The sequence below is a fragment of the Gavia stellata genome, chromosome 7 (genome assembly GCF_030936135.1).
Source record: "Gavia stellata isolate bGavSte3 chromosome 7, bGavSte3.hap2, whole genome shotgun sequence".
Classification (NCBI taxonomy): Eukaryota; Metazoa; Chordata; class Aves; order Gaviiformes; family Gaviidae; genus Gavia; species Gavia stellata.
In genome coordinates this window covers 20,919,797-20,973,385 of record NC_082600.1, presented here as the reverse complement: position 1 = coordinate 20,973,385, position 53,589 = coordinate 20,919,797, and the positions used below count along the sequence as shown (strand labels likewise).

General features: G+C 38.6%; 1 protein-coding gene across 1 annotated transcript; it reads left to right on the top strand.

Annotated features, from left to right (window-relative positions):
* The first annotated feature begins 1,723 nt into the window (after window positions 1–1,723).
* SPATA7 (spermatogenesis associated 7) lies at window positions 1,724–45,861 on the top strand. Its single transcript, XM_059819514.1, has 13 exons — window positions 1,724–2,062; window positions 12,007–12,029; window positions 13,046–13,122; window positions 13,790–13,882; window positions 15,550–15,597; window positions 26,515–26,648; window positions 35,924–36,402; window positions 37,469–37,535; window positions 39,182–39,252; window positions 40,202–40,255; window positions 43,256–43,333; window positions 44,771–44,828; window positions 45,182–45,861. The coding sequence occupies exons 1-13, from the start codon at window positions 1,724–1,726 to the stop codon at window positions 45,665–45,667; spliced, it is 2,007 nt and encodes a 668-aa protein (XP_059675497.1). The 3' UTR covers window positions 45,668–45,861.
* Window positions 45,862–53,589: the final 7,728 nt, after the last annotated feature.

Here is a 53,589-nt window from a genome sequence, read left to right as displayed (position 1 = left end):
TTATAGAAAAAAGCAGTCAGAAAGACAGGGGACCACCAGAGGACGGAGGACCAATGGGTTTCCAAGGCATATATTCCCTCTCCTGACCTCTCCCAGGCAAATTTAACACCGACTACATTTATAGATGATTTTACAGAAAACAGAATTAGACTGCCAAAATGATCGCTACAACGTGAAGCACAAGAACTAAGGCCATATCCAAAGACTACTTCATATAGCTAGTGGGAATAGCTAGAATGATAAGGGAAATCACAGGGTGACCACCAACAGCTAGGGGTTAGCAAGACATTTCAGCTAACATTCAGTAGTCGACTACTGAAAAGTTTTCTGAAGTATTTGGTAGAGTCTACACGAAGTACTGGGGTAGATAAACTACAGGTTTCATCCAGCATGAATGTTTGGGTGACTTACTGGGAGCTTTGAATGAGGCAGAAATAAAGAAGAAAAATTGTTTTAAAATACCATCCCTTGATTTTGCTATGATTTTGAACTACATTCAAACTATTTTTCCTAGCATGTAAGGAAGGGTAGCAAATCACCTAAAAAACTGTATTTAGCCTATAATTAATAATAATTTCTAGACGGTGGAGGGGAATGTCCCTCCAGCTGGGATGACATGTAGCCTTTTTCGAGGTGTCTGGCTATGGAGGTGACTGCAGTACCCCTGGCCGATCAGTGAGAAAAAGCTTCCTACAAAATGTACACACAAAGGGTTTTCTTGCAAAAATCCTCGGAGCTTTCATGTTAGGGCAAATAGCAACCTGACTGACAAAAAGTAAATACGAGCCTATCACTTCTTCAAAAAGTTAAAATCCAACACATCAGCATGAATACATTCATCAGCGACGGGATCAAATGCTGCTTTTCAAAAGTTTACTTTTGTGGTTCATTTCTAGGTGCTGTTTATTTTGAAAGATATTGAGAATGAATGTCTTCAGTGTATCACACCGGGAATGCTCTAGGCTCTTGCTTTGTCATTCGGAGCTCTGAAATACGAGCAATTTGCCTTAAATCACTCCCTGGCATCCATTACTCTTCGACTTCCTGTCAAGTTACAAGAAAAAGGCTTAAATAATTAGGGCACCTTTCACTGACAAGGCAAAACTTTCGCTTGGCTGCAATGCACCGCTTGAAGAGGCATCTTGGAGACGAGCCCGAGAGGTGAGGGGGCACCCGCAGCGCCCTGTGCCTCCTCCACCCCGGCAACCCGGGGCTGGGGCCGCCAGAGCGGGCACCCCTCACGGCGAGGCCCGGAGCCCGCGGGCTGGCGCCGCGGGGCGCAGGCCTCCCCGCCCATCGCCGCGCTCCCGTGGCCATGGCAACGCCGGAGGCGGCCGAGCCAGGCCGCGGCGGGCCAGGCCCAGCGCCCCGCCCCGCCCGCCCGCAGCGAGGGACGAGCCGCCGTTGCCGTCGCGCCGAGCGCTGGCCTGCGCCGCCCCTCCGGGCCCGGCCGGGAGCATGGGGCTGAGGATGGAGAGCGGCAGCAGGCGGAGCCAAGGTGCGGAGGGCTCGGTGGCGGCTCCGCGGCCGAGCGGGGGCTGCGGGAGGCGGCGGGGCGGGGGCTGCCTGCCGGCGGGGCGCGGGCTGCCTGCCGGCGGGGCGCGCTGCCGCCCGACCTCCGCCGTCCCTGCCGGGCGCAGGGGTGCCGGGCGAGGCCCGTGTCCCGCCCGGGGCTGGGAGCAGGCCGTGCCTCCCCCTTCCCCGGCGGCGTGTGACGGCGGGCATGGCGGCGCCGCTGCGCGGGGGGCGGGCTCGGCGCCGGGCACGGAGCCTGTGCTGGTGCTGCGGGGCCCCGCTCGAGGCGCCGTGGCTCTTGCAGCCGGTGCTGAGGGAGGCTCGGGCCTTGCTCCTCTCGCACGCGGCTGCCCTTAGCTGTGCCAGCCTGTTTGTCAGGCGTGCGGAGCTGGGCCCGGGGCCGGGCTGTGGGGCAGCGGTGCTGTGCCACCCGTGCAGCGGTGAAAATAGCCAAGTGCAGGCGCTTGCTCTCAGCGAGCGAGGCCTGGCAGCTGGGGCTGTGAAAGATTACACATATAACCCCTGGAAAATTATAAGCGTTATAGAAGTGTGGCCTTAAATTGTCCAGTTTACAGCCATCATCACAGGTGTGCATGTGTATTCTAATGACATTTAGTGCTGCTGTAGTGAATGTTTCAGGCTGCCGCTATTAGATGCTTTGTTTTCGAGGCCTAAATTTCTGTGCCATTTGGAGTTATCTTTTTTCTTCTCCAAAGCTGGTATTCATGGATTATAGTGGATTTTACCTTGTGTGTTGAACATCACTTACATGGCGTTTGGATGTAGATCCAAGTTTTTTTGGTTTGGTGGGATTTTAATGCAAGTGTAGTTGTAAAATGAAAGACTCAAAAGCTTTCGAAGCTCTTATAAAGTGATTCCTTACCCAGATTTAACCAGCCATGGGTTGCTCTTGTGCTCTGTTCCTATGAATAATCTTAGAGCCATTTGTCATTCATGACAAAAGCAGGCATAAACACGCAAAAATGTTTGCACGAGCCAACTCTGGCTCTTGGAAAATACCTAAAATATTTTTAGATCTGAACTGGATGACATGCATAATATTAAACAATGGTAGGAATTATTCAGTGCTGCACTGTAATGTCAAAATCATACATAGCTGCATAAGGTCACATCCTGTGAGGAAACGTTATGCTTTCATGTTGCATCTCGGTATCAGTTCCAGTCTTTGGAGATAGTGTTGGATGTCACTCCAGAAGATCTCTGGTATCAAAGTAGAGTTTGAACATGAATTCTAATACTATATGGGAATATGAAATTCAGAGCAAAAACTAGTAACTTGTGTATCCAATTTTTATGCTCTCTTATGTAGTGTGAAGGCAATTTTATTACAAATTTATCCTTTTTCTGACTAATCTTATTTTTTATTCTCAAAATATTTTTATAGACAATCAGAAAGCATGCTGATTGTCTGTTGACCATAAAATGAGAATAAATAGGATGCAAGATCTAAATTTCATTCAGGTTGCAGCAAGCTTTGCGTGAATGTCTCCTGCTTTAAAAATAAAAAATTAGTTCAAAAGTAGGAAAGAATGAATGCATGTCTCTTTACATGGGAAGTTATTGATTGTCTGTATAGGAGGTTATCACAGAGTCAGTAGTATGTGAATGGACAGCCCAATGTCTAGTTTCACGGACACACAGGAAGAATCCTTACGGACAACAAGGATTCACAGACGGAGGAAGAATCCTTACAGACAACGGGGATTAGCACAGACAGAGATACTAATTCCTTACGGTGAGCTAACCTAGAAATCTGTGTGGCTGAGCAAACTTGGCAGAACAGCCGTTGGATTGCTTGCAGACAGTTTACAAAAGAGGCAGAACACATCATATTTGTGGTTTCTTTGTAAGACAGTTGTATCCATGCACTGTCTATCCAGAACACTAATACAGAAGAGGTGGGATACCCTATTTCATGTCCTAGTGTACTCCATGCAGAGATTCTTGTGCAGACCTGGCCTCATCATTGTAAAGAAAGAACCAAAATTTTGTACTCGTTTTCTGTCAGGGTTTCTGTTTTGTCTAGTGAGAATACTGAGCAAAAAGAAAAATTTGATTTTTTTTTTAATATATTGGACTATATAGGATTTGCATGTAGGTCTTTTCAAAGTTCAAAGAAGGCTGAGGTTTTTCTCCCGTAAAAATATTGAAGCATTAATCCTTTATGTTTTTGTCTAATTCCAGGCATAAATTTCCAAGTTATTTACTGTAGTAATTTCAGGAGTCGCAGGAGTCGGTTAATACAGTCACAGATTTATAGTATGACCTCAAATAATCTGAATACTGTAATTCTAAACCAGCTTTGTTGATTAAATCCAGTCTTCTGAGTTGGGCTGTTTAATTCCCACAGGCAGTGGTTGGCACATATCTGAACAGCAATGAAATCATACGCTTATTGTTAATCAATGACGCGTATTTGTGTCACTGTTACGTTACAACAATGGGGAAGTCATCATCATTGCTGCATGGAGGCTGCTGTTAGGTTTAGGCAGTTTGCACAGGCTTCAAAGAATCTAAAATAAAATGAAAATGCTTTGCGTATTTACAGAGAAGACCATCCTGTTTAGATTTTTCCTGCATTTCAGGAAATCCTTGCATTAATCTGACTGGAACTGGAAGGGTGTTAACACACATCTGTGGCTTGTGAGCTTCTTTCTTTTTCCTCTGTATTCCTTCATTTGCCATTTGAACAAATGGGTTTTTAAGCTCAAGCATTAGTTTGGTAATACCAACTCGATTTTTCAGAAGCTGAAGTTGTCTTTGACCAGCAGGGAATTTGAGAGAGAATCTATTTCTACCTTCAAGGAAGGAAGAGTGTTTAAAAGTTATATCTGAAACATAATAGTACATTTTAACTGAAATTGGGAAATGTTAATTACCACTCTTAACTTTTTACCAAATTAAAACCTTGACTCAGCAACCACTTAAACCTATCCTTAATTTTACCATTACTCAAATAGTCTGTTAAGTGAGTTTTAGTCACTTAATGTGACTAATCCCATCTCCACTCAACAAATAATTTAAATTTGTAATAGGGTTTAAGTACCTGATTGGTCCCATTTCATTGAAGATTTCTTGCATGCTTCAAGTGAAATAGGTGCTAAAGTAAACAGGATTCAAATCATTAACCTTACTAGCTGTTTTGCTCCGGATTATACCCTACAACCTTCTCTGAAGCCTGGTGGATCAATGTTTCTCTGCTGTCCATTCTGGGTGAGGCTGGCTGTGCATTAGAGTTTTGCTAATGTATTTTCAGTTAGAAATATGAGACATTAATTGGAGGGAGGGGCTTTCTTGTAGGCACAGATTATACTAACAAGAGATTTTTTTCAATACATATAGAAGAATCTAAATACAGTGTATCTATACACTTAGACACGTACATACATTTTTTTTCTGTTGGTCAGTTTGACACTGGATATTGAAACACCTTCAAAATGCATGTTCATGGGATGACATGATGTTGAGTTTCTTGTAGCAGTAGAAGCCAGCACATACATTTGTTGTGTAGGAAGTGCTCGTGAGCTAGTGTTCTGTCATCCTTGAATAATAGCATGATTCCCACAGGAGAATTGTTACACCACATGGGAGCATATGCTCCTGGTTTACTTTGTGCCACTTTGCACAGGCTCAACTATCCAGTGAACTCAGGTTAGTAACCTTTTAAGCCAGAAGTTTCTCGACTGTGATATGTGTATTGATAGTTGTACACATACACTTAAAAGTAGCATATGGACACTTCTGGAATACCATCCCTCACACACCCTTCTAGAAGACTGGTAACTGCTGGTGCCACTGCTAACTCTATAGAGGTGCTGACGATGGTGATACTGCTTCTTATCCCTAGAAAGGGTTTAGTTTCATATCCTTTTGCCTTAGGGCCTGGTCAATTTTGGTTGAACGGTTTGCATTTATGCAGAATGCTGTTAGATTATTAGTTGGAAGGGACTGAGAAACCTAACTCTTAAGCATTAGGAGTAGGTGTAAAGAAGAGCTTTTGTGTAATCCAGCATAGTAAGTGTATAAATAGCGCCCATCTAGTTAATGGCTTAGAAGATTATGTATGGTGCATATGTCAGGGAGTGATACATTGTATCACTTTCATCATATTTTGCCTCTGACACAAATGATCCCATGCAAAATTCAAATGGAACATTTAGGACTTTATTTCAAAATTGGGATATTGTAGCTTCTTGGGGCGTTATTCATAAAACTTTGTTTCAGAAAATTTAGAAAATAATGACTATATTTTTGTCCTCTGGTGGATTCTGCCATTAATACATCTTAAATGTGATTCTGATAAAGCCGGCTTCACATCTAAGACTTTGTACTCTCAGAATTGGTGGAAGTTTTGTTACCACTGAAACCTGAAATGGGTCCAAGAGGCTTCTGTCGCTTGCGTTAACAGGAAAAAGAATACAGGTGTGATTATGAAGTGCTTAGCTTTGCCCCACTGTAACTTTCAAATAACATGGAACACTATCAATGCATTCAGTAACCAGCTAAATCTAAAGTCATGTTTGACGTTGTCTTGTGATTGCATAGGAGCTGCAGAAAAGCAGTGGAGGCTTGGCATGTTTTAACCTCTTTTCCTAAAGAAGAGTTTGTGGGTGGGTCACTGCTCTCTGCCAGCTTTTTCCTCTTTCCAGTTCTGCATCTATTAGCCAACTTCACCCAGCTGTGAGTAAGAAGTAGGAATCTTAGTGATACCCATGTCCGTGGCTTGGTTAGGAGAAAACCCAACAAATTAATATGCACTTTTTAGAGAAGGTCATTCTGTTCTTTGTCCATTCCCACATATGCAACTAGTCAACCAAGGATAAGCAACCAGAGAAGCTTAAACTAGATGACTAATTATAACACCTGTAGCATCTCATTAGCCACAGCTGAGCAAGTAGGAAGTGAGGAGGGAGGACTGCAGGTAAGGAAAAGGCAGCAAATGGGGGAAATTGAAAGTTTTTTTAGGGGGTATGGTAGGAATATGTAAGCCACATACATCAGTAGGAAAGCAAGCCTTGTTAGTAGTACTACTAATAGAGCATCCTATTATTCTTTTTTTTTAAACTAATGAAAGTGTATCATCATGCAAATATAAGATAGTAATTCTTATTTAAATGAAGTTTAAATCTAGTGTGGATTTTCATAACCAGGTTAATCTCTTAATTTACTTTGAGATAGCAGTGTTTACTCTGTGTATTTCTGCATTGTATTCATATGCACAATTATTTCTGTAGCATAAAGAGTTAATGGATACTTTGATTTAAAAAATTTCATAGTTATCAAAAAGGGAGGAACCTATATTTCAGGTCCTAATTTCATTCCCTTAAATATGACCTTTTCCGAAGTGTTAGATTAGATGCTTGAAGGAGTTCCCATCACTACTCCTAAATCATTTAGGATTTCACAGAGATTATTTAAACCACTTCTGTTCCCTCCTCAGCATGGGTACAGCATTAGTGCTGTAGTGTACTGTTAATGTGTACAGAGTTAAAAGAATGAATCCATAGCAGGAAGCCCACTGAAAAACACACTAAACTAGTCAGTAGAACAAGGGTGGTAGTGATAGAGCATCCTTGACTTCTGATAAATTCACAGCACAAACCCCCTTCTGCATGTAGTTGCCTTAATTACCCACTTGGACAAAGGTGTCTCACTAACTATTTTTGGTTTAGAACATTCAGGGATTAGGGAAGAAGAGAAGAAGAAAAGGAGCTGGCTGTGGAAGAGGCAACAGCACCAAACCCTCATAAATTAGTGCAGTGGATAGAATGTTTGTTTGCAAAGCATTTGTCAACTTGGGTTGAGTGTCCTAATCAGCCTCAGGGAGATCAAATCCCTGCATTTCATACAAATGCTGCAATTCTAGTCCATTATAGGCAGAGGTGCTTCCTGCATTTCCAGCTGAGAGGTGGCCACTGTGCAGCTGAGAATGCAAGAGTCCAGGAGTCACCAACAAAACAGTGCACAAAGGGGTTGGTGCCTTGGCTGAGTGATGAGCACATTCTTCTGGGACAGCTGGGGAGACCTGAGGTCTAAATCCACCTGGGGCTGAAGGTTGTTTGAACCCAAGTCTAGGAGCTGCTCTTAGGAAAATACATGTTCATACATGTCTACACACCGAAGTGGAGGTTTTGTGGCTTGTAATGCTGGATTTAGATGCCCATATCCAATATACCACCTAAGGTCTCTGTATTTTTGTGGCTTATCTTTTAAATAACAAGCCTTGGTGGGTAAGGGTAAGCTGAATGATTTTTTTTTCAGTATTTTTCATTTGCAATGTCTGAAGTGCAGTTTTGTTGTAAAAATAGCAAGTCTAATAGTTGTGTTTAAAGTCCTTCCTATGAGAACATTGTAATGAAAGACTGGGCTTCTTTCCAGTACATATTCACATTCCAAATCTGAAATGGCTTTATAGAAAAATAATTTCCATAAATTCTTCATATCCACTAACAACTAGAAAACAAAATAACAAATAGAAACCACCAATTTCCATCATTTTTAAGACTGTAAAATTAGAAATAGAGATAGGATGCATTTTAAATGAAAATTAAAAGATAATTTAAACAAAATATCTTAAAAATCCCTTTAGAATAATATAGTTATTGCTTACCTCAGATACTAGCTGGGAAGAATTATAGAGAAAGGGGGTTTTTAATTTCTTTTCTTCTTTGTTGTGTAGTGTCACACACTTGCAGGGAAAGTCTACAACAAGCAAATAGAAGCATTAATAAGGAACTAAAAGATCTAATTAATTTTTAGAAATATTTAATTTGCTTTATCTCTTTAGGAGAACACACAGCATGAGAATCCTGATTTTTATATTCAGTGTGGACAGTGCACTTACATCTATGAGGAAATGTATGTTTACATCACATAGTTACATGTATAGTAAGTATATCAAAGATAGGAGTCCATTATATGTCTCAGTTTCTGAGGTTTAAATCTCAGAAAATAGTTTCTTAAATGAAATGAAATTATCTTTAAGAGTTTCCAGTCCAGTTCTGGAAATATATTTACATAGACCTTAAATTTGTGACTGGAAGTTTTTTATTGTAAGAAGTAGAAAGTGTGCATTTTAGTCAGGAAACTTAATTATTGCAAAAGCTGCTATAGTACTGCAAGTACTGGGATCAGTTCTGCTAAGTCCAGTTCAGACAAGAGCTCCTATTCCTACATAATTTATTACTTAAGAACCATCAAAATCAGTAGAAAATTTCTCACTGAAAAAATTCTACACTCGCTTGCATGGGGTTTGGAAAAAAAAGAGGTGAAGTAGCCAAAATGCATACTATTTTTACTCCGCCCACAGTCCTAACCAGTACAACTTCCATCACTCTCATAGCTATCCAGGTGCTCTAACTATTATGCTTTGTAGGTATCGTCCTTTTCTTGGGTTTATATTTGGTTACTATGTAATTTGCTGAAAATCCCCTTTTCCTTAAAAATTCTTTTCACATATCTAAGCCTTCACTTTAAGTTTAGTTTCTGCTCTTGTGCAAGTAACTTTGAAAACACAGACTGAATCTAAGCAAATACCTGTTCAAGTCAGTAGGCAACCTGAAGTAATACTTGTGAAACATTTGAACATTAACACGGGTCCTGCACTTCTGTCACAGCAACCCCATGAACGTTACAGGCTGGGGGAAGAGTGGCTGGAAAGCTGCGCTGCAGAAAAGGACCTGGGGGTGCCGGTTGACAGCCGGCTGAATATGAGCCAGCAGTGTGCCCAGGTGGCCAAGAAGGCCAACAGCATCCTGGCCTGTATCACAGAATCACTAAGGTTGGAAAAGACCTGTAAAATCATCAAGTCCAACCATCAACCAACACCACCATGCCCGTTAAACCATGTCCCACAGTGCCACGTCCACATGTTCCTTGAACACCTCCAGGGATGGTGACTCCACCACTTCCCTGTGCAGCCTGTTCCAGTGTCTCACCACTCTCTCAGTAAAGAAATTTTTCCTAATCTCCAGTCTAAATCTCCCCTGGTGCAACCTGAGGCCATTTTCTCTTGTCCTGTCGCTAGTCACTTGGGAGAAGAGACCAACACCCACCTCTCTGCAACCCCCTTTCAGGTAATTGTAGAGAGCGATGAGGTCTCCCCTCAGCCTCCTCTTCTCCAGACTGAACAACCCCAGTTCCCTCAGCCGCTCCTCATAAGACTTGTGCTCCAGACCCCTCACCAGCTTTGTTGTTGCCCTTCTCTGGACACGCACCAGCACCTCCATGTCCTTCTTGTAGTGAGGGGCCCAAAGCTGAACACAATATTCGAGGTGCGGCCTCACCAGCACTGAGTACAGGGGCACGATCACCTCCCCACTCCTGCTGGCCACGCTATTTCTGATACAGGCCAGGATGCCGTTGGCCTTCTTGGCCATGAAATATCAGAAAGTGGGAAGTGATTGTACCTTTGTACTCAGCGCTGGTGAGGCCGCACCTCGAATACTGTGTTCAGTTTTGGGCCCCTCACCTCATCGCTCTCTACAACTTTCTCCCTCCTGACTCTTTCTGACAGTTTTTCTCGCTTATGAAATAATGATGCAGGATATGGGAGGAGGGGCTGACTTGTTTTTTTTCTATTCCCCCCCCCTCCGCCAAGTCTGATACGGATTAATTGTAAAGGACACAGTAGTTCTTTCGTTAGAGTTTATCCGTGTGCCATCTGCTGGTGATGTAAAGCAAGTGAACATTTCAAAATAGTTCAGTTTTACGGTAGTGCTTAACAAGCGCATCTCCAGCTGAAGACAGTAAAAGCAACAGGTTTCTGAGCATCTCTGATCATCTTTAACTCTGGGCAAAGGCAATTTGCTTACCTGAAGAGAATCAGCTGTAGTTCTAACAATGTCTGCATTTCTGAGATGCCATTGCTTACCTCTCTATGATTCTGTCACATAAAAATGAGTTAGAGGTGGTCTTGTAAACATTTGTCTAACAGTATGTGCCTGCTTCTGGAATTATAACTTATCTCTGAAATCCAGAAAATACTGGAATATTTAGGTTATTTTGAGCAACTGTGAATGAAACCCTTCTGATTCTCAAGTGTCTGCTATAATCTAGATTTCTGGTGTACACTTTTTTTTTTATCATTAGGACAAACTTTTATCTACTAAAATATTATAATCTAACATTCAAGTCCTCCCAAAGACTTGTGTTCTTTAAGCACATGAGCACTGTAACTTCAGGAAGTCATCAGTTTCAGGGTGGGTATCCAGTTAGACACTGAATAATACTCATATATAATAGCGTATGGTAGAGAAATATAATACTTAAACAAGAAAGAAGGCCGTTATTGACAAGGGTTTGAAACCATTGCAGAGACAGTCATTCTAAATTGAATAACTTCTTGCTGTAAGTTTGGAATTTTAGTATTTTTAAAATAATTTAGCATTGTTTGTCCCTATGTATGTTTAAATTGCAAATAGAGATTAAGAAGATTTGTACCGGGGGGGGGGGGGGGATTTAAAATGAGACATTTGAAATTGATACAGGTGAGCAGGAATGTTGTCCTTTGGCTTTAAAGAAAACAGTATAAAGATAAAACAATTGCAGGACAGAATTGAAAAAATCTACAGTAGCATTTTCTTCTTTTTCGTTTTTCTTGTCCTTTCCTACTGCTGGTCTGGCAACTTCACAGCAAAGAGGAGTGGGAGCACTATTAGTGCAGACACCGCGTCTAATACTGTAAAGCCATAGAAACCCATACTGTATAAAGGTTGGCTTTTTGAAGCATGAAATCCTCATACTAATTCAAAATTGCCTTGATATTTGTTGGGCTTCACAAGAGTGGGGATTGAGTTTATTGATCCAGGTTTACTGTAATTTCACAACAGGGTCCCAAGAAAGTACTCTGCAAATTTCCACGTAGGCTAATGACTTCCATTTTATTTATTTTCTCAAGACACATTTTGTTGCTTCTCCAGCTAATCCTAGTCACTTGAAATTTATAAGGTCTTTTTATAAGGTCTTTGGGGAAATGGTATTAAAACATTATTAAAGGAATGATTTGTTTTGCTGCAGTGTCTACTAATTAATAGTCAGATACTGTGTTAACCATCTTGTGCAACATGCTGTTGCACTTAAAGTAGAGCTACAGAATGTAGTAGTTACTTACATAATTGCAGTAGTACTATAGTAGTCATTATATAACAGTTGGAAATAGGAAGAAAAAAACCCTGTAAAGCCAGGTGCTGGGCATCCAGGAGATAAGCCATGAGAAGTAGAATTAAGGGGTTTTTAACATGGCATGGCTTCTTGCACCCCCCAGTCAGTTTGTAATTATGTCTGCCTTTGTCAGCCCAGCTGAAGGCCACTGAGAAGAGATTCCCACTCATCTTGGGTAGGTCCAGCTTGCTGCTTCATCCAGTGAAGTATGGAAAGCTGGAGGTGGCCAGTAAGTGTAGAGCAGTAGAGTTACTGCCCCAGAGCTGTAGTGCCTCCAATTGCTAGGAAACGCTTACGTGGTAATTGCAGACTCTTGAATTGACAGATGAGAGGTAGGATGGGAATGGGAAGACCATATGGACCTTGATAGTAATTGTAAATTTGTAGAAATTGACTGCACAGTTTTATAATTGACGTTAAGTAAGTGTGGTATATTTACTCTGTTAAAGAAATCTTGTTTGTTTTGCTTTACATTTTAAGCAGGGTCTTGGAAACCTTAAAGGAATGTATACACTAGTGTTTGTAGTAATAAGCTATCTCCTGTTAAAATTTGCTCTAAAAATTATGCAGATTCTTAATTAATTCAGGTGCAGATTTTTAAATCGTAGGTTGCGTAACAGACAGTGGTTGTGAGCCTGAAAGTACAGCATTTATTTTCAAGGAGGAGATGTAGAGCTTTTAATTCATATTCCTTCTTTTTTTGGAACAACTGGTTGTTTATGTTTTGTCAGCATCTACACTTGCCTATAGAGTTCCCAGTCTATCAAATTGCCAGAAGATTGAATGGCAAACCAAATTCCTCTTATATTAACGACAGATTTTTCAAGTAGTGTGTTCTCATTGATAGGATGATTTTCACACAAGCATAATTCCTTCAATCTATTAAACTTGCATTTTAGTATAATACTAACCCCAATTGTTGTCTACGTACATAATATTTTTCACGTTAGTCATTTGACATAATGTTAAATTTCGATTAATAAAACTTTAAAGCACATGGGAGGTTAGCATAGGTACAAGACTGTGGCCATATCTCTGTGCAGTTTAATGACTAATGTAAAGTTCAGACTCGAGTGATCTAATGGTTTCTTCCGCTGTTTAGCTCCCTGAACCAGTGAAAGTACTACCATCGTGTCTTGGTGTTTACATTAAGTTACTTAACTACACTGTTTTGCTTCAGTAATAGTATAACGTTTAAATACAATTTTTTTCCTCTATGAAAAAGGTCCGCTACAGTCATTCGTGAGTTCTTGGGGGAAAGATTCTCTGCTTTATCTTGTCTGTCAAAATACACGTTTTCTCTTTTCTAACATTTATTTTGTTTTGTTTGACATTTTATTAAAGTGAGTGAATATCCAGCTTTTGGCATTCCCAGATGTGGTCCAGCAAGTCCGTTTAAAGGACACTTGAGTACTAAGAGTAATGGTAAGTAACACATGTGCTTTCCTCATAAGATTGACATAGTTCCTTTTATGTGAATGCATTGATTTTTATGATTAACATGTTTTTATAATTAAAACCTTTGCATTGAGCTCAATTAGTGAAGTTTAATAGTACTTGCAGTTAGTATGCATTACTGAAAATACTTTTGAGGAGTGAGTTTCACCTTGGCTCTACTGTTAGCTAGAAACAGCAAGATATCCAAATATATATAGCTGTCACATCTGTATTAGCTGGAATATGGATATGGTTTCTGCTTTAAAGAACCTTTGAGGTTAAACATTCCTTTACAGTCAGTAGTTTACATAAGCTAGTATATATTTCTGTGCCATACTGCCATCTCGGAAACTTTTTTCGAAAGAGCATAGAGTGGAGAAACAGGAAGTTTCCATGCTGATGTTTTCATAGTCCAACTTCAGCCACTTCTGTAGCTATTTATTGAGTTAATGGCTCAGTGGGAAAAAAACCAAAAGGAGACAGGATGATTTCATGTGGTAGTAGCTGCTAAAGAAAAAATGACTGCCATTGGGCAAAGAAGTTAAGCACACAATAATTTAAAGTTTGTGGCTTTGAATTGCAGTTAATAACTGTTTAAAAACTTAGTATCCTTGTGCCTGCCTTTTTAATGTTTAAATATATTTTAATCTTGCAGCTTTCTGTATTGACTCCTCCCGAAGTCTAACTAGCCAGTACCTGATCAGAGATCACATGGTGTTTCATTATAACAAAATCCTTTCAGCCAAAGGTAAAAACGTGCATATATGAATGAACTTTCTATCCCCAGATTTAGCTCATTCTTTCAGAATAGGCTTATAAAGAGGGAATGAATTGGATTGTAGGAAGTGTAGTTTTCTTCCTGTCTCATACTCAGACTGATGTCAGCAAGGAGATACAGCTGCTACTTAGTAATATTTTTGTATTATTGGAATGGAAAGTTTTGTATGAAAACATTTTCCTTAAGTGCTACCAAAGATACTACTTTAATTTTAGGGTACTTTGTGCTGTATTCTCTTCATTCTGCTTTTGATGAAATAATGAATTAAGAAATAATATGCTGAACTGAAAATCGTGGGCATAGTTGCAATAGCAAGTGTACAGAATTTATTTTAGGAATAAATGCAGAACATTTTCAGTTAGACTCAGACCACTGAGTCTTTTCTTTTTTTCTTTTTATTTAAAAACGTTCATTATTTTTTGTTCATATTTCAATCAATGGCATTAGGTAGTTTTAAGGACTTTGAAAATTGCCCCATGTGTTTGCAAATGAGAAAATCGTGTTACTAATCTGTATTATTGAGCAATAAATATGTATATGATTTTTTCACATATTTTAATGGTGAGGTATTTACATTAATTGAAAGATCAAAAGATCATACTGCTATACTTATCATACTTACTTATACTTAAAGTACTTTATCATACTTATGTAAGAAGGTACTTATATTTATCAAAAGACAAATATTATGAAATCTGGAACTTAAAAGCCTATTGAACTTGTACATATTTGTATGTTTCTCAATTATGGTGAGATCCTGATCAAAAATTTTTCAGATTTATAAATGTGTGTTTACTCCACTATGAACTGACAATACCCCGTTGTCAGTGCTATAACTGAAAACAAACTGTATTACAGCCAAAGTGATTTTTTTGAAGGTCATATAAGGAGTATGAAGTACTGTATTTAAAAAGTTAATATCATGCATAGAGCTAAGAAAAGTCTGTAGAGTTGTTAATGTTGTTTACAGTTCACAGCCTATTTTCATTCGTCATAGCATAAACTTGTCTTGGGGATCTTAGCCCTAGAGATACGAATGCTAGGGCTTGGCAGGCTGTCCTGCATATTTAAATTAAATGCATAAGAGGTTGCAAGGATATGAGTTATGAGAGAAATGTTTTTTGAATGCCTCCCAAAACATTGTACACTCTTTTTCTAGGTATTTTCAGAAATAGGGTTTTGGAGGTGATTCTGCTGATTCTCTTCATTATCCTTCCTTTTCTTAATGTCTGCTTTAGGGAGAGGTACACTGCGGCTTCGGATTCTGCCAGAGTCCATGCTCACAAATACACTGTCATCTCTCTACCATGTAACATACTCAGTATCCTCAGGTGTGCAGTTAAATGCCATCAGCACAAAACGTGTAGAAAACTTTTGTAAGGAATCTTTATTTAAGTGATGAGTCTTCCTTCAAATACATATTTTACTTTAACATCTTCATCTCAAAAATTCTCTGACTGTATTAATATCAATCTAATACTTTAAATACACAGTAACTAGTGTATTTTAAAATAGAGAAAAATTGCTGTGTTCTAATTAAATTGTCTTTGTTCTGTGTTGTTTTACTGATACTTTTTTCTAGCCATCACAAATACTAAGTAAATATTGAATCACTCACATTTTTTTCTTATTTTCAGCAGCTGTAGACTGTTCAGTACCCAAAAGTAGGTTGACCAGCATCAAACGTAAGTATTTGTGTTACGTTAATTCTGCAAAAGCTTCTGTAAAACTAACTTAACAAAACAAAAGAGTCAGAGGAATAGAATTGTAACAATAGAATATAACCCTTAATAAAGCATTTGTGTATCTGCTTGTTTCTTCAGCTTTTTATATACTGCTTGAGCTATTTATAAGAATCTGCAGTGAATGTAATGCTAGTGAGATGGACCTAGTCTGTCAGTGATTAGTTGTGCTTAGGATCACAATTAATTTTGCTTAGGATTCTTTTCATCCATACAGTTAATGGAGCACATAAGGAGAATTTCAGCATTTTCTCTCTCCTTTCTTCTGATATGATGTAAGCTTGAACTTTCAAGAAGAGAGTTACTAGTGCAAGGTCGAGAGGAATTTTGGGGATGTGGGCGTCTGGGGACCAGGACTGAAACTTCTCGTTCCATTTTGCAGAAAACAGAGCCTGTTATAAGCACACAGCCTGGATTAAACTGCAGTTACTTTTTCTGGGAGTTGTCTCATTTCTTAACACTGTTTAAAGATATCAGTACTGTAGCCTTGCCTTCATAGTGTTAGCTGAATACTTTCAAATCATTGATTTATGGAATACTAAAGGAAGTGTATTAGTCAAAGGGGATAAATAGCAGCTGTTCATCGAAATAACAAAGGTATATTTCTGTTATCTATCTGTCTTTTTCACTAATGCAATTAGAGAAAGTTCTTTTTTCTCCAATTCAATATTTAGTTACAACTGCTGAGATACTGGCAAAAATTGAAGTATTCTTTTAGGATGCAGAAGTCCTGAATTAAACAACAAGCTGCACCAGGATCAAAGATGCTGTATGTCAGCTTGCCTTTTCCTGCTTTCAAAAGGTGCAGCACAAGCAGCAACAGTATTGCAGGGATATCTAGAGTCTGCAGCTTGCACTAGGAATTTTAGATCACCTGTTCTGCAGAGTGATCTGAAAAAAGTCTTCCTTCTTATGCTCCAGCTCTACCAAGATTTGCTTTGAAACAAGCATGAAAATACAGGGTTGGTGTAAGAAGAAAATTTACACTTACATGTTTGTGTAAAACAACTCTCACATAGCCTTTCTTTCTGCATCTGCTAGAATCTTTCTTAGGTTCCCTAATTAACAATTATTCTTCCATAACTTTTCAGGTCTTGGGTCTTTCTCAATACCAACAAATGCCCACTTACTTTAGAGTGTGCTGTCTTTGCAGATAGAATGCTTCTGAGCTGATAGTTCGTGTGTTTCACACCAGAATGAGTTTCCCTGAATAATGAGCTCATTTTGGGAGACGGCGACAGTGCCTTAACCTTAACAGATAATTGTCATGACACTAGCAGGTGTGCTCTGTAGTGAGGAAATTTCCATTTCAGATAGCAAGGCTTTGTGCAATATGTTCCTCTTTCAGTTCATCTCACTCAGACTGGTGTCTGACTATGTAACTCTGTCCTGGTCACAGACAGAACATTAATCTCCTATACAGGGTGTGACGGAAACATTTCACCTTTGTTGCTGCTTTTGTTTTTACCCATCTGTTTGATAAAACTGGTACACTAAATCCTCGCTAAATTGCTCTTTCACCTATTTTCAAACTGGGCTGGAAAAAGCTGCTGCTGTGTTTTATCTTATTACAACATGCATACAACCAACAGAGCCCTAGAAGATGTTTCCTGTTCACAAAGGAAAAACAATTGAAGCTAGGGAAAAAAAAAAAAAAGAAAGCCTTTGATAACAAAAAAAAATTCCTCAATTTACCTGCTGTTATTCTAGCCTAAGACTTGGGAGTGCCAACTGTTACTTAGTGTAAATTTATTATATTCCCAAAATAGAGCTAGCTCATAAAGTGAAGCTGAGCATCACAGATCAAGGATTGGGGTCCTAGTGAGTAGCATAGAATTAATTTGGAAGAAACGCTGGACTTACTCATCTGGGAGACCAAGAAGTATCCAGTGTGGTTAGAGCTTTCTCTCCTTAGATTTAGCAAAGTTCTAAAATATAGTTTGTTTGCTTGATGTTCTGCACTGAGAGGAATTGTGCAATTATAAAGTGACAATGAATTTGCCATTTTCAAAAATCTGTTTAACAAAGCAATAAACAATGTTGCATTTTTTTTCCCCTAAAAGTGGCTTCTCAAGTCAGTATTATGTCTCTGCCCCAGTTTTCAGGTTTTATTTTGTGAGGTGCTTCATGTTCTCTAATAAAAGTGAGAGTGCTGAGTGAAAGATAGAAAGCAAAGTAATAAAGCAAACTTATGTAAACAGTATCTTTTTATTAGAGTATTCCTCAATGTAGCGTTTTTACTTTGCAATGCTGAAAACAATTCCTAATTACATTTTCATCTTAAATTGTGTGCATAAAATGCTACAAACACTTACTTTTCTTGCAGTAGAAGATTCCCTTTTTTTTTTTTTCTGCAAGAGCAAGAGAAATGTCTCAACATCTGATTTCACTGGAGTTCAGCACTTGCCCCAGACATAAGGCTAGAAGTTATATAGCTTGCTTGCTGGTTCTGTTTACCATTTCAGAAGAGGGTCTTTCTACCCAATAGAAATGCGAGACACTGGTTCATAGATTTCCTGTCTAGTGATTTCTCTTCAACAGCTTAGTCTGTATGTGTTGTCATTTCTCGTGATGTGTTGGAAGCTCAACTTCTGTCATGTACCTGCCTTCATGGAATCACAAAAATGTTCATTGTAAGGGACCTTCGGAGGTCTTTTAGTCCTCCTTGAGTTTCCTGCTCAAGATAGGACTTCTGCCAACACTAGATCAGTCAGCCAAGTCTTGGAAACCTCCAGGGATGGAGATTCAGCAACCTGAGTAACCTGTTCCCATGTTGCAATATCTATGTAGCTAAAAGACTTTTCCAGATGTTTAATTCAAACACTGTCAGGATTAGAACTGAATTTACCTGAAAGCATTTGTCCTGGTAATTCCAGTTTTAAAAGGCAAATCTTGAATGGTGGAATATAATAAGGGGTTTAGATGCCATAGTTGAAATTGTTGTTTTGTGATGGTCAACAACAAAAGTGTCTCAACTGCAGTAGGTCCAGGATTTTTGTGTATGCGTTTGTACCAGATACTTAAGACTATCCTTTCTTAATAAAAATCTTTGAGGATTAATATCTATACTCAATGTGTGCATGTAACTGATATTTTCTTTCTGACTTGCTTTCTTCATATATTTTGTCATCTGACTGAGATCACTTTATAAACAGATAAGAAACTCTGCCACACAGGCTGAAATTTGTGCAGAGTTAGCAAATGGATAATTCTGTGGGGCACATCTACTTTCAAATTCTTCATTATTGGTCTCACTGCTTTCAGGGTATTTAAGGTTAAGACTACTCAGGCATCCCTTGTACAGTATCTGCACTATTCTTATAAACGCTAGATATTTAGAATGAAATGTAAAATTATTTTGATTTATTTCATACCTAGAATTAGAGTGGTTGGGGTTTTTTCCTACTGTTCTATGCATTGTTCATCAAGAACTACAGATTTCTGTACTGTAATAACAGCGCAACCAAGTGTTATGTGTTCAGGTGTTAAGCTCAGTGCAAGGTATCATTAATAGTGTCTCTGGCAATCCACTGGAGAGTAGTTTTTCTTCCTCAGTCTTTTATGAAACAGATTATGCAGAGATGACAGCCAGTAGCTCAGGCAGTAAGAGCATTGAAAATGCACTGAGGAAGAAAGTAAGGGAAAAGGATTTTTAGAATATTTTCAGACCAATTTCTTTTTTCTTGCTGGAGATGGGACACACCATTTGCGCAGGCACAGTTGCAGCACCAATATGACTGAATATTGAGGGAATCTCTATAGTCTAGGGGCTTACAGCTTTATTCCTCCAGTAGTTCTGTGCCTGTCATTGCTTCAGCTGAAGCATATTATTACTTTTTTCTTTTTGTAGTCCTTGTCATATTACTTATTGCATTCCAAGAAAGGGTTTCTGTTCCTCCTCTATTTCTAAAGAGATTTGGGAAGGGAGGTCAATTTTCAGTTTGAAATGCTGAGATTTATTAATAGCATAGAGTTACAAAACAGAGTTCCTGCAGATAATGTTAAAAAACATCCCGTGGAAATGTGCTTCATGTGCTGCTAAAATAGCAGGTGAGTATTTCCCTTTGGGGTTGTTGCCATGAATCAGTCATTAGTGTTTAAGAATTAAACATGATACTGTAGTTGGCATTCTCCCTGGCCAACTGAATGTGTTCTGTCCTTAAAGTGGATTTAGTTTCCACTGTTCTTTTCCTGGTATCTTAGCTGGCAGCAAAGTAGGCAAGCTGCCATGCCACTGGGCTAGCAGTGAGCATGTTCTTGTGTATTAGATCAGCCTTATTGACTTAAAATAGTTGTTAAAATGTGAAACTTCTTGAAATGTGAAACTTCTATGTTCAGAATTAGTCTAAGCATGTTGATTGATACCAGTGGCCATTAGAAGTCTGTAGTTGTGGAATTTGTGCCAGAAGAATTGACAAAAGCTATGCCAAGTAAGACAGCTGCTGCTACACATGCCTGGTTTCTAACAGTACTAACTTTTCAACCCATATGTTTAGAGGTTTTTCCACAGGGCATATTGATAGTACAGCCTGAACCCAGTGATTAGTGTGCTTGGGAATGCAAGTCTTTTTGATACCGAGGGGGCGGGGGGGGAAGAAGAAGGGGGAAAAAAAAGCGCAGCGCATTCTGAGAAGTTACCCACCAGAAATCTGTTTTAGCATGATGGAACTTGAATACTTGGGGTGGGGGGAGTGGTTTGAGAGATGGGGAGAGACAACAATTCAGACTGATCAGTAATGTTGTTTTTCTACTTTTTGGGGGGTTAGGTTCAAGTAGAAATATCAAGAAATACATATTCTTAAATAATTCTGTATTTAAATTTTAATTTTTCGTGTGATCACATATTTTACATTGTATCTGTCTACCCTTTATGCTGTGAAAAGCAGAGATCTATGAAAATCTGTCTTACGTATTTTGTTGTTGCTGCTGTTTTACAGGAAGCTTTCACAAAATCTCCCCATCTTTGATTCTTGACTTTTCTATTGAGTATTGTCCTTATGTATGTATTTCTGAAAATGAAAGTTACAAGCAACTAATATAAGTTCTTTAAAGTTAAACACTCAGCTAATTCTAACGTGTATCTTTTCAGAGTTCTCGTATGTCTTTGGAAAGATGTTCCTAGTATATTTATCAAGTCTGAATTTTTGGAGAGCAGGAAAACCCACTGTGTTAAAAAAAAAAAAATCATTATGAACCTGTACTGTAGTAATTTTACTTTCTTTTTGCAGTAGTTACTTATTTTGAAGTTTCTTCTACAGAAAGGTTTTCTTTCTTTTTTATGAGAGGTAATTAATTTTCGATATGTATACACTACATCAAAAATACATTTTTCACAGAGTTTGTAGTTTCGAAAAGACATTAGATCATCTAGTCTGACACCATGAATTAAGCAGACCAAAAATTTCATCCAGTTGTGCTAATATGGAACTCAAGAACCATACTGAATATGGTAAATAAAGCACATAAACAAGAAAGCCCTGCAGTCTTGACCTGTAAAGGTCAAGAAATAGAAAAAACATAGTTTCTTTTTGTAGTTGTTTCAGTAGTTAATCATCATTATTATTGAAAATGTGTCCCTGATTTTTAATTGAATTTACCCGGCTTTACCATCTGTCCACTGGGGGTTTGTTGTTTTTATACCATTTTCCACTATTACTGAGGATCAAAAAATAGCTATAGCATACCAGAGAACAGGAATAAAATTATGCTTTCCACTTTTTCTCAGCATTAGCTCAGTACAATATGTCTACATTGTCCTTGGAGGCTGTCCCAGTGGTATTCTGAGACAAAATCCCCTGTCCAAGCCCACCTAGAAGCCAGATGGACTTCTCTCTAGGGTACACAAATGGAGGTTTACTTGAGCAGGCTCAGAAGTTTTCCTCAGTGTTGGTGCAGCATTTCACAATTTCCATGTAGTAGGCTGTGCACAGGCTGCTGTATTCTTCATACAGCTGACAGAAGTATCTACGAGATGTCTGTTGGATGAGAAACCCATACAAGGAGGATGGATTGGGAGGTGGATGGATTTGGGATAATCCTGTGCTTCTAGCCTCTCCTGAAATTCCTCTGCAAGATTCATGTCTCACTGTTAGGCTTTATTTCCAAGCTTTAGCAATGGCCAAATTTTACTATTAGTAGCTTTGCCAAGCAGTATCACACTTCTGAAGTGCATAGCCTGCTACAAACATTACTTTCTATTTGATACAAGCAAGGCTGTAGTATCAAGCCGTTAATAAATTCTTTGTTACTTTTTTTTATGGTGATTTCTCCCTTATTTGATGAAACAGTGCTACTGATAATGTGTGTGAAGGAGGACTGCAGGATTGTCTCTTAGAGTTATGAAAATTAGAATGTCTGTGTTAAGAAATTTAGATTTAGACTCATGAGAAACCCAAACTTCACACCCAATGGCAAAATTCAATTTGCATTTGATGAGATCTCACCCAGGTGCTTAAATCATGGTGTGTTGGGGATTTGTATAGAGCTAGGAAGCTTATAGTAAAAATTCTCACAGAAGGAAGAGCTTACTTGCAGAAGTAATATCACCAACTGATATGCTGAACACTTTAATTATGGTCACTGCAGGCACTTCAAGCTTAGCAGAAATGAAGTTGATGGTTGCATTGTTTATCTAAGAGAATTCATAAGGGAAATAGTCACCAGAAGTGTGTTACTGCAAAAATAGTTGATATAAAAACACAATGGAGAAATGCTTAGTGTTGGACAATTGTTTTGAGATACATTGTTCTGCAAGCTGAACTCAATTTAAATTTAACTTAATATTTCATTGTCTGCCATGGATTATTTACATCAAAAATGAAATAACTTGAAGGTTAAGTGCCAATCGTACTGTGATATGATATATGATAAATTTAGAGATTGGAAATTCAGAGCAAAGGACAACTGCTGGCATTCCAAATCGTACTGTCCTTATAAGCACAGAGCTTTCAAGCTGCTTAGGAGTGTGGTATGTATGATTATTTTGTTTCTTCCAGGTTTATGACATCTGTTTTATAACTCTAAGCGTGTGTCTAGAAATACTGCTGCAGCCTAGGCTTAAGCAAAAAAGAATCAAGCCTACAGAGGGAGGATTCTAACAGGGAAATAAAACAACGTGATCTCTGCTTTGGAAGTGTAGTGTACTCTGCGAAAAGGGTATTCGCCTAGGCAAAAGTGTTACTTCTGTGACAGATTGATGACCATTTTATAGGTAGCTCTTTATGGAAAATGCTACAGTTTAACTTCTAAAATTTATGGTCTTTCTTTTGCTTCCTCTCCTTTACAACAGAATTTAGAGAACAGATTCATGGGGTGGGTGCAATAAGTTATGGAATTTAGTTTCACAGGCTGAATTTATGTGATATACAAAAATCCCTACTTTTTTATACTCTGAGACATTTTTTCTTCACTATACTATAAATCGTTGTGGTGGTTTTGAGCACAGCAGTTAATGAGATATAATTAATCTCAAAGTCCCTAATAAGGCTTTAAAAGGGACTCATGTTATTTGGATCTATAGACTGTATTTTTTTTATTCCTAAACATTTAATTTTCCCTTTTTAAAGAGATGAAAAAAACCCAGTGGTTTTCTTTTTTCTTTTATTTGTCACAAGATACTTATTGTCTTGAACTTTTCCAATATTTAACTCTACAAATGTGATATGTTTCTGGTGCCAATGTACAGTAGAAGCTACTTGCAGTGAAATTATTAAGTATCTGTTAAGAAATGCAGCTGATGTTTACTTCCCAGTAGTCTATGAAAGTATGCCATGGGCACTCTTGTCAAATTTGGTTTATTAACCTCACTGAAAAATAAAGAAGCTATATCTGTGATTGATTTGAAGCAGATGATGTCTTCAACAGTGAGCAACCTTTCCAATTAACAGATAAATCTCCCTTTTAAAACTGCATGTTTCTTCCTGAATGCTGGTCTCATTCTTTCTGCATTTAATATATTCACAGTTGCAAGACAGTGGTTAAGTATCCTTAAGCCTTAAGTATCTTCAGGTCCCATCAGTTGTAATACTGTAATTAGTGCCATTTGTATGATACCGTTCTCTGGCTAAAGTCAAATGGAAAGACTGGATTCTCCAGTCCCTGCTTGGGGAAAGGACGTGAAGTAAGGGGAGGTAGGCAGCATGCATGTTTTTGTGCCTGTACCCATACCCTTGTCTGTGTTACTTGCTGACTGCCTCAGGACTATCCTAACTTACATCTAGCTGTCTGTTTACATCTACATTAACTCTTTTCAAGACAGATTTCTTTATCTCTTGCTTTGCTGGTTTCACAATTCCTAGCTTTTACAGCCTATCTAGCCTGAAAATTCCCTAATTTGGCAACAGGATGGGTACACTGCTGGGATTTTCTGCTGTTCTCTTTTGCATATGTCTGCTCTGCCTTTCGGTACGCGTGAGTGAATTTATAGCTTTTGGAATGCACTTAATAGATTAGCTGAGCTAAGCTCACTATATGACTGGTGCAAGGCAAAGACTTTACATTTCCCATGCAGGTGACAGCAGTCCCACTGGGTCATTCTGACATCCAAAGATAGCCTTAGCTGGCATACTTACTGTTCTTTCTTTACTCATGGGCACAAGCCGTGCTTTGGCTGAGAAGAGTCGTAGCACACAGTCCTGGGGGAGGTTTGTAGTAGTTGGCTTTTATAGCTTTGAATGCAAGTAGTAAAGGCACAGTCTGTCCATGTATGTTAAATCTCAGACTTTATCCTGTAAAGAGCAGAGTAAGGACAACATGAGAGCTCAGTTTTGCAATAATACTCACACTGCTTTGTACTTTGCCCAGAAATTCCTGTTTAGCCATGGTATGCTGGTAGAACATGCAGTAAAGTGATTAAGGCTGTCCTGTCCTGGACAAACCCACTTTCCACCTAAGCACTTGAGTGTAAGGAAATTTCTGTTTCACGCATCTACTCGCACTTACAAAATGAGACACCCATATATCTGTATGATTTGCATTTTTGCTTTGTAGAGCTCTCATTCATTCATTGTTTCCCTAGAAATTTATTCAAAACTCATTTCAGCTGTCACCATTTTACCTGAGCAGTAGGCAAGACTTGAGTTTTTACAGCTTCCACGCATGTGTGCACAGAGACACACTTTCTTGGCCCAGCGTGAGTAATTATTTATCTCAAACATATAAAACTTCTGACCTGTAGCTAATTTTTGTGTGCTTGTCTGTAACTTTTAAGACAAACACAATTAGAAATAATAGTAATTTAGAATAGCCACATAATAATAATTTAGTGTAGGAGGAAAAATAATTGAGTTTTAATTATTTAATGGTACAGTATATTTTTTCCTTCTGTTACAAGGCATATTTTTAATTCAGAGTTGTAGAATTTAGCATATCTTAACTTCAGCTAATGCTTTTCCAGTAATAAATGCAACTTCATATTGTAAGTACTCTAATGGAATGTGCTGAATAAATCAGCAGCCATAAAAGAAATTACTTTGTATTTTAGATATCAGTTGTAAGAATTGAAAGAAAGAGAAAGAGGGATTTCCCTGAGGAATGAGAGCAAGGATTTTGCATCTGAAAGAATAATTTCTAGTTTAAAAGGGGACTAAAATGTTTAATAAAAGGAATACACATACTTAAATAATTCCTAAAGATTAACATGTCGTAGCGTTAATGTACACAGATGAATGTATTTTAGAGGTTGATTAAACGTCCTCAGATTGCTGTAGTTCTCAGCTGTCTAGAAGAATGTACCACACCAATCCACAAAGTTATTTACATTTCCATGCGTTAAGTATAGTAGTGTGTATGAAGATTGGGGTATACCAGAGTGTGATATAAATACATTATGAAACCAAAGAAGAAATCCGCAAAGGCATTTTTGTCTGTGTGTCTGTATCAAACAAACAATTCATAGTCTTTGGTCTGTGTTAAGTGAATGAGAAATGTAGTCAGGAGTTAAAACAGGTTTCATTGTGTAGACAGACTTCAAAAGTGTGCTTGCTTATATAAAACCTCTTGTTTCCCATTTGGAAATGAAATTATTAATGTTTTTCATCAGCCTCATTTGAATTTTTCAACTTTGTGAACTTCATCTGTGGCACCTGGGTGCTAATAATGTACAAAAACTTTGGACTGTATTATGCAAGATAGCAGATGTAGGTGACTGATAGCAAACTCTAACACAGAAGATTTCCCTATCTTTTGGGCTCCTCTTTTTATCTGATGGCATAGATGCCTAACCCATCTTCTGTGCTGTGTGGACACTGTGAACAAGGTCTTTTACTGCAGACCAATGTAGACTGATAACAATTTCCCCTCCTGATCTGACAGTGGCCCTTTCACATTGTTTGCCTTCATTTTTTATGTTCTTGACATGAACATGCTTGTTTTGCTATGGAATTCTGTACTTGGGAGACTACACGCTGTTTTTCCATGGTGTGAGCATGGATTTTTTACATGTCGAATTTACTAACAGTAAACGTGGGTTTTTTTCTGAAATGCTGGATGAGAGTACAGTCGAAGGGGTTCTATCTGTAAAAAATTGAGAGCAAACTTGTGAGTTTTTGAGCAGAGTGCTCTGTTAGCAGTACTGATCTTGGAATTCCTGCATAGTGGTGTATTAGTTGTGAGATGAGAATACTTCAGGGAAGCAAAGGTACAGCTTCAGCTAAGATACAGCTTCAGCTACCAGCATACTTTTAGTATTTTTCTTCTAATACAGGTAATTTTTTATAATTGCTGTATGTTGGAAGTGGAACGTATCTCAATAGTCTGACTTTGCTGAGCAATTGGAAACCCCTATGATATTTTCAGATCACTTAGGACAAAAAAGGAATAATATTTCAGTTTGGATCTGACAACCTTTGTCTCTTTCCTAAGTTGCTGACCAGCAAAGAAGAGAGAAGCTGAAAAAGAAGATAGCCAGGTGTGAAGAGGAAATGAGTGGGAGTAAAACTGCTTCCCGATCCAGCTCAAGAGAGAGTGGAAGGCTGCTGCCATCCTCTTTTGGAAAGGTAGATATTTTAATTTTGTTTAGCAGATATCATAGTCTACTTGCCTCCCATGATAGCTGATCACTGCTGTGCAGCAGCTCTAGAGGGAGGGCTGGCACATTTCAAGCAGCAGAAAATAGACACGGGTCTTCCTGGTGTATGCCCAACACCAAATGCACATCTCAGTCTTCCGACAAAGATGGCAGGTATCTGGATGAAGAGTGCTTGTGGTAGATTCAAGCTCTAGTTACCCTTGAATCCTCTCATTTATCTCAGTTGAAATTCCCATGTCCTCTCTGTCTCTCCAGAGCTTTCTACTGTTTCCTAAGGCAGAACTCTAGTTACCACTAACCTCCTTAGCAGAAGAATCGAGAATCTTCTATTTTTTTTCTGTATCCAAAGTCCTACCTTGGAAATACATTTCATATCTAACAGTATACTACATGCCTAAATTGCAGTTATGGAAAGTGAAAATCGTACTTAAGCCATCAAAATAAGTGCTTTTCTGTCTATATACATAGGTTCACTTATTTTGGCTGGCATTTCATCCAGGTAAGTGTTGTATACTTCCAAATAATAAATAAATAAATAGCCTAATAAATTACATTCTCTTTTTCATCACTGTAAAAGAGCAATTGCAACTTAAAACAAAATGATGCTTTAACTCTGTTGATTTTTAACAGAAAATACTTCATGTGTTGTTTAAATATCCATAGAGCTGGAGAACATTTCCAAGTAGTACAGAAAACTCACCATCAGTTTCTCTCTGTAGGACTGGTTTTTGCAGCAGGCAGTCTGAGTGTGACCTTATTGCAGTGCAGAGAAATAATGCTTTGAAATTCAGTACATGGCTCTTAGTTATAGATGAAAGAGCAGGCATGCATAAGAAGAGGGAGAAAAAGTCATATTTAAAATCCAAATTTTATTTTTTATTAATACTATTTTTGTTCTTCCATGTTATGTTCTGCAAACTGGGGGCAGGAGAAGTTCCTTAAATTATTTCATTGCAAAACCAAGTATGCTTAAGATGTGTCTCTACTGCATAAATTCTCAGCTTTAAAATGAAAGGATGCACTTGTGGTCTTTAATATAGCATTATAATAGACTGTCGCTTTTTCCTTTGTTTTACTCTTTCGCAAAACAAGGTCTTTCTAAAATAATACCTGTCGCAGTTCTTCTAATGACTTACAGGTCCTTCCAACCAACATTTGTCTTGAAAGTGTAGTCTGTATCATGCCAACAGAAACTGCAGCTTTCCTTATGTTTGCTAGCCTCAGGGTATAATTCAACAAACTGTCTGAATTTCAAGTTATCAGCTGAAAAGTATATTTTAGAAAGTGATGTTGGGAGACTTGCCAAATTAATGTTTAACTACACATAAAAAGTAATTTTTGGATATGGTATTTTTTTTGCCTCTAGGGTTTGGGGTTTTTTAACTTTACAAATGCAAAGAGTAATCTTCACTAAAATACTATTTGGCACTTGTTAATCAAATCATTGACTGCTGGACTTAGAAAATATGTTTCACTGTAGTATAAACAAGAGCACTAGTGAGTCAGTAAGAAGTGAAGATCTGTAAGTGAGCCTTCTGATAGAAGGGTAGGCAGTGGAAGTAATTGGGCTGTCATATTTTTGTGCTAAAAATGAAGCCCTATTTAAACTTTACTTCATTTGCCAAAATATACAGTGATTTCCTATGCTTGTTATACACCAAGGGAGGATGATTAGATGTCCTCTAATGCACTGTGAGGATGAGTTAGCCATTCTAACTGTATTTCTCTAGCCATCAGGATATATCAATAGGTGACAGTCGGAAAACAAATTCTAAGGGTGTCTATTAAAGCATGTGATAATGTAGAGGATTTTTGCTACACAGTAATCATATTATTGCTGTCACTGTTGCCATTAGGAAAAAGCTGATTATATATCCTCTATTTGTGGAACTGCTCCAAAAATAGTTTTGTTTACTTAGGATATTCCTGGGTTGGGATGAGAATCAGCACAAATTTGAAGCAGTCAATTTTGGAATACTCCAGGTTTCCAAGGAGGTAATGGCAAGAGTAGAATGTGGTCCTGTGCTTAATAAGCATCTTGCAACATTACAGAAGGAATGTAAGAAAAAGAGAGAAAAGTAGAATTCTCCTGGCTTTGCCACAGTTACTTTTAAATGTAAGAATACAAAAGTTAAAGAAATTATTTTCATAATGCATAATTTCTTGCCTAATAAAATATGGCTCTTGTAAAATGTATATCAATTTAAGAGTAACATACATATATATGTATATAAAAATACAATAAACCTTGTAACTCTGACAAGGTCAATGTCTGACTAGATTATAGGCTAAATACATGCTAACCAGCTTTGATGTATGCACCTGACTTTCTGTTTTCAAAAGGCTTCATTCATTAGCATTCACTTTTTATGCACTCCGGTAAGTCTGGTGCCTTTATTTCATCATTTTCATTTATCATGTAGCTGCATTTATTATTATTTAATGCTGCAATAGAGCACAGAAATTGTTTTCAATTGAGACTGTGCTTTGTGCATGGTAAAACCAAAAAGAAGTAAAAATAATCCCTCTAAATTATATAATACATGTTACACAATTCTTAAAACCTCTGTGATTTAGTCAGTGTATTTTGTTATACAGTGAGCTGACTATGAACTGAGTACCTATAATGTGTCTTGAACCTGACTGGCCTGCTTTTTGACTGTTTTGTACACGGGTTTAAATGCACAAGAGCAGTGAATTTTTTATTTGTCATATCTAGTTATAAATGTAAAGTTACTGTAATGTGAGAATCTGCTATGATATGCAGTGAACTGAGAAAGTTACTTCTGTTGTGGTTACCTTGATTTTATTACTGACTTTTTGAAATAATCAATGATTTTAATAAAAGAGAGTATTTTGATCACAGAGATAAAAAAATTCCATCTAGAGCTGTGGGTTAAGATGTGACAGATGTTTATGGTGTGTCATGCATTTCTCTACTTTTAGCAGAAGATCTAAGTGAGAAACTAAGGAGCAGGTTCATTTTCAAATGGCACAATGGAGCAGTCTTTGGATGGGATTGCTGGCAACTAAATTGCTTCAAGGACAGTAGTTTATCTCTCACAGTCAAGTAGAAGGGCAGAGAAGCATAAGATGTCCTGAGGACAGCTGTACTTCTCTTCTGCTCCTCTCTTGCCATGTAGCATAATAATGATGGTTGACACCATGTGTAAAAGTTAATCAAAATAGGATGATAAACTACAGATATGGATGCTGAAAGGGCTGCTAACTTTTTGTTTGTGTGTCTTTGAATATGTAATTTTTAAGCAAGTATTTAGAGACTTATTTAGACTGAAAAGCTTGAGGATAGATAAGCAGCACTTTTGTGGGTATCCATTCATTTATCTGTCAGCAAATTACTTATATATACTCTTTCTTTAATGAACTACTCTAAGTTTTCTCACAATAGAAAAGGCTGTTTGACAAAGTCTGGAAAATACCATGACATCTAGGCATAGAATGCCACTACCATGTAGTCTTTCCAACTACTTCCAGGGATGGAAAGCTATATCCTAGTGAAATCCATAGATTTTTAATTTTTATTTTTCTGTACAAAGCTGATTTGGATTTTTAAACATTCATCTGAGTGATTCAGCGGGTCAAACTGCATGAAGCTCAATATGACATCTCTGAAGCAAGAAAACCTGAATTGAGCTGGCTGTGAATAAAATCTCTGATTTGAGCAAGACTTGGTATTTCATATCCCATGTTCAGATAATCCTATTAATAGGCATTTCTGGCTGCTAACGAAATTTTTTAGAGAAATTAATCTATGCCAAAAGTCAGTTGGAGGAAGGCTGCTCCACAGGAGGGTGAATTTTCTTTTAAATATTTGAAGTATGGTTGCCATTGCCTTGACATTTCAAGATCCCTTTCAGCCTGTTTTTTGAGACTTGTTTGATTGCTTAAGAATGACAGTTATGACCATCTGTTTGTGCATATGAAATATAGATTAGGAAACAGCATTAACTGTTTCTAATCTCTCTTGTTAAATTTTGTATGCAGCACACTTGCATGGCTATGTGAATTGCCTACTCAAATGCTTTATATTTAAAGATTTATTATACCGCTATGATATTAACAGTCTGAAGAGGTATTATGCTTGAATTAGTTTTGTCAGAATGAGAGATGTAAGTCACTAAAGAAAGCCGAAGAACCTTCTGAGCATCAAAGAAAGATGTTTTCATCAGGAATGTTCAGTACAGATTTCCTTTCAGCCTTCATAGTGACAATCACCTCTTGTGCTGGTTGTTTGAGTTAATACATTTCCATATGCACATTCAGTAATACCCCTTATTAATAACATCACAGTGTTTGATGATAGTAGAAACATACCACATTATACAATTGTATAACCACACACACACAAAAGGAAATAATGTAATGGGAGCATAGTTTTGAATGAGAAAAATGGTTATTATTGATGCCAGTATGCCAACTGATTATATTCCTACAGGTCTTACTTGTTCACATATTTGTGTGAATTTTCTCTCTTGCCTTTCTCAATTCTTAACTAATTATTGAAGTGTGTAATGAAATGAACAAGGCAGCTTGTCGCTTACGACAGGAGACCTTTGCTATGTCCAGGCAGCGAAGAGCAGGTGCCTAGCCCACTTACAGCAATATTAAAGTGGCTTATAAATGGAGCTGTCTCAAGTGGTGGACTTAGCAATGTTAGGCTATTGGTTGGACTTGATGATCTTAAAGGTCTTTTCCAACCTAAATGATTCTATGATTCTATTCTATGATTCTAAGTTAAAAGAATCAGATGCTCATTTATTACAAAATTGCAGCTTCTGTATCTTGACAGTGCAGTTCATAAAGTGTCTCTCTGATCTCATTTTATGATGGGAGATGAACTATTCTATTGGAAGACGTTTTCATGCAAGACTAAGTTAATTTCAAGACTTGAATTCATCTTGCTGTAACTTCAGTGACCCCAGTGAGAGGTACCTTTGGACCTTTTATGTGAAAATAGATTTAGCAAACTTTCTTTTCAAAGTTTGGTTTTTATAAGGCTGCTGATACCTCAGTAGCTTTTGAGTTGAGAAACTAAACTTCTTTTAAAAAGTAAAAGTAACTTAGAGAAATCTGGATTCTTTCTCTGTGTTAACTTCTCTTGCCCATCAGATGACAGCAGTATGCTTCAATCTTTTTACTGAACTTTCTCTTCCTTAGAGTCCGTGAAGATTCAGGGGTCTTCTCTATATAAGCTTGCTGCAAGTAATACTAGTTTACGCCAGTTTTGTGACTAACAAAATTGAAGCATAAATATGTAATTTATGAAACCTTTTTAAGGGTGTTGTTATTGCTGAAATGTATTATTGAGTAAATTTGTATCATCTTTCAAAACAAATTACAGTTGGTTGAATCAATAGAATAGGAACATATATTGGTAAGCAAGACAGGTGTCAAGATTCTTGACTCCAAATTACATTAGTTATAGTTCTTAATAGCGCTAATGTCCAAAGCTATGATACTTCCATGGAATTTTTTTTTTTAAATTCTATCTGAAGAATAGAGCTAAATGTCTTTCAATCAGTGTGTTACTGCATATTTGTAGGCATGTTTTTGTCTTCTCTTTTTTTTTCCCAGCTAAACATCTGATGTTTTTATAGATACAGATTAGAGAAGAAAATTAACATACTTGCTTACGGTTAACTTGCCTATACCAACACAGGTGTACAAATAATTTTCTGAAAGCTTGGTGACAAATTGCAAACAAACAGCATTATCTGACACTCCTTAAAATCTTTTTGAAGTCACCAAAATAGTTCCTTGTTGCTGATATTGTCTCTTTGTGTATCTGAAGACTGAACTGCCTACCTGTTTGGGTTTACCCCAGGATAAGGGCTTCAAAAGACATTCTTCTTTCTCAGTACTTGAACAAGTACATCTCAAGACTGACACAAATAAGGCTTGGGTTTGCAGTTCTATCTTGTCACTACCTTAGCTACTTGGTCTGTTCTACTTATGATACGTTTGAGGAGGAGAAAAGAACTGCCCTAAGCTTCCTCATAAATAAGGAATGCTTAAATTTAGGATATTGCCACATTTACCCTGTACCTTTGTCTTGCTTTAGGATCAGCTCAACTGCTTCCAAGGAATAGAACGTGTGGCTTTCGTGAGGTGTAGTTGTGTAATTGGCTAATATCACTTAATATCTTTTTCTATTATTATTATTTTGTATATTACAGGGCACCAGTCATCATATGTTCACAAATGCTTCTACAATCTGATTTATATTGCAGCTTCATGAACTGTCTTAATCACTGAGAGTAAAAAGTATACAAGAAAAATTAAGCTGTTTATAATACATACTGAAGGGTATGGAATTAGCTTTTCAAAACATCTATATAGGTGGATTCTGAAACTTTCCAGTCTTATCTGTTTTCTACAGTACTGAGCTACCACTGCAAGTACTTTATATGCAAACAATCACAGTGGTAAGCCTTATACTGCTTGTTAACACAGGCATTTGTTTGGCATTGTTACTGCATGTTATCAGTTCAGCATTTAATTATGCTGTAGTAGTAAAATAAAGTTGGCTCACATGAGACACCATCAAGAAGGGCTTATTTTGGCTCAGCTAACTAAAAAAAAAAACCTCTGCGCATTAGGCATCGGCAACTATGGACATTTTGGGGTACTGTAATAGCATAGATAGGTCTTACTGATGTGGGAGAAAATTGATGTGTGGAGTTGTTGTGAAGGAAATATATAGTATGACAGCAGTGTGATCTGTGACTTAATTTTGATGGTAAACTATCTGCATTTTTTAATATTCCTAGTTAGTTGAAACTGAATTAATTTGCATTTGTTAGCTGATGGTTTTGAATTGGGTTTTCTCAGATGTTGTTTTATTTTAGCTGTTATTTTGCCTTGTATTATACTGACTGCATGATACGGCAATGAGATTTTCAGAATAACACTACCCTTAGTTTGTCTCCCTCACTGTTGCAGGACCTAGGTGCAAGCACTGTCTCTGGGAACTGTACTGCTAGGTAGTCTTAGTACACACAATGCGAGTCATCTCTTCTCCATCATACAGTTGTGTGTAACAGAACTTGAATTGCATAAATAGTTATACATGTGGATGACATAAGTTAGTTTATACAAAATTTTGTTTGCTGTTAGGCTTTTGGTTTAATCTTCTAATTCTGCAATATGTTTGTCCTTGGAGATCATAAAATGTCATACATACTTTTCACTGACTGACAGAATATTCAGTGGGTGGCTGTATCCTAGGTAGGAAAAGAATATACAACAGCTATCTTGCTAAGATGCTTCCTGACTTTTCAGATACATTGTAAATCACATTTACTAGTGCACATACCCTGTCCAGGTATTTATGCTTTGAAGATGCAAATTCTTCAAAACTCTCTCTATGACAGAAATAAAATTTCTATTGAATTGTTCTTCCTTATTTGACAAAAAAAAAAAAAAAAAAGCCTAAAATGTCACTTAGATTAGTTGTGTTTCTGTCTTACTTGTCTTTGCCACAGTGTCGTAATACAATTCAGGAATAATGTTGAATTTTTAAGTATTAAGAATTTTTTTTCAGAAAGCAGAAAAAATAGCATGGTCTTTCCAAATTATTCATTCTTTAACCTTTGTCAATGATAGACTTAATTTTCAAATTTTTGTTTTAGGTTATCAACTGTTTTCTTATCCCTAGCATTAAAATCATGTTTCTGATAAGACTCAGCCCTTCTAAAATTGAATGTGTTGGAAAATTCCCTATCACCTTCCATAGGACAGATTTATGTTCATGGTCATCACTAGTCTCTGGTGTTCTTGGCTTCCTCCTTATTAATTACTCTTAATATTTTGTTGCAGTGTTTTACTTCACTAACTTTTTAACTTACTCAAGACTTAGAAATAACCTTACAGATCTCAAAAAGAAGAGACACATAGATGAGCTTTTGCTGTAAGGTTTCACATTTTGTTTTGATTGTCCTCCACATCAATGAGATTTGTTTGGCTAGATTATATACAAAATAGATGGTTACTGAAAACCGCAGTTAGGTGTTCTTACTAACTGAAGTTGACACCGGGACTTCAACCTGCATATAAAATACACTTATATTGTGCTTCTTTTGGTGAGGAGTGAGTTAGCTGACCATAATTTTAGTCTGAACCACACACTGCCTACATCTTACCTTAGCCATACCACCATGTAGTAGTATCCTTTTAAAGTAACATTGAATATGAGTTTGCTTCTGAGCAAACCGTGTTGAACGGTTAAGAAGCAGAAGCAGTAATATAATTTCTCTATCATCACCTGAAATTGAGTATATCTGTTCATAAACTCAGCACATGGTTATCTGTCCTGTTTAACTGTAGTAAGATAACTACTTGCACTGTTGGCTTCCTATAGTGTTAGAGGGAAGGTTTCACAGCTGCCTATGTACCTGGTGGGTTGAGAAACCCAAAGGAGAACAGGATAGAAACTTGAATGTGTCTGCTGGAGGACATTATGATTCTTTGTATTATAGCAATTAGAACATTTCTCATGGAGCAGGGTGCCATTACACAAGGTATCATCCTGTTTTTGTACAGCTGTACCAAAGATGTGCATCTCCCACCTACAGGAAGAAAAAGGTCACACATGGAATAAATAAATAGTTACAGTTTTCTTACTCTGTGTCTTAAGCCACATTACAGTATTTTCCATGTTGGTCTAAGCTGAATCAGTGAGAAATGCTCCTTACAGAATATATATCTTATAAAGATAGCTGGTGTATGATACGCTTTGAAGCTAATAGGATTTGGAGAAAGAGGCAACAACTCCACACTTGAAGAGAATACATACTATGAACTAGTGAGTAGGATAATTATGGATAATGTCTAACTTACCTTGCCCAGGTGGTATGAACAGAGCATACCCAGATAAAATAATTTGCCTCAATGCAACGATTCCTTGACTTTTAAAAATGTATTGAGCCTTTAGACTAAAATGATGAAAACTCTTCATTTGATGTAGCCATCAATATTCTGTAACAAAGCACCAATGTTTTGCTACTGAAGCAAACCATTTTCTTATTACTGTTTTATTTCCAATGACTAGGTTTTAAAATCTGTTAGCACTCGGGCTGCCCTGAAACCAGTTTGATTTTACAAAAATGGAAAGTTTTTACATAGAAAATACCTCCAAATTGGTAACAATAATAGCTGGGGGTACCAACTTGAGTGAAGCTGGTAACTTGCAAAGTAATCAAATCTTGTTTTAATTTTTTCTAGAGTTTCTTGGAAGCAGAAGACAAAGACGGTGTCTTCCCCAGTGCTCGGCAGGCACAGTACCTATCAAGAGTGCTGTCTCCTTACGGCAAGCATGGCTTGGTTCGCTCCAGTCCAGTAAAATATATCAGAAAATATTCTCAGAATACATCTAATGCATCTAACTCAAACTCAAGTGTCAGTGCATCAAGTACACCAAGAAAACGCTCTGGACTTTCATGCAGTTGCTCCACTGATACTTTTGTGAGCATTAGTCACTCCCAGAGGTGTCAAGGAAGCAACTCCAAAGTGTGCAGTGGGGATCTTCTAGACAGGCACTCTGAATTCTTTACTGATGGCCGAAAACCTTTTATTCCACGCACCTTAATATCAGATGCTAAATCGTTCCTGTCAGAGTACAGGTATTACACTCCTGCTCGTAGGAAAAGGAAAAATCACTGCAAGCAGCATGTGGAAGCTCAAACGCAGACTGATGTGATCAGGTACAGAGATTAAAACTTTATTTTGAAACTGTGGAATTTAGATGTTATCATAACAGTATCTTCATAAAAGCAACACGTTTTGCTCTCATTTACATTTGTATAAAAGCAGAATAATTATTCTGAAATTATTCTAGATATGACTTAGCCTTAGCAAAAGCTAGAACAGAATTTATTTATTTATTTATTTATTTATTTATTTCCACTGGCATATTTTGTTGTCTTCTCTCTGGAGCAACTGGTTTCATCTATATAAATTGGATACAAACTGCCACTAAATCCAAACTGTGGGATCTCACATCTGCTGGGGATAGTCGTTCCCTCTCTCTTTTCTTTGCTCTCGCTGGTGTATGGTTGTGCTTACTGTCTTCTAAAGAATTAACCACTATAAGCATGCAAGTAGTTCCCCACTGTTGTCCCTGTAGCCTCATACTTTCCAATTTGTTAATTAATGCATCATGCAAAGATCCTTTTTTTTCCTCTTGAATGCAGCTCTTCATTGTCTTTTTATCATTTCAATTTAAATGCCTTCAGATGTATCCTATATGAAATACTTTATACAAAATCAATGTCCTTCTCTTTCATTGAACTCCTTAGCAAATTAAAGAGTTTTGATTTAGTTTTGGTTTTACTGATACTACCTCATAAAGAGAAATCTTTTCTCTTTTGTGTACTCACTGCCTGCATGAGTACTCTGTTTTTGTCCTAGAACAAAGTAGGAAGTTCATAAAACTGGAATTATGATAGCTTCGGCTCCATATTGCAACTATTGATTTTTCTGGCTGTGGGTCATACGTTTTCCTGGTGCACTTTTAATGTATAGTATCATCTCCATTCCTAATTCTGAACAATTATTTTGGATAATTTAGCTATCCCCTGTAAATATGCAGCCAAATAATGGATTTGGTTCACCTATGTATGACTGTTATCATACTTCAAAATGAACTATAGCTTAGTTTTATTATATGAATGGAAGTCTTGGGAATTTCCACAGTGGCACTGGTATTCTTATCCTGTGTATGTTGATAGTATCCTTCTTGGAAATGTAATACATCTCTAAATTTTGTAGCTTTCCATCTGCAGACAAAGTGTCTGAGAGAAAAGTTATGACTGAACAGCAGAAGATCACATTGAAGGTAATACATCTATTGGTCATCTGGGTACTCTTACCACACCCTTCACTATAATTTTGCAGTATATACTTCATCTCTGCCACAGCAGTATACAACTGATTTAAGTTTCATTTTCTTTATTGTCATGAGATTAATTAGTTCTGTAGAGGAGAGAGAGTTTCAAAAGAACAAGTGGAAACAATAAGAAAAAATACTGAGGTATATGAAGACATCTTAGGATATTACAGAATTTTAATTTTTTTTTCAATAGTTTTTACAAGTGTACTATCACTTAAATACCTGTTAAGGACATAGATAATTGGTACATTATTTTTCAGCAGAAGGTGGTACCTCTTTTTCAAGGATTTTTTTTCTTCATTTTTACATTGGATAACATATTCCAAAAAGCCCTCAACAGATGAATTAGAACCAAGGCGTCCCTTCCTCTGAGGAAGCACTTAGAACAGCGGGTGGTGAAGTTTCCCTTGATACTGTTTGCTTTCTGTCTTGCTGAATGTATCTGGAATGCTTTAATGAAAAATCACACCACTTCAAATTCTACCAGCTCCTAGTGTTTTTTGGTCATAGTCACAAAAATGTTTGCATCCACCATTTTGATTTGAATTGCTAAGTGTTTGTGACAGTTGAACTTAGTTTTTTGGTTATTTGGTCTTTCAGAAATTGCCCTAGTGTGTGGTGGTTTAAGAATATTAAATTTTAAAGATGAAATGGAATACCAGCATCTTTGGGAGGCAGAGGGAATCGGGCAAAAGACCTGAAATATTTCTTAAGACTTCAAAATAACTTCAGATTTGTCTTAATTTATACTAATATTTGGATGGAAGAGTTTGATCAGAAGTTAGGTTCTTACTTTGTGCTTTATCTTGTAGCCACTCTAGACAAGTCCTTAAAAAGCCCTTTCAAACCTAAGAGAAGTACTTGAATAACTGTGGACTTTCTTCCTGAATAAAGGCTACAGGGTCAGATTCTCTGTGTCTCTAGCTTAATAAAGCAAATAATTATGCTTTATTCATTGGAGGAAAAGGGTGAGAGAGAATATGTATTTATAGCTTTACTGAAAATAGAAGAGAGACCACCTGAATTGATCTGCATCTGCAGCTGACCTCATTAACAAAAGGTTAAATGGAGTGAAGCCTTCTGAAGAATCAATTCCATGAAGAACTTCTGATTTCATTTCAAAACCTGTCATATCTGACTTCGGCTGTTGTAAAAGTGACAACAGTAAGTCATGTAGCTTTACAGTGGCCCTTTCAGTGTACTATAATTTAAAATGCAGGTAGTCAGAAACTTTACTTTCCATCAGTTTTGTGCAAGCAGCTCAAGAGATGTGATTTCGAGTGCTGGTTCCTATTTTTGCATAACAAATTTTACTCCTGTTGGTGACAGTGACCCCCTCTGGCTTTTAGAGAATTCATCTTTGACATACTTGTCAGGGGAGAAATGTTCCACATCTCCTGTTGCCCATGACTAAAATCTTAGATGTCAAAGCTGATGACCCTTTGCTGCCATATGTCTCAGTTTACCTGAAGTTTCTCAGAAAAGACATAAAATTTGTAGGGCTGTTTAATCACAGATAGTTATTAGGTTCATTTTAATGGTAAAATCTGCTGTGTATTTGCACTGATAAAGATTTTAGCTCTGTGTTGTAGGCTGAAGATAGAAGATATACTATGGATAAGCCTGAGAGAAGAATGGCTGCTTTTCCATACTCCTTCCTAAGGTGCGTGATTTACAGCAGGAAGGAATATTTAAAGCATTCCTTACTTTCTAAACAGCTGCTTCTTAGGCCATAAGCCTCCACTACCATTTCACAGGACTTTTGTTTAGTTGGGTTTTTTAGATCAATGGCCTTTCCCAACTTCAAAATTCGTGATTTTCTTATGATAAAAGTTCCACTGGGAAGCCAGTTAAGAAAGAGAGCTCTGAAATATGTGAGTATTTTTGTCAGGAGTGAGAGTGATGACAACATTAATACAGCTGTTAGTTCTGTACATCCAAGCATACATCTGAGCTTACAGACTATACACTTCTTATACAGTACTACAACTAAATACTGGATTGGTATTCCAATTGGTATTTCCTTTCAGGAAAAAATGTCTCCAGACATCCAGCCTTTTGAATCTATGATCTGCGAGAATTGCAGACCAGAGGCATTTCCCACATCTTTTTCTGAAAATGTAACAGAGTTAGTAAGAATATTGTCTACAATACAACAGTGATGGAAATCAGGCCAGAACCCAAGGGCTCCCAGCTGATTCTCCTCATTGCTGACCTAAGTGTCATGCATGAGTTGCTGATTTGCTCTCAGGACTTTTCCTACAAGGGCATTTTTACCATTGGAAAAAATAGTACTCTGAGTAAAACAAAGCACTCTTATGGATAGTGGAGGTCTGTATAGCATCTGAAGTAACACTGAGGTCTTTTGAGGTATTAGAGCACTGCATCTAGTGAGGTGTTGCAATACTCTTGGACCATAGTGATTCAGGCTTCAATGTAAGCAGTGGATTTTCATACTGGAGCAGAGGTTGGGGCTGTTCTGATGTGGTTTTTTTATCCGAGAGGAAGTGGGATAATGGCACAGCATGGCTCCAGAAGAAAGTGACATGGAAAGTAGTATAAAGGGTTTTTAGAATGTTGCTCTCTTTCTTACCCTCTGATTTTCTGATTAGAGAGACAGCATTGTGTTCTCAGCAGTCTTCAGCAAGGAGGACTATCGAGGCTGAGTAAGTATGCTTATACCATTTTTCTGCTAGTTTGCAACATTAAACTAGAAACTCTTCCTCAAAACTGATGAACTTGAAACAGTAAATGAGGGCTCAGAATAAACTGTTATTCACAATTTATGGTAGAATTGATATGACTGTGAATTATTATATAGACTCAAAAATTTCCATGTGAATCTAAAAATTAAGAAAATTCATTATAACTTTCGGAAGAAAGATAGACTTCTCTTCTTGTCCAGTGGCTATAATTTAAACGTTTCCAGTTCTTTTTTTGTCTGTAATCTCTGAAGCAAATGTTGGTAAAATAAAATATCAAATTGAAGGGCATTCTTACCATATTTCTGCTCTGAAATTTGATGAGAATTAGGAGAGGTTTGAGTTATATTCAGAAACACTGCCAATGCTTTATTGTGTGACCTTGGGAAAGTCATTTTATTCTTTGTGCTTTAGGACAGGCTTGTTCTTACCTAACTTTAAGGATGTAATATGGGTATCAAAGATAAGCTATAGATATTTTTCTTGAATACAGAGGGAACCAAAATGACAATCTTTAGGCTGGATGACAAATTTTATATAATGAAAGTCATGCAAGATGTATCCTATTTTTTGTTTTCTGCTTATTAAGACTGGAGGATGATTCGATAGAACTTGATTGGATGCTTCAGGATATTTAGAAAGATGCTATGAAAGAGAAACAGCACTGAAATCTTTTGTTTTGGGTTTTTCTTTCTTGCTGTTTTCCAAACAGAACTCCAAACTTTTGGAGAGTCTCCCATTTAGAGCAATTGGCATGAACAAGACTTTAAGAGGTATTAAAATAGAGAGAAATTTGATCACAGAATCACTAAGGTTGGAAAAGACCTGTAATATCATCAAGTCCAACCATAAACCCAACACCACCATGCCCATTAAACCATGTCCCACAATGCCTCATCCACATGTTCCTTGAACACCTCCAGGGATGGTGACTCCACCACTTCCCTGGGCAGCCTGTTCCAGTGCTTCACCACTCTCTCAGTAAACAAATTTTTCCTAATATCCAGCCTGAACCTCCCCTGGTGCAACTTGAGGCCATTTCCTCTTGTCCTGTCGCTAGTCACTTGGGAGAAGAGACCAACACCCACCTCTCTGCAACCCCCTTGCAGGCAATTGTAGAGAGCAATGAGGTCTCCCCCCAGCCTCCTCTTCTGCAGACTGAACAACCCCAGTTCCCTCATCTGCTCCTCATAAGACTTGTGCTCCAGACCCCTCACCAGCTTCGTTGTTGCCCTTCTCTGGACACGCTCCAGCACCTCAACGTAGTGAGGGGCCCAAAACTGAACACAGTATTCGAGGTATGGCCTCACCAGTGCCAAGTACAGGGGCACAATCACCTCCCTACTCCTCCTGGCCACACTATTTCTGATACAGGCCAGGATGCTGTTGGCCTTCTTGGCCACCTGGGCACACTGCTGGCTCATATTCAGCTGGCTGTCAATCAATACCCCCAGGTCCTTTTCTGAGGGGCAGCTTTCCAGCTGCTCGTCCCCAAGCCTGTAGCGTTGCCTGGGGTTGTTGTGACCCAAGTGCAGGACCCGGCACTTGGCCTTGTTGAACCTCATACAATTGGCCTGGGCCCATTGATCCAGCCTGTCCAGATACCTCTGCAGAGCCTTCCTACCCTCAAGCAGATCAACACTCCCTCCCCCCGCAACTTGGTGTCATCTGTAAACTTGCTGAGGGAGCACTCAATCCCCTCATCCAGATCATCGATAAATATATTAAACAAGACCGGCCCCAAAACTGAGCCCTGGGGTTCTCCGCTTGTGACCGGCCGCCAACTGGATTTCGCTCCATTCACCACAACTCTCTGGGCTCGGCCATCCAGGCAGTTTTTTACCCAGCAAAGAGTGCACCTGTCTGATCCATGATTCACCAGCTTCTCCAGGAGAATATTGTGGGAGACAGTGTTGAAGGCTTTACTGAAGTCCAGGTAGACAACATCCACAGCCTTTCCCTCATCCACAAGGCAGGTCACCTGGTCATAGAAGGAGATCAGGTTGGTCAAGCAGGACCTGCCTTTCATGAACCCGTGCTGGCTGGGCCCTTCTTGTAGATGGGCATCACATTGGCAAGCCTCCAGTCATCCGGGACCTCTGCTGTTAACCAGGACTGTTGATAAATGATGGAGAACAGCTTGGCAAGCTCCTCCGCCAGCTCCCTCAGCACCCTTGGGTGGATGCCATCAGGCCCCATAGACTTGTGAGTGTCCATGTGGCATAGCAAGTCCTTAACTGCTTCCTCCTGGATCACAGGGAGTTTATTTTGCTCTCCATTCTTGTCTTCCAGCTCAGGGAGGTGAATACCCTGAGGATACCTGGTCTGGCTATTAAAGACTGAGGCAAAGAAGGCATTAAGTACCTCAGCCTTTTCCTCATCCTTCGATCAAAGATGTGCAAGCCGCATTTCATACTAACAAGGATTTTGTACATCAAAGAGTTGTTGTTTGAAAGGAATGGAGGCTGTCAAATAAGGACTTACGTTTTTCTGAGCTTCCACTGGGGACTAGCAATTTTCAGCTGCAGTCAGATTCTCTAGAAGCTCCTTTGGAAGTCTTTACTGAGCACATCAAACTGCAATTTTACATTTTCTTCCCAGTTAGCACCCCTTTCTTCTTGAGTGCAAAGCAGGTTCTGAACACTTTCCAAGAGTTGCTGATTTCCTCACTCAGGATCTCTGTGCTAATTTATACCACAACAGAAAGTTGGCATAAATGTGAAGCACCATAGCGACCTTTCTGGCAGTCTGATATTTTACACAGAGGTTTTTTTATTATTCAAATTGAAGGAAAGGCTTAGTTTATCCTTATAGAATTACCTTTTTGACAAATAGCAGCTGGTGCCAAGAACTATGCAGTCGTCTTAATGGCATGTCCCATAAAGGTGACTGGACCTACTGCATCGTGTAATATGTGTCTCTATTTTAAAACATTTAACATTGGGTTTTCTATTCTCCCTGCAGAGATGAAGAGCTTTTATATTTAGCTTTCATTGAAGATGTAACAAATGAAATTCTTAGCCTCGGGCTATTTTCTAACCGGTAGGTTATAGTTGTTTTCAAATTTGTAATTCTGTGTCAGAAACACATGGACTCTGTAAGAAAAGGAAGTAGTATTTAGTAATCATTTCTTTGCCTTTAAGAATATATAAATATTGTTTTGTTTTGTTTCCTTTTCTTTTTTGCTTTATGTAAGAAAGGGGAACTAGGAAAGACTTGTGGATCATCTGCTTTGATCTGCTGCTATGTACCATGAGATAAAGCCTCTGTTAGAAACTGACCTGGAACCCTAGGTGGAGTAATGCTTAGAAGAAATCATTTTACTCTGCAACATCCGTTTTGCTAAATAAACCAAGTTACTTATCTTTCACACAACAGATCCTCCATCTCCCTTCTGTCCTTGTTGCTGTTCCAATATGAATTCAATCTTCAGCATGGGTTGTCAGGATTACATATTGTGTCAGATAAGGGTTCACCAGTTGCTAAATCAGTTTTTTTTTTCTATAATTAAACAATAAGTTATGATACAATTCACATATTTGAGTAGTACTCCCAAATTCTTTTCTGTACCAGTTCTTTATCAGAAAGAACTCTTAGAGAAAAAAAAACCCTGCAGTATTTCTGATACAGAATTTTAGCCCATTTTTGTAATTCCATTTTCAAGGCAGTCTAATTTCAGCATAATATTCTGATCTTTCTCTGGGTTGATAATGTTCCCAGCTGTTCTTCTATTCTGCACACTCTTTTTTTTTTTTTCTCATGTCGAGGCAATCAGTGAGAATGTTAAATACACTAAATCAAAAAATTAATCTTTGAGAAATTTCAAGAGCAGTCTCCCTCTGGTTCTTTTTTATAGTAATGTTGTCTTCCCTTAAAATCCTTCTTGCACTAATTTTTTTTTAATAATTTCTCATGTAAGCTAGATTAAATTCACTTGACCTTCTGGAAATCTGTTCCAGCGACTGTGTACCTTAGTTGTCACAGAACACTTCCTCTGTGCTGAAATTTTTTCTCATCCTGCTTAAGCAATGAAGAAGAGCACTCAGGACTGAGGACATTTCTCTGGATTTTTTTCTGAAGCTGGATTTTATTCCTTCCCTTTACTTACACTTGTGTGTATCAGCCACTATGGTGCACCTAAGAGATTTTGGATACCAAAATGCCAGCATGCCAGTAGAACCACCACTGCATTGTTGGTTTTTGCCAACACGTAGACCCAACAGACCAAACATACCTAGAGTTGTGCTACAAATCATCCCATGGTTACCATCTGCTGCCTAAAGCTGTGTCTGTCTGCTGAGCACATGTTCAGTGGGATACAGACTCCGGGTAGCCCTCTTTGTGACACAGCATAATTGAAACAATCTTAGTGGTCCCATTCAGCTAAGAAATGAAAATAAAAATTAAGGTCATTAATTTAGGTAGATCTGTTAAAAGTTGGTTTTCTTCCTGTGAAATAATTTAATTCTTCATTTGCAGAGTTCTGGAACAACTGTTTGAGTGTCATATACAAGAAAACAAGAACCGTTTGGATGAGGTAGGTGCTGCCCCTATAATATTCTCCCTCTCTTCATATGACTTCAGCAATGTTTCCAAAGTACAGTGGAAATACACTGGTATATTTGTGGGTAAAGGTAACCAGAATGCTCAGTGGGGAGCATCTCTCTCCATAAATGAGATTTACAGACTCATAGATCACAGTAGTCAGGAGTCACAGGCACAGTCACAAAAAAGGGACAATAGCCAACTCAGTTTGATACTTCCTGTATAATTTAGTCACTTGATTGCAAGCAGCCTCCCTTTCCTTATGTCAGAATTAAGCCCTGAGTTCTGGGAAGATAGTTCTGTGGGGCTGGAGAAGTGTCACCCCTTTCTGCCTTCACTCCCTAGAGCAAAATGCGCCACTTGTTGGATGTACTGAAAGCAGACCTCAGCTGCAGCCTGGACAGCAGTGCAGAGGAAATCCACGCAGGCTGGGAAGCCTTTGACTCGCTGGATCTGCAAGAGTTTGATATGATGGAAGAGCTCGAGTTTACCAGTAAAAGTCAGAGGCAAAGAAAAGCTACAAAAAGTGAAGAATTCTTTAGGACCATGGACTTGCCATTAAAGGAACCAAACAAATGTGAATCACCAGTATGCAGGGAAAGTTCAAAGGAGACACAGAGCAAGGATGACTTTTCAGAACATATCGCTGAAACGATGGATGCTGGAACAGGGTCTGATTCTTGTGTGAAATCTGAAGACGACCCAGATGCTTCACCCTCATGTGAGGCAGCTTTAAACTGGATTACTTGTGACAGTGATTTGGAAGCCAACAAGGAGTTTGTTAATCTTGAGGAAAGCTTTGCAGAGGCCCTTCAGATCTCACATTTATAATAATACACAAAATTTAGCTGTTAAATAGGGATTGAGCTAGTTCTGTGTAGAACTGCCATTTGTTAAATAGTAGTAAATTATTTGTTTTATTTTTAGTTTATTTCTTTTAAAATACTGCTAAAATCTCTCTAGCAGGATATTGTTAATTGGGCATTAATTAATCTCTATATTAATGTAGACTCTAAAAGGTAAAGTGTCAGTTATCAAAAAAAATTTGTATATTTTGTCTATAATTCTGTAACTCGGAACTTACTTTTGAGAATATTAAAATTAGATGTATATTTTTAGAAAGCTGTAATAGTAAGTTATGAAATATTTATTGTTTCTTATTTATAATAAATAAATTAATTGTTAGTGCAGTTGTAGTCCTGCTGTAAAGATCCAAGATTTTGTAGTCTGCAAGAATTCAACTTATCCACGTCAACACATGGTATACTACATACCTGCAGAGCAGAGATGGAACTGTTTGTCCATCCTGGAAAAGGGCATTGTTTGATGTTAAATCCCAAAGTTCTTATAATCAACTTTTTTCCTTTTACAGTAACTGTAGAACATAAGAAACATACCTTTTCCTTGCATTACCTAGGGTGAAATAAGGAATGAGTGTGGACAGGAACTTTCCAAACAAGAATTTCTTTTGGTGCTGGTAGATGATCATTCCTTCTTTAGCCCTCAACCATGAATGCAATTGTCTTATTCCTTGTACCAACAGGTGTAAAGAGCCATTTTGCAGTATTAGCTGTTCTCACCCTTTGCATAACCTCCTGTCAGCTTTCTGGCCTGAAAAGGACATTTATCTCTTACTACTGCATATGGCAGCTCTTGAGCTGTTTAATACACAGCTCTTTTTGTTTGTTTTATAGGCAGCTCTTCAGCTGTTTAATCCTAGTTGACCATGATTCAGCTGATATTTCTGGGAAGTGAAGACTGCAACAATTTTCAAACTGCACAATACTAAAATACACAGTTCAATTTCTTGCATTAATAACAACCTTGGCATATCATTCTGCATCAAGCTTTGGTTTTGAAAAAAGACTGAGTTGGTTACTGATTGATGACTAGGACTATCTAGGACTAGGACACATTAGGCATCTTGTGCAGCAAATGGAGAAAAGGTGATCTATTTTATGATTAAAGTTTAAACTGAAGTCAGCACATGCATTGCACAAAATCAGCCCAAATTTCTTTGTCTGATCAGAGTACAGCTATTACCTGGCATTCATATTACTGCAGAACAAGCTCAGCAGGTTCTGAGGAAACGCTGGGAAGTTAATACCATCTTGCTGTAGGTGAGGAACTATAAGCAGCCTTAGGAACCAGATAAAGCCTGTCCCCAAATACCTCTAAGGGTTGGTCTTAATCTGCTTCCTCCAACAACAAACCCAGGTGGTTACAGTTCATACATATAACTGCTACCACCTGCCTCTCCTGTGGCTCATGAGTGTTTAGCAAAGACTATCGATGCTGTAAGCTAGATGACTGATTGCAGCTGTAAGTAGCTCCAATAGACATAGACCACTGCTTCACTTGTGAAACACAAACTTTTTTGGGCGGGAAAAAAAAAAAAAGGTCAAAAAAACTCTAGAGAAAGCTAATCAAACAAAAGCAACATTTCTGGCACAGTCATCAGCATTGCAGTGCAGAACATAATTCCCAAAAAAAGCAAAAGGCACTTTCCTGCCTGCCTTGGCCACAGTAATAAATTACAGTTGTTGACAATGACAGCAGACTAGGGTTTATTTTAGCCATGTACATGCAGCTGTGCAGATGGGCACTAGCTTTCCATCTGCCACACTCAGCTGGCTGTCTTGTAAATCTGGCCTGCAGCTTGAGTGCTCTGGCTCACTGAAAAGTGGGTAAGATAATATGAGGCTTTTACATCCCTCCATCAGAGCTTCTCTTGTTGAAATGACACACCCACAGGGCTGATTCAGTACAGTGCAGGGATGGTTTGTCCTTGATCACAAGTGATCAAAGCCCTTCTCCCATGCCCAAAGAAATTCCTTACCCCACAGAGCTGAAGGGCAGGATGCTCCTACGGAACTATTGTTTCTATCATATGAACATTTTTAACACAGAGGGACTGCTTAGAAAACTAAAGAGCATGGTTAGACGTATCCAAGTATATAAAGCCTCTTTGCTCCTTCACCCACTCTTGGGGCCCTCCATTCTGAGTTCTCCAATCTTGGTCAATAATGGAATTTGGGTTTTTTTCCCTGCCTCTCACTACACTGTACAACTTGGACATCATAAAAAAGATCACTCGGCAAACTTTGGCTTGTGGTCAACATGAGTCTGATTAAAGATTAATAAGAATTTCACACTTAAATGCCACAAATAAAAAAATCTAAACACTACAGCAGTGAAAGTGGTCATGGTATCACCTCACAGAAAGGTGCAAATAATGCCATTTATTTCCTGTAGTATGAGTAACACGAAAATAAAAACAGTTCCTTGACCATATTTTCTGTTGATGAGCTGTCTGAACACCAATGACATTTTTTCTGGGTAGATGGAACTTAAAAGAGTAAATAAATTCATTAAAACAGACCTTTCACAAAGAAAGCATCTGTCTGCCTAAACCATAACTGTGAACATTTCTTGGATTCAGAGTGAAATTTCTGGTAAAGAACCAGAAGATCGCACACTCCAGTACCCTAGAGCTGGAGCAGTCAGCCCAGTCCAAGGAACTGGTTTCTCATTGTACAGCTACTCCCACCAGATTGTGGGGAAAAAACATTCTAGATAAACGTTATCTGTATAAAATCAATTAGTTTATCTACAGAGCTAAAAGCAAATTCAGGCTATCAAGGGCTTAAAACTTTCTCCCTTTTATTCACATTTACTTTAAGGTGGTGCTTCAAACATAAGTTGTTTAAGCAGCTTGATATGCAAGCCTGACCCACATCACTGATAAGATTAATCAACAGTGCAAGCTTTGGGTTTTTTCTGAGCGGTTTTTTTTTTGTTTGGTTGGTTTTTTGTCTTACCACCTTTAATTGGTGATATACTCGGGTCTTGGCACAAGCAATAGCAGAACAGGGTAGTCACATGCCATTACAAATCTGAATGCTTCAGAAGTAACAAACTTAGGAGCAGTTGGCAGCTGTGATCTGCGATGTAAAGACTTATTTCTGCCCAGATTTATGTGGGCGATCAGCACATGCATAACAACGTCAGTGTTCACTTCAGATGGACAAAAGCCCGCTATTGTTACTTCGCTCTGTAACAAACCGGTCTCTTATCTTTAAAGCCTACAGTTTTGTCATCACTGCTCTTGTTTTCAAAGGTAGGATTCTGTTTATTTACAAAGCAAAGTGAGGCTTTTGGTCATTTGAAGTAAAGATTAATGTGATGAAAGAAAAAAGTGCTTAGATGTCTTAGGGTTGACCAGAAAACAAAAACCTGCAAGCAAAACCCAAGCTATCATTTTATCCCTGATCAACCCCATGTTGAAAAGACACCTACATGTTTTTCATTTAGGCTTAGCTGCAGAATTACTCCAGGGTCCTGTTTCCCTGCATTTCTGTACATTTTTACATCATTTATAGCTATGTAACAGTAGTTATAGAATGATGCAGCTCAACTGATAACATTTCATAATTCAAGTGCAAATGGCTCCATCAGACAGTGGGGAAAAAGGGCTACTTTCTTCTCAGCAATGATCTGTGCAAGGAGTATGAACAAGAGTACTGGAGCATCAGCATAAATAAAAATTAGGTCCAGGAGTTTTGTCTGTAGCACCTAATGCAGGCTGTTTCAATGCAGTGACAGCACAGCTTCTAACCAACAAGACATCCCAATAACACCCTTCAGTGCACTGCTACTGTTCCTCTGTGCGTGAGCACCAGTGAAAGGTAGCAGTGCCAGGCCACAGCCTGGGGGAAGGAGAAATAGCAATGGAAAATGAATGTTGAAGGGAATGTAGGAAGAAAGGAAAGGGGAAAGGGAAATTGTTATTCAGTCCATCTTCTAAAAAATGGTGAGACTTATTATCAGGTAGAACACAGGGGCAAAGTAGAAATTTAGATGCCACTTGTTAACATCGGTCTTCAAACATATTTTAGAGCTCCCTCAATTTTTCCACTTCTGTATCACAGCATTTGTATTTGAGACCTAAAAATTAATGAAAAAGGGGGAAACCACAAAATTGTAACTCAGGGTGTGCTTCAGGGAGCTATGGGAAACTCCAGCATCCCACTTTAGTTTTTGACCACCCAAGGCAGGAGCATACGCTGGTAAGCAAGTGCAGGGCACTGCAGCTGCGTGATGTCTCTAGAGCCACCAAAACCTTTCTCTCTGGCACTTCCCAGGCACTTAAGCTGCTGTTCTCAGGAGCTAACACCTGGTATGTACACAGATTACAAGGAACAGAACAGCAACCAGTGATTTTAATAAAAACAATTTCTCACTCTCCAAAACAACCAAACCAGATACTCACAAGCATTCCAGTCTTCCTGTTTCCTTTATCAATATTGAAATCTGCTTCATTCAGAAACAACCATCTTCAGTTTCTATTCCAAGTAGCAAAGCAAGTGATACGCAAACAGGTGAGTGGTAAATTAATCTGCCGCACCAGCCATTGCACCAGCATAGGTCATAACCAGTCAAGGGATCCAGTTTCAAAGCCTGTAGCGGGTCGTGGGCCAGCGGAAGCTGAGCATGTCACAGGGATAAAGCATTGCTGGGAAGGGAAAGAAGAATCAGCAGTTATCACTGGCATGACAAATCATCAGTTGAGCTGTAGAGCTCATCTCCATCTCAACCACCTTAAAGAAAACCTAGGAGGACTCCAGGATGTCAGGCAGTCCACAAGTAGCAACAAGAGGAGTTAATTCAAGTGAAGGGAACCAAAATCAAGAATGCTGTGTCTACTGTGCACAGGACTTTCTGTTCTCTGTAGAAAGCCTCCAGAGCAGCTGGGCTCTCTCTTCCGGCCTCCTAAAGGGACTGATACTTTTAGCTCACCCACTAAGCTAATTCCAGCAGAAAGCAAAGGGCAGGAGGTGTGCTTGACACCCAGGTGACAACACACAGAAGTTACATTTGCATTCATCTTTTAAACTGTGAGACTGGCCTGCAATAGGTGTGGGCTCTCAACCCAGTGCCATGTTTCGGGCTGAAGGAATGCTGGAGGTGCCGAACACCCATCCCCACTGGGCACAGGCATGGGCTGCTGCTGTGCCCTCGCTGCTCCTGTGGATCACACACTTTGGCACACGCAGTCTCCCCTGCAATCCTTCTAGTCCTACCGCATCGGGGGAATGAAATTAGACCTTGAGAAGGGCAAATAAAGGCTACATAAATGGAGTCGGGAGGCATATGAAACTTGAGAGAGAGAGAAAAACTCTAACACAGCCTGAGCCTGGCAGGCCACAGAGCTATGCTGTCCCATTCTCATAGAGGACAGGCAGCATGATCTGTAGCACGAGGTGCAGAGCTCTCTGTAGTTATCCCAAGAATTCAGCAAGCCTGTAGGACTCCCCTTACAGTATCTGTGCAAGGGCTGCAGCATACCTTACATTTCACAGCAGCCAGAGCCTGATTCCAGAAGATGAGCAACAGAACTATGAGGTGACCCCAGCTCTTCCCAGCTATCTGTTTCTCTCACTCATAAGCATGCTCACTGCCAAATAAGAAGTGAAGCAATGTGTCAAAGGCCATCAGCTCTCCTGTCAGCCTGAGAATTCCTTGCAGGACCTCAGATGTGTAGCCTCTCCAACCACAAATTCAGCTCAGAGGCATTTGGCACCCTGCTTTCTCCTGACGTTTGACACAAGCAAGACCACAGATGATACAGATAGCATAGGTTTAGGAGCTGGCTATGAGGCTTCCCAAATGCTGGGCACAACCATCTCAGGTAACAGTGGATTGTAAGAGAAAGATAGAAGAGCTCCTCGAGCTCTCATCTCAGTTTCCCTTTCCCCAGAAACAAGCTTGCATGATGGGTCCTCCCCTTCCACTTTAGGCTTACACAGGGACTTTCCACTTAAACACAGGTCTTCCAAAGGCCCTCACTGTAGTTTTCCATAGTATGTGTTTTCTCCATGGCTGTTCCTCAATACTTGAACTTCTTAGAGCCTCTGCTCAGTTCACTTCATGGTGCAATCAGATCTTCCCAAAGCGTTCTTGGGCACATCTCCACAACCAGCTCTTTGTTGTCCATCCCTTTACCTGAAGGAGCAACTGACAGGTGAGAGCACACCCCTGCCGTAAAGCACCCACGATGCAGTCTCAGGCAGCAAAGCTATGGGGCAGGTGAGCAACAGGATGAGCCAGCTCATGGACAAAGTTAGCTTCACAGGTATCAGGACAATTCAGCCTGTAGTAGTAATGCAGTATTTCCAGTTTCTTTCAACAGAGAATGTAAATTAGCCTCAGTTCTACTTATTTGTCATTATTTAAACACCAGCATTGTGCAGAGGGATAAGGCTGACCTTTTGTCCTGAAAACAGGCTCAAATGGAGCATTTTATTTCCAGCTTGATGGCATAAATGCACTGAAGGTGCTAAACTCACCTTGGCAGCCCTCCTAACTAACACCATGGCACTAAGGATAAATTTTGCTCTGACTGTAGGGAGTGCATACACTCAGCAATGCCCCTTCTTTTAGATTGACTGGTTTTTTTCGCAGTGCATCAAAGCTACTGCATCTAATCCCTGTCATTTGGATTCCTATCGCTCTTCCGATTGAGGTAGCTGTGGAACAGGTCCTTCTGCCCTTTAAAACCTAAGAGGAACTTGGGAAGAAGACAAATCCTTCATCAACCCTCTACATGTGTTTCTATATTTGGTGAACAATTGCACTTTCCTCCTCTTTCCTAATTACACTTTGATCCTGACTACTGACATAATGCAGTGTTTCCCCTCTCCTTATGAGGGAGAAAAGAGATGTCTTCATTTGGACAAGGCATTGCTACAAGAACCCATGCACTCTAGCAAGAGTCACAGTGCATCTACAGAAGGTGGTAGGTATCATTTTCAGGTAAGCCTGAAAGAGCCATCCAGAAGGACAGAGGAAGAAAGACTCACCTACCAGCACCCTGGAAGGAACAAGTCCTTGGGCCCAGTGTCCCAGGGGGATATTTCAACGTAACAAGTGGGATCAGCAGGCCAGCTGCCTCAGACTGGCTGAGCCACAGTGTTGCATATGATTTGCTCCTTGATCCTTCTGGAGCCACTGTCAGGAACTGAATCAAATCCTGAGTTTTGATAGACTTGATTCTTATCTATATACTCCTCTTTTTCAAGCCAGAAATCATCCCCAAAGAAAATCTAATCAGATTTACTTATTATCCTAGCTGGCCTACCTCTGCAAGATAGCTTTCAGGACCACAAGAATCAGGAAATAAAAATAATGTCATACTTTTAGTGTGTCAGTGAAAGGATGGCTTAAACAGGAAAAATGAGACAGTACAATTCCCTAAGATTTATAGTTTCAAACTAAATTGCTTCTCCTAATTCAGGGAGAGAAGTAAACATTTGGCAACTGATGGAATTTAAAGTGATGCAGACCTACAGCTATGGTCTTCAGGAGACAACTCGAATTTCTGAAATACAGAGTGAGAACTTGCTATTTCTGGAGGCTCAGAGACAGTCACTTCATAACAAATGAACTTGTTTCTATACTGCTATGGTGCAGGAAACTCAACAAACCCTGATAAATCTGCTAAAATAGTATCTTCCACATTATCAAACTAAAAACAAACTATCTTCTAATTTTCTGAAGTCTTTTGCTAAAGATTTTCTCAATGGAAAGACATTTTCAGCTTCAATCAGTCATGAATAGTACAGCATGCAGACAGAAGAAACCAGATACACACATGCACACACAAAGCATGCAGTGCCTTCAAATCACTGATTATCAGTATTAGCCAGGCTTGACAGGGGCTTTCTTCATAGGTACTTAACGCCAGTGAAAAT

Bases quoted from the DNA above. Each gene is read 5' to 3' on its own strand.
- SPATA7 (XM_059819514.1), top strand. From the start codon at position 1,724: ATGGCGGCGCCGCTGCGCGGGGGGCGGGCTCGGCGCCGGGCACGGAGC. The intron at 12,030-13,045 runs GTAGGATGGGAA...TATTAAAGTGAG, and splicing joins CTTGAATTGACAGATGAGAG to TGAATATCCAGCTTTTGGCA. The intron at 39,253-40,201 runs GTGCGTGATTTA...TTTTCTGATTAG, and splicing joins TTTCCATACTCCTTCCTAAG to AGAGACAGCATTGTGTTCTC.